General features: G+C 41.5%; 2 protein-coding genes across 3 annotated transcripts; one reads left to right on the top strand and one right to left on the bottom strand.

The window, feature by feature from the left end:
• Positions 1 to 35,932: 35,932 nt before the first annotated feature.
• On the bottom strand, positions 35,933 to 41,264 carry LOC307240368 (microfibril-associated glycoprotein 3-like). The gene is made up of 3 exons (XM_080014135.1): positions 41,200 to 41,264; positions 39,743 to 40,061; positions 35,933 to 36,973 (listed from the first exon to the last, which is right to left on the bottom strand). Exons 2-3 carry the CDS (start codon positions 39,975 to 39,977, stop codon positions 36,333 to 36,335), a joined length of 876 nt encoding a protein of 291 aa, XP_079870261.1. The 5' UTR covers positions 39,978 to 40,061; positions 41,200 to 41,264; the 3' UTR covers positions 35,933 to 36,332.
• Positions 41,265 to 41,876: 612 nt separating this feature from the next.
• On the top strand, positions 41,877 to 50,959 carry fam114a2 (family with sequence similarity 114 member A2). 2 transcript variants are annotated; one of them, XM_080013912.1, is made up of 15 exons: positions 41,877 to 41,918; positions 42,983 to 43,096; positions 43,283 to 43,409; positions 44,640 to 44,739; positions 44,882 to 44,986; positions 45,319 to 45,419; positions 45,638 to 45,772; positions 46,115 to 46,291; positions 46,775 to 46,895; positions 47,254 to 47,339; positions 47,597 to 47,695; positions 48,158 to 48,300; positions 48,773 to 48,845; positions 49,212 to 49,265; positions 50,668 to 50,959. In XM_080013912.1, the coding sequence occupies exons 2-15, from the start codon at positions 43,035 to 43,037 to the stop codon at positions 50,767 to 50,769; spliced, it is 1,485 nt and encodes a 494-aa protein (XP_079870038.1). In that variant the 5' UTR covers positions 41,877 to 41,918; positions 42,983 to 43,034; the 3' UTR covers positions 50,770 to 50,959. The 2 variants fall into 2 exon arrangements, with proteins under 2 accessions (XP_079870038.1, XP_079870039.1); XM_080013913.1 differs by lacking the exon at positions 41,877 to 41,918 and adding an exon at positions 42,101 to 42,120.
• Positions 50,960 to 63,122: the final 12,163 nt, after the last annotated feature.

Here is a 63,122-nt window from a genome sequence, read left to right as displayed (position 1 = left end):
TAAACTTCACCTTTTGTCTGATTGATTGAAGGTTCGGCAAGTCAATCAATCAATCAATCAATCTCCTCCCATCATTTGGGTGAAACATCCTTAAATACATTAAATGAAAAATGCACACATTGTCATACCTTGCAAGATGCACTTCAGACGACCAGCAAAGTGCAAGGCTGCTTGGTGATTAAGATACGACCAGGTGAGATAAGAGGAGATAACACTTTATTAATCCTTAGGGGGGGGCGGGGCACCCCGAGGGGAAATGAAAGGAGCAGGATACGATAGTAACGTCTTTAGTAGCTTGTCCTAGGAGTGAGGAAGAGGAGGGCGACAGAGATGAGGATGAAAGGTCTTTCGCTAATGGCATCTAAAAAGCAGCTCTGCGTGACCTCTCAGACAGGAAGTTGTCGTGCGTTTTCCTCGGGCAGCGGGGGTCTGGGATGGAGTGATGGTTAAATTACAGCCTGTTCTCCTGCTGCATGGTAATTACACTGATTATCTGCCTGGACGTTAACCAAACACTCAACGTGGAGCAAACAGAGCTGAACCCGAGGACACTTCCATTCCTGAAAATTACTATCAAATGTTAGTGGCAGAAAAACAACAAATTTAGTGTTTTTCAGTTATTACTGTACCGTGATTGTCGTTTATCACAATGCTTTTTGCATTTTAAATACAGAGCAATCCTTCCACTGGGTCAAATTTGAATACATTTTTAAGCTGCGATGAATCTCTATTGTTTACACAACTATCATGCAATCGTAATTAATCATTTTAATCGTTAATGACAATATACTGTACATAGGTATCTACAGTATATTTACTGTATGTGTTCTGTATGTGCCTGTTGATATACTATATACAGTGCATGTATTTATGTATATATGTACAGTATGCAGTATATGTTTTATTTAATCACGATTAACTACACAAATATCATATCAATCTTGATTAATTATTTAAATTGTTTGAGCATATAAATTAAATACAATTAAACAGTATATACATATATACTGTATATATATAATGTACTGTGAGCTGCCAAATCATTATATCAATATACTTTACACATATAATGGGAAGAATCCAATCCACTTCAATTATAGACACACACACACACACACACACACACACACACACACACACACACACACACACACATCATAATGCATGCCCACACACACACACACACACACACACGCACGCACGCACGCACACACGCAGGCACGCACACACACACACACACGCACACCTGACAGGAAGTTCTTCTTGTGCAAAGTCACGGAAAAAGTGAAACTTTTTCTTTGCAGAGGAACGTCATGTCAAACTTCAGATCTTTTTTCTTGTCCGAATTATTTTCCCTTGCAGGAGAAGATGAGAGTCAGAGAGAAAATAGAAGGAGAAATTATGAAAAGGCATAATTGCCAAAAGTGCCATCGTGCACTCTGCCTGAACAGAAAGATAGATAAATAAATGTTTGTGATACAATATATAAATACATAGAATCCAGCTATGGACAGACAGGTAGATAGATAGATAGATAGATGGATAGATAGATGGATAGATAGATAGATGGATAGATAGATGGATAGATAGATAGATGGATAGATAGATGGATAGATGGATAGATAGATAGATAGATAGATAGATAGATAGATAGATAGATGGATAGATGGATAGATAGATAGATAGATAGATAGATGGATAGATAGATGGATAGATAGATAGATAGATAGATGGATAGATAGATGGATAGATAGATAGATAGATGGATAGATAGATGGATAGATAGATGGATAGATAGATGGATAGATAGATGGATAGATAGATAGATAGATAGATAGATAGATAGATAGATAGATAGATAGATAGATAGATAGATAGATAGATAGATAGATTGGCTGCACAGGAAGACTTCTTGCTTTTTCAGTTTTTTTATTGGAATAGTTCAATATTGACACAGTGTAAGTGACATTGTGGAAGGGCTGTGTGGAGATAATTGTCCGTCTGGGGATCCCTTAGAGCGGGAAATTAAACCAAATGAAAAGCAATCAAACTCAAACCCACTCACTCCAATACCCCACAGGTTCTGCTCACAGCCAGGCTCCCAAATCGCCACATCTATGCTATTTCATTAATTAAAAAAAAGAAAAATGAAAACCCTAAATGCCATTTCCTTTGGCTCGCTCAACTGTCTGGTTTTAAAAATCCTCAAGGCGCTTAAATTGAGTCAAACTCTAACTAATGTGCAACTTCCGTAGAGGACAATGTTTTTTGAAAGAGTAAAAAGTAGGGCGAAATGGTTCATCTGGATTAATCAGAATTTGTTAATTTACTCCAAATTGACCCCAACCCCAAAAGACATTTATACTTAAAAAGTAGTGCATCGAGTTACAGCCATACTTGGATTTCATTATTAAGAACAAAAGAAACACAAGAATCAACAAAAAAATTATCTTTATCTCTTGAAAAAATGAATAAATACATATCCTTATGGCAAAAGTTCCCATCTCCGCCAGTATCATGTCCCATCTCCACCAGTATCAGGTCCCATCTCCACCAGTATCAGGTCCCATCTCCACCATTATCTTGTCCCATCTCCACTAGTATCATGTCATATCTTCACCAGTATCATGTCCCTTCTCCACCAGTTTCAGGTCCCATCTCCACCAGTATCATGTCCCATCTCCACCAGTATCATGTCCCATCTCCACTAGTATAAGGTCCCATCTCCACCCGTATCAGGTCCCATCTCCATCAGTATCAGCTCCCATCTCTACCAGTATCATGTCCAATCTCCACCAGTATCAGGTCCCATCTCCACCAGTATCAGGTCCCATCTCCACTAGTATCATGTCCCATCTCTACCAGCGTAGGGTCCCAGCTCCACCAGTATCAGGTCCAATCTCCACTAAAGTCAGGTGCTAATGCTTCACCTTTTTTCATATCACCTATTCTCTCCCCATTGAACGACAACAGAACCCTGTCCATTCAAACTTCTACTTAACTTTGACTTAATTGAACTATAATGGCACTCACTTGGGTTCAGAATGTCTTTCAACCTTTCAGTGGTAGATCTTATGGAGAAAGGTCGATTGTACATCCATCACTATGTTCTGTTTACCCCCAGACTAGGGGTATAACTGGTTCCTCCACCTTCAGGCCCTGAGAAGGTGTTTCCATCATCCACGCTGAGATGGATGCAGGGCACCGGGCCCTTCCTCCATCCATCACCTCGCTAAGTGTCCTTTAATGGATGCCGACGACACCATGATTCAAATCCCAGTGGCATTAGTGTTTGGGGTGGGGAGTGAGCAGGGAGCGGAGCATTTTCCAGGCGGGGAGCACTTCCATAAATCAGCGTCTTGGCCCAGTAGATACTACAGCCTGTTACTACGCCCAAAATTAAGTGCAGAACGAAGGTAGAACTTTAGCAGTGGGAGTGGATTCCATTCCGGAGATTTATTTTGGAGCAGGTGTTTCGACCACAGCCGTCTGAGGCGCATGTTTCTGTTTGTCCTCAGATTCCCTTTCAACTGAATCAAATCCCAATCTCAATATAAAGCGGTTTGTATGCTCCTCTCTTTTCCTCAGGGGTAGAGAGAACAGAGTACCTCGTCGAATTAAATATTGAAAGATTCAACTTTGTCCTCGGTGCATTTTGCTTTTACACAGATTTGTAGATTTCGCCGGTGCCGCGCATCAAGAATGAGCTGCAAACAGAGACAATTTCTGAGAGTGAGCACCTCATCTCCCGAGCCTCCTTGAAATCGTAAAATCGCAAATAACTTGTAATTCCACACACTAACACCAAGAACTATATATTTTAAAAAAAAAACAGTCTACAAACTGCAGAGATGAGAAACTGATTACCCTGCCTTGTTTTTTAGTTTCGAGTACTCGACTGAAAAAAAAAACCCTCTAGAAAATGCAAGACTCCTGAGAGATTTGTTCTTTGTTCATCTTTTAAATGATTCTAGAGTCGGGAGTCACCCCGTCACAAGAGTTGTTCATTTGTTTTGACTCCTTAACTTCAGGCAGACACAGAGGCAGTCACAGAGTCTGAATTCGGATTCACTGGTTCCCTATCTGATACACATCTTATACGTTATCTGATCCATGTCTGATCCATATTTGATACACCCTACATCTGACTGTCTGCACACCAACAAAGAGTCGAACCTCTTTTTACTGAGTGACTCGTTACAATCCAAGTCTCAAAAAAGAGTTGAACCTATCGTCACCTACTATATGTGTTATAAGTTATGATTCAGCGTCAGTGACTTGTGACTAGTGACGTCAATTTTCCGATCGGGCAGATCCGAGATCATTTGTAACGTCGCAGCTGAAGGATCCGGCTGCAGGGCGGAGTGTGACGAGCCGATTTTGATCTGAGTGGGGGTCTCTGATGGGCGACGCGTGGGGTCCTGTCAGTCGAACCCGGGCCCAGCAGGAGGCTGAGGATGCTGGTTTATGGTGGATCGTCTGCTGTGTTCAGCCACAGCGGGATGGAAGGAAAATTTCAAGGCAAGTAGGAGAGGAGAGCAGCAGCAGGGAGTTTAGTTCTGTTCCAATTGATCTGGTTTATTTATATGGAAAACGGAACAAATCCAATTTCTGTTTTTTAATTTATGTAATTCTTTCTGACAATCCTGCAATTCATGTCAGATACATATCTGATATGCAATAAATATCACACATATCAGACACATATCTGACATATCTGATAAACTGTATATACTGTATATATGGTGTATATATATATATATATATATATATATATATATATATATATATATATATATATATATAATACATATCTGATACATTGATGATACATATGATGCATATCTGATATATACTCTGATACAGTATATTTCAGATATATCGGTATATATGATAAACAGACATATACATCTACCTATCAATCTAATAATTATAAAAATAAGCTTTGTTATATATTGCATATTTGTAAAAACAGATCTTACAAAGTGCCTTCCAGTTTACGTAAAAAATCAATGAAGCTAAAATTTTAAACACAGCAATTCAGCCAAAATGGCAAACTGTAATTATGACAGACAACTCTCAGACACGAACGCAGGCAGCAGGGCAGGGAGGGCAGGAGGGACTGGCTGCTTACATAGGATGGCCCATAAGGGCGTGGCAGCATGTGGCGCCGTCAAGTTGTCTGACAGAGCTAGATCCGCAAGCTACGCATCATTTATCCTTGAATGCAGGGTGGGATGGGGGGGATTTCCCCCACTCTGCTTTTGATAACCTGGGGTTAGATAGATTTGGTTTTTGTAAGAGTTTTTTTTTTTATCACTCTAGAAGTTCAATAAAAATATAAATATTTTCTCAGAATATTTATTATATTTGAAAAAAGAAATCCTAGAGTGGAGTGTTATATATCATTCATGACTACAATATAATATTCAGATGACTATTCTGAATATTAAAATTAAATATTCTGACATCAGAGTGAAATGTTACATTTATTCGATGATTTGCATGTGATGTTACAGTGACAGTTTTGCATGAATCCTGTGTCTTGAACGGTGACACCAAAATGCTCAACTTGCGCAGAGACCTTCACATGGACACGAGGCCTCTACTTCTCCTGAAAGGAATTTCATGAATGCAAACACTTAGGCGAGAGCCTTCACAAAGTCCTCGCCGCAGTTTCCACTCTACACGTGTCAACGGAGGTCAACAGTCAACGCAGCTTGAAAGAGGGTTCAATGCTATGAACATTATCTGAGCCACGCTGAACACCCTAGTCGGAGGTTGCGTTCTTTCCTGCTGAGTATGCAGAGACATGGATAAAAGAAGGCCCCCACGCCACGGGGAGGAAGCCACCAACACAGCCTCGCTTCCCCCAGACCAATACCAATTTTGATTTCATCTTTGGCTTCAGATTTTCTTTTCAGCCTTGCAGCCTCGGCCGACTGCTGAGTATCTATGTATGTAAGTATGTATATGTATGTGACAAATAAAAAAAAAAATCTTGAATCTTGAGTGCTGCGCGTCAGCTGTCCAGGCTGATGTTCAAATTTGTTCCATTTCTAGACATAACATTTTTATTTAAGAAATTACACCAGAAATTACACCCACCCCCTCTCTGTTTTTTTTTTTATACAAATTGTACCCTCCTTAATGCATCATCAAAATCAGTCAAGTAAGCTCGGTGTTTTATCCAGTACAATAACACTAAGAAACGGCATCACTTCCTGTGCAGCAGTTTTCCTTCACGTTACTTTACTGGATAAAACACTACTGTGTGTTGCGTCGGGTGGTGTTGATGGTTTAATTTGGGCTCCAGCCCAAACAGACACTTGAGCTTCATATTTGACTGTAAATAAATCGTCCCGTAAGGCTTTAATACGTTCTGCAAGAGAGATAACCTTATCTGTAAATGTTCTGCCTCGAGTAAACACCCGAGGGAATCGCGTGCGTGTGTGTGTGTGTGTATGTGTGTGTGTGTGTGTGTGTGTGTGTGTGCGCGCACATGTGTGTGTGTGTGTTCAAAGCTGTCACTTCCCCTCCCCTCCATGAAGCTCCTTAATGATGTTGTCAGTGTGGTTTGCTGTTATTAGCGTTTGGATCTAAAATCAGTTAGGCCTACAGCAGCGATTAACCCCGAGGCCACTGAGATATTTATTCATCCATTTATTTAATCTTTAGAACGTTCTTGATTTTGTTAACTGAACCGAGCTGAACTGTGGTGGTGTCAGTGTGTGTGTGTGTGTGTGTGTCTGTGTGTGTGTGTGTAGGGGGGGGGGCTAAATCAGGGGTCTAAAACTCATCAACGCAAAATCAAATTCAAATTGTCCTCTATTTTATATATAGGGGTTTTTTTTGTTTATTTGTTTGTTTGTTTTTATACAGCATGTACAGAATTTGTGAATTGCCTTTAATGTGGCTATAAAAAATACGTTATAAATCATACGTTATAAATACGTCCTTTTAGGTATGGGAACCCTGAGTCAGAGTCCAGGCATTTTTTTTTTCCTCTGCTTGGGCGTGGGAGGGGCTGGACAGGCTTCGGCCAGGGATTCTCCCTGGCCTCAGTTTGAGGTTCGGGGATTTGAGCTGTGGGGATGGTGTGGTTTGAGCAGCCACACCTCTCCTGGGTCTAGCAAATTGTGGCCCAGGATCAGTGTGGCTGCATACCTGTTGTTGGTTGGTTGGTCTTACGAGCAGCAGGTAAAACCCCCATCCCCACACTCACACAGGGGAGGAGCCCTCGTCATGACAAGCTGTCCAACTGCTCCTGGGCTTGCTCCATCCAGCCCACCCTCTACAATAAACTGTTTGTTTCCTACCCCGTCTGTGTCTCTGTGCCAGAGGGCCCTGAAAACACCACTCGATTGGCGTGTGGCAGGCGAAGCTGGCTCAATCATAATACAATGTCTTCATTTACAAAAAGACCAAAGAGATAAAATATCAATTGAACATCCCCGCAGCACATCCCCATGGCACATAAACACATACACACACACACACACACGACAAGTTTGTATTCTCTAACCAGTGCAGAGCAACGGAGTCTACACCACGCACTGACAGAGCATGCGAATGAACATTCAGAATCATAACCTGCACATTTATAGTACATAGTATGATGACATCAAAATGCGTCTTACTCATCTCATTTCATTAGTTTTCAACGTGTGCACCCAAAGTAGCCGAACGCAGCGACTTTGGGTGCCCTTCATGCTTTGCTGCCTGCTTTGTTGTCCGAGAGTTGTCTGTCTTTGGGTCAAATTTCATCGGTGTTTCACTCATTTTTGCTCCACATGTGCATCGATTAGGACGAAACTTGAACCAACGTACCGGTTCTAACGACACTTGGAGCGATTGTCCTGTTCCGGACACTTTTAGGCCGAGAATTCAGAGAATAATAAAAATCAAAACAATTACAATAGGGGATTCAGCACTGCGGGGCTGGACCCATAATAAATACAGCTGCAGGCAAGAATATACAGGGTCCAGGTTAGTCGTGTTAGTTCTGAATTACAGTTTTCAGAGTTCCCATGAAACGCAGCACCACTTCCTACCGACACCAATTACAAATTTCAGAGTTGACATGGAACGCAGGGTGGGTGTTCTGCCCGCTGTTATCTTAGACTTCTGGCTTCTCTTTGGCATCTGGAACATGAAAGCACACAAAGATAAACGAAAATAAAAAATGAATCATTTAATAAATATATTTTTATTTCCTCATCGCACTTCAGGCAGTCTTTTGCAATGTGTTTTTCCCGCATGTTCATATCGCCGTGAGGATGAACATACGATCTATCGTCGGTTTTTCACTAATTCCTGCTCCAGCTGTAGGTCGATATGGATTGAAATTGAACCACCAGGTTCATTGTCGTGTTCCAGACACTGAACCTTAGCCTGAAAAATGCCAAGTAAAACAATGATAATAAAAATCAGAGGAAATAATAATAATAATAATAATAATAATAATAATAATAATAATAATAATAATAATAATAATAATAATAATAATAATCAGAGGAAATAATAATAATAATAATAATAATAATAACAACAACAACAATAATAATAATAATAATATTTTATGAACAATATATTATAGATCTTGTCACCACCGATGGGAACAACAGATAGAGGAGATACACATGCAGGACACAAATATATTAAATGGCTGTTTCTTAAAGTGCCGGATAAATCAACTGAAATATGGGAAATATATGAGATTAAGAGGAAGAGTTCTCTTAAGAGGATTTCAACTTAAGGGCTATTTTTGTGTAAAATTGCATCAAAATGATTTTCTCTCTGGTTGGTCATATTCCTGTAAATTTCTGACTGCGTGCCAGGTTGATTTTTTATTTTACTTTGAGCGACAGACCAGAACCCTATCAAATCAGACGCTTTGTCACAGCTAAAATGATAGCGTCTCCTGTTTTTAGTCGTTCAACAACTACAACTGCAATTAATGAAATTTGGAGTAAAATGTCACAGCCCTATTCATGGCGTTAGTAGGCCCCGGATTGGGAAAAGGGTGCGGCGCCGAGCATGACATGACGAGGTCCCTTCGTTATGGACGGCGGAAAGCGGCGTTGATTCATCGATAAGTCGTTCACGACAGGCGCCGTATCTTCGTTCCCACCCTGTCACATTATAATAATATTCATTAGAGACGTATTGACCCAAAATGTGGACACTGCTGCGCCCGGCTCGCTGCGCGTAGCGTCGGGGCTCGGTGAGTTGGTGAAACACTCGCGCCGTCGTGGTTCTTCGCGGGAGGATTTGAGGACGTTTGCGCACGTTCCCGGCCTCAATCCATCCGCGGCCAAATCGTAATTGCTTCCCTGACTCCTGTCTGCGCCGCGCACCCACGAAAAGAGCATCGATGATGGAGAACAAAAACAGGATGTCTGATTTGTGACGTGTGTGATGGTTTGATGGTGCTGGCTGGATTGTTCTCCCGCCGCCACGTGGGGGAGGCTGCGTGATGGGAGACGTTTACGTTTTGAAAAGGACGCATTTCAATGTCACCGGTACTTCAGAATGAATCAAGTAAGAAACCACCTAAAGTACCTTTTTATATGATGCATTAATTATAACCTGTCAAAAAATACAAAAGACCAACGGCAAAGGAGATGACGAAATGAGACACAAAAAGTACGGCGACGGCATTTTGAGTGCACCGCATGTTTGGTGCTCTGGCTCAGAGAGTGTCTGAGACGCCTATAGGAAGCACGCCGGCCCCACACACACACACACACACACACACCCACACACACACACACACACACACACACACACACACACACACACACACACACACACACACACACACACACACACACACACACACACACACACACACACACACACACACACACACACACACACACACATAGCACACACACAAGTCTGCTCTTTTCTGCTTGCCTGTAAGCAGTATATAATATATGTTGTCAGTGTTGAATGCAAGTATAGTATTATTAATATTTTAATTGTGCTGAAAACCGGGACAAGCAGTTGTTTTACAGATATCTATCTTGACTCGGGACATTCCGTGGCAAACCGGCGGTCACCGCAACCAAATTACAAAGTTTAAATACATTTAGCATAATAGTAAGAATTCAACGTATAGTAGTAAAAAAAAAAAAACCTTGAGACAATTCCTGCAAAGTGAGAGAGGGGACCAGTTCACATCTGAAATAACTTTTTCCACTCCTGTTAGCGGTTAGCGGGAAGGGATTAGCAGTTAGCGGTTAGCGGCAAGAGGTTAGCAGCAGAGTTTTACTGCAGGACCCAGCCGGTGCAGTGGAATACATTAGCGTAATTAATCCGTCGTGGGCGTGAGCCTGCGATCGACCGTTGATTCATTAATGGGACGGACAGATTTTTCGGATGAAGGAGTGGATGGAGGAGCGGAAGGATTAGTGGACAGAGGAGTGGAGGGTTTGAGTGCACACTGCTTTCCGCTGCCAGTTTAAATGACGCGTAAAATGGATTGTTTAGCTGATGGACTCAGCAGCAACAGCACAGTTTCCCCACAGCTTTCCTCGCTACTGTTTCCTTTCCCACACCGTTTTATCCATCTATATATCACATTTATTTTATAAATATCTAACCTACATAGAGAGGCTTGTGCAAACAAACAGCTAAACGTCAAATAATGGCCAAGATGGAAGACATTATTGTATTAGTATATACAGTATGTGAATGAAAGTATGAAATGAAGGCCACATATTTCCCTTGGATCTTGATTGCTTCATCAGTTCCCTATAGAGTAGAGGTAGAGTAGTGGTGGAGTAGAGGTAATGTCAAGGTAGAGTAGTGGTGGAGTAGAGGTAACGTCAAGGTAGAGTAGTGGTGGAGTAGAGGTAAGTTGGAGGTGGAGTAGTGGTACACAGAGAGAAAGTAGAGGGAATGTAGTAGTGTCTATCTAATATGTCCCGAGACACAGATAGATAGACAGATAGATAGATAGATAGATAGACAGATAGATAGATAGATAGATGGATGGATTAATAGATAGATAGATAGATAGATAGATAGATAGATAGATAGATTGATGGATGGATTAATAGATAGATAGATCGGACAGACCAGGTACTGAGGGGTCATTTAATGGCCACAGACTATTTTTGGCCCAGAGAGACGTCTGGAACAATGCATCATCTGTTCTTTCTGTTCTCTCCTTCACCTTTCATCTGAAAAGAGAGAGAGAGCGAGAGAGAAAGGGAGGGGACCCTGGAGGGCATTGGCTGTTAAACATTCCGCCGCTGAGGAGACGTTGTTTACAGTTTTATTGATATTTTTTTATTAATATTTTATGTTGTTTGTTGATTTTCTTGGAAACGTTCATTCCCAAATCCCAGCTGAATGTTACTGTAAACAGAGGAACCAAACTATTAAACTGTGACTGATCACTTCTGTCACAAAACCAGCAAAGTACAGGGGGGGGTCAGCAGCGTTTGAAAGATTAAAAAGGAAAGTATAATGATATTTTCCTTTTTGCTGACAGAGAAAAATGGCTGCGGCGGTTTGGGATTAAAAAGTCTGACTTCTTGTACCACATCGCTTTCCCATCAGCTTGTTTGGCTTCGGAAGTCATTTTTTGGGACTTCAACTGTAAAGTTAATTAAAATTAGATGTCAGTCATGACCATGGTCACTTTAATACCATCGTTCTGATTTTGATTTCCAATTTACCTCTGTTATTGTTATTTTAATATACTGTTGTGGCAGGCACGCCTACCACACGCACACCAAGGGACGTTTTCAGGGACATCCCGCACAGGGACACGGATGATGGAGGGATGGTGGAACAAGCCCAGGAGCAGTTGGACAGCATGTCATGACAAGGGCTCCTCCACTGTGTGTGTGTGTGGGGGGATGGGGATTTTGCCTATTGCTGGTTAGACCAGGCAACGGGCAACGGGTATGCAGCCCCTCTGCTCCTGGGCCCCAATTATAAAGACCCAGGACAGGTGTGGCTGCTCAAACCCCACCATCCCCACACTACATACCCCCGACACCAAATTGAGGCCAAGGAGAATCCTTGGCCGAAGACTACCATCCCCTCCACCCACCCCTACCAAGCAGAAAAAAAAAGAAGAAAAAGAAATGCCTGGACTCAGAGTGCCCATTCATAAAATAACAACCTCTGACACAGGGTTCCAATACTTAAATAAATAAGAAACCACTGGACTCTGAAACAGGGTTCTCATAGCTCAAACAAACAAAAAAATCCAACAAAACAGAACCTGGAACTGGTTCACCACCCCTGGTGGTTGCTGCGACCAGTTGGGAAAGGGTTGGTGCTGGGGCCACCTGTTGACTCGGTGGTGGCTCCAGGGCATCTTGAGAAGACCCTTCCCAAGGCCGGACAGTCCCTGTTCAGGCACCACTGTGTTAGTTCCGCCTTCCACACACCACCCGAGTGGCGTTTTCGGGGCCCTCTGGCAGAGAGACACAGACGATGGGGTTGCAGATATGTACGTTTATTGTAGCAAGCGGGCTAGGTGGAACAAGCTCGCAGCAGATGTAAAACATGTCATCACAAGGGCTCCTCTACTGTATGTGTGTGGGGATGGGGGTTTTACCTGTTGGTCATTAGACCAATCAACGAGCAACAGGTATGCAGCCACTCTGATCCTGGGCCACAATTATCTAGACCCAGGACAGGTGTGGCTGCTCAAACCCCACCATCCCCACACCACAACTGTATACTGACATCAGCTTATAATCACCGGAAGGATTTTGTGAAAAGTCGATTGAAAACATAATTTAAAGGCTTAAATGATGTGTAATTTGCTGAGCCAGTTAACTTAAGTTACAATGTTGTAGTTTGTAGCCACTAGAAGGAGCTCCAGTCTATCATAACTTGACCAAAACAAACCAAGTGCTCCATCTGGAGTCTTGCTTCTGGGCATTTCTCCATCTTAGAAAAACAAGTCCAGATAGATTCTAATTTTAGAACTTTTATTTTCTGCCATTTTGTTAATAAAGAATGAGGCTTCTTTGTTCCAGATCCTTCAACTTTTCTACCACTTCAAGAAATAACCTGAAATGACCACAGAACATTTGAGCAGTTTCACTTTACATTGCTCGAAACTGAAGCCTGTTGTGACAATATTGCAGAGATTTGTCATTTTGACATAGATATCCATTAATAAACTGCAGAATATACAGTATGTATAAAACTGTGCAATAATCTGTAATTACATTGTAATACGTTAGTTGAACCCATCAGTTATCAGCCGTGTCCATACAGTTGTATACATATTATTAGGGATCCAGCCCAGATTATTCTCGTTAATGAAAAACTGACGTTGGTACTCTATGGGTGTCATGGCACTCACAGACAACATGAATAAAATGTGTATTCGGGGTCAATTATTGTGGAATCCTTTTGTTAAAAATTGTATTTTTTATCATCACCACAACATGCGCACATGCATCATTTGAATTTGATCCAGATCGGTTCATTATTATGGAAGAAGTTTGTGATCAGCAAACGGAGAAATCTTTGCACGCATGCACAAGTTGAGTCTAGTCTCTAGTCTCTGCCGTTCCATGCTCAGATATAGCTGCGACTGGACTTTAACTAAAGGAATATAAGAAACTAACTCCTAAGCATACAAAGTTACAAAGTGACAGGTATTATTCTATTACAATTAAGCTTTATTTTTTTTTTAACTTAAAAAAATTATCGTTAAAATATTACCAGAAGACAATTAAACAATAAATATACACACTTGTGAGGACAACTGACACGCACCATTCAGTTCTACAAAATAAAAAACCTAATAATATCATTGTCAGAATTTATGGATGTTCCAAAGATATCAATGCTTACAATCTTCCTGAATTATAATTACTGGTCACAATAGCCATAATGAATTACATAATACAAAGAACATGAATTTATTGTGTATGTGTTTTGAGATATTTTAATTATTTTTGTGTCTGTTGGTATAGCCCACTACACACAAGTCATTTCATTATAATATATAATATAATATATTATAAAGATAATATAGTATATAGATATTATCCTCTACAATTGAAATCAGTCATACCCCTTACCTTAGTTTATTTATTCATAGGTTTATAAAATACATTATTATTGTAAAGGCACGGACATGGTTCAGGACCGACATGGTTCTTGTTAGAACCAGGACGTTTCATTCGCTTTCGTCGTTGGAGTTTGATCAATATCGATGTACATTTGGAGCAGAAATTTGGTAAAAATTGTTTTTCTCAGTAACCATCACATATAAACAGTTTCCTACAGCTAAACGTAGAAGATTTAAATGAAAAGACAGATAGTGTTAAATATTGACAAGTTCTTCCATAATAATTGTAACATGTACCTAAAACAAATAAACTGGACCGCATGTACTGCTGCCTGCAGCTATATTTATTATTATTTATTACCCCAAATAACCCTATTATCACAGAAATACCACAACATTATTATGTATTTCATGGAAACGTAACTTATTGAAAATGTAATGCATGGAAAAAAAGTCACCAATAATATTACGTCAATTAGAGTGCTATCGTAAATCTCCTTAAATACGTCATTATTGGCATACACGATGCACAATGTCATCTACCATCTACCACATGAGACTCCAGATGTACTTACATACAAAAAGGTAAAAAGATTCGGTTTAAATGAAAAAATAAATGATTTTTTTATAAACATCATGTGTAACATTTTCCTACAGCCAAACGCTGGAAAGGCAGAAAGTGTTCCATAAATGTTGTAAATGTTTATATTGGAACGTTTAATAGCTAGTGTCATGAAAGTTTGATTCTTGTAATAACATGGATGGTACTACATGATGTTTGTAAGTTTAGTAAATTTTGATGCATTTCACAAAAACCTAAAACAAAAAGCTGGACCCTGTGTATTGCTGCCTGCAACTATATTTATTATTATTATTATTATTATTATTATTATTATTATTATTATTATTATTATTATTATGTACAGAAATTTACAACCATATTCATATTTATATTCAATCAATGCTTGCATTCTTACCACTTGCCAAAGCCCATGTTTTTTATATATATATATATATATATATATATATATATATATATATATATATATATATATATATATATATAATTATATATTTATTATATTGTATATATATTGTATTTCTTGTTTTTTTAAGAGGGAGGTAGTGACTGGAACAAGAAAAAGAAAGCTGTGGGAGGGAGAATTAGGAGTCAGCCACTGCAGGAGCGAGGGAGGTAAGATTTAGGAGAGAGCAGGTGGAGTCTCCGGGTGAAGGATTCCGGAGGTGAGGAGCACCGAAGACGTCCAGATGCCTTAATGAACACCCAGTTCACCAGAGCAGAGGGTTTGTCACCGGAGGAGGCCATTTTTAGAACATGTTAAAAGTCCTGCTTTGAGTTTTTGTCCCATAGACCCGGGATTTGTCAGAATTTGTGATGAACTGCATGAACCTCTGGGAACTTCTACTCTGTGCGCACAAGAAGAATGGAGAACAACTTCTCTCGCCTGTTTTCTATTTTTAAGTTTTCAGAACTGCTCTTGGAGGGTTGGAAAATGTACAGTTTTGGTTGTGGAATGTTTTAAAAGCGACGTGATGACTTTTTATCATGAACTATAAACTTTTGTTTTGCATTTGTACTAGGTAGTACACCAAATGAGTGCTTACTATGTCCGAAACCATGGTATGTTAAAAGTACCAGGATGACACACTAGATATCGTAGTATGCAATATACAAACATGCCCACTTCTCCGATAGGATCTTTGTGCAGAGTGTAGCCGCTTTGTACTCTTTTCTGCTTTTCTATAATATATATGTATATATAAATATACACATGTATTATGTAGTATGTATTATGTGGTATGTAGTATGTAACGTGCAGTATGTAGTGTGTAGTATGTAGCATGTATTATGTATGATGTAGTATGTAGTATGTGGTATGTAGTGTGCATTACGTATTATGTAGTACATAGCATGAAGATGGCTATGCGAGATTGCTTTTCATCGACTACAGTTCAGCTTTCAATACCTTAGTCCCCACCAGACTGGCTGTCAAGCTGCAGGAGCTAGGACTGAACCCTGCCCGGATCCTGGACTTCCTCTCAGCCCGGCCCCAGGTGGTCAGGGTGGGGAGGCAGCCCCCTGCTGTACTCCCTGTACACACTGCGTGACTGTGTGGCCAGGTCCAGCTCCAACACCATCATCAAGTTTGCTGACGACACCGTCATGGTGGGCCTGATCACCAACAACGATGGCCTACTGCGAGGGGATGGCTGATCTGTCACTGGTGCCAGGACAACAGCCTCTTCCTGAATGTCAGCAAAACTAAGGAGCTGATTGTGGACTTTAAGAGAGGATTACAACCGAGGACGCACGCACCGCTGGTGATTAATGGGACTTCTGTCGACAGGGTGAGCAGCTTCAAGTACCTGGGCGACCACATCACGGAGGACTTAAACACACAGACACTCTGGTGAGAAAGGCGAGGCGGCGTCTTTACCACCTCAGGCAGCTGAAGAAATTCAGGGTCTCGGTGAGGATCCTCAAGTCCTTCTACTCTGGAGCAGTGGAGAGCATCCTGACAGGCAGCATCACTGCCTGGTTTGGGAACTGCACTGCTCAGGACAGGCGGGCCCTGCAGAGCGTGGTGCGTTCAGCCGAGTGTACCACTGGAACTACCCTCCCCTCCCTGTAGTAGCAGAGCCTGCAGGATCATGAAGGATCCTCACCACCCCAACAACGGACTGTTCCAGCCGCTGCGGTCAGGCAAGCGCCTCCGCCGTCACACAGCGAGAACAAAGAGACTGAGACCGAGTTTCTTCCCTCAAGCCATAAGAACTGTCAATGCAGACCTCACCAGGGGTCCTCACTGAGACACTCACACAAGCCCCACTGCCTTACTGTACTGTATGTAGCATACTGTACTGCATACTGTATTACTGTTCTGGGTTACTGCATACTGTGCTGTATTGCTGTTCTGTTTGGTGTTACTGTATTACTGCATCATACTGTTGTATACTGTACTGTGTATCTCTACACACACTACCTCAATTTATTCACATGCAACTTTACTGCACATATCTGTATATACAAAATAGCCTATTCCATATACATTATACATACAAGTCTACTCCCTTTATTTCTATTTTGTACCCCCACTCAGTATTACCTTTTTAAGTCTTATTTTATTTTATTTTATGTTATATTATGCTATTTACTAACTGCATTACGTTTTAGGAATCAGTTAGTTCAGTTAGTTAGTTAGGTGGTAATTAGTTTAGCTATTGTGTACAGTTTACATAATCTCCAGGTGCTTTGCAACATGTCACTGCATATATGTAATGGTATGTATATGTACGTGACAAATAAACCTTTGGAATCTTGAATCTTGAATCTTGAATCTTGAATCTTGAATCTTGAATGAAGTATGTAGTATGTAGTGCGTATTATGTAGTGTGTAGTATGTAGAGTGTATTATGTAGTATGCAGTATGTAGCGTTTATTATGTATTATGTAGTATGTAGTATGCAGTGTGTATTATGTAGTATGTAGTATGTAGAGTGTATAATGTAATATGTAGTAAATAGCATGAAGTATGCCGGGGAAGACATTGTTCTTTCTATCACATACTAAAAACATGATAGTACCAACATACGTAGTAATGTTAGACTTAGGGTTATCTCTAGGAGTATTTATATACTGGAAAGTACACGGTATTTGTAGTTAACTGTAAAATGAAATTATAAAACCATAGAATTTGCTCAAAAATAAAATGGAAATATGAAAAAAAAATGTACAATAAGCAATAAACAAACCAAAAGACAATAATAATAAACATAAAAATAGAAATGGAAGCGGCTGCTTTCCCTTTGAACCTCCTTCCTATTTGTTCTGGTTTATCGTCCCCTGGTTCAACCTTGATGTTAACGTCTCACTTCAAGCACAGATCTGCTTTCCAATAACACGTGTTATTTTGGCACATAAAGGAAGTCGGATAAACATCACAGCAGGAAAACAAAGCGGGATCTGAAGCATTTCATGTCTCCGGGCGCTGATGTAATCCATTTCCAGGCACACCTTCCAACACAACGGCACCTTTCCCTCCATAGTGCTTCACATTCATTAAACCAAGGTGTTCCAAAAAACAACATTATATGTTACCCCCACAACACAAGTGCAATACTACTACCACTATTACAACTACCACGAATACTACTACCACCACTATTATTACTCCCACTATTACAACTACAACTATTACTACTACCACTATTACTACTCCCACTATTACACTACCACTATTACAACTACCACTATTGCTACTACTACCACCACTATTACTACTCCCACTATTACAACTACCACTGTTACTACTACCACTATTACTACTACCACTATTACAACTACCACTATTACTACTACCACTATTACTACTCCCACTGTTACAACTACCACTATTAAAACTACCACTTTTACAACTACTACCACTATTAATACTACCACTATTACTACTACCACTATTACAACTACCACGAATACTACTACCACCACTATTATTACTCCCACTATTACAACTACAACTATTACTACTACCACTATTACTACTCCCACTATTACAAATACCACTATTACAACTACCACTATTGCTACTACTACCACCACTATTACTACTCCCACTATTACAACTACCACTGTTACTACTACCACTATTACTACTACCACTATTACAACTACCACTATTACTACTACCACTATTACTACTACCACTATTACTACTCCCACTGTTACAACTACCACTATTAAAACTACCACTTTTACTACTACTACCACTATTACTACTACCACTATTACTACTCCCACTATTACAAATACCACTATTACAACTACCACTATTACTACTCCCACTATAACAACTACCACTGTTACTACTACCACTATTACTACTATCACTATTACTACTACCACTATTACAACTACCACTATTACTACTACCACTATTACTACTCCCACTGTTACAACTACCACTATTAAAACTACCACTTTTACTACTACTACCACTATTAATACTACCACTATTACTACTACCACAATTACAAGTACCACTATCACTTCTACCACAATTACTACTACCACATTTACAACTACCACTATTACAACTACCACTATTACTACTATCACAATTATTGCTACCACTATTACAACTACCACTATTACTACTACTATTATTACTACTACCACTATTACTACTTCTAATATTACTACTACCACTATTACAACCACCACTATTACTACTACCACAATTTCTACTACCACTATTACAACTACCACTTTTACTAATACCACTATTACTACTACCACTATTACTACTTCTACTATTACTACTACCACTATTACAACTACCACTATTACTACTACTACTACTATTACTACTACCACTATTACCACTACCACTATTACTACTACCACTATTACTGCTACCACTATTACTACTACCACTATTACAACTACCACTATTACTACTACCACTATTACTGCTACCTCTATTACAACTATCACAATTACTACTACTAATATTACAACTACCACTATTACTACAACTACTATTACTACTACCACTATTACTTCTACCACTATTACTACTCCCACTATTAGTACTATCACTATTACAACCACCACTATTACAACTACCACGATTACAACTAACACTCTTACTACTACTTCTACTACTATTACTACTACTACTACTACTACTATAATAATACTGTATACATGTACACCTATATACATCCTGCAAGGTAAAACTCAGACAAGAAAACTCAGTTTCCTTTGATCGACGCTCACTCTTTTTCTTTCTTCTTGACTTGCAGTGAGTGTGAGGTGCTGTGTGCTGTCGTCGGCCCCACGCTGCCTGGGCACTGAATGGAAGCAAAGAATAAAACCCCAAAAAAAGAATAAAATAGAACCCGGAACTCTGCGGAACGGAACGGCTGCTTCTCCGTGCGGCGATGATGGATGATGGGGTGCGTCTCCCCCGGCTGCGGTGCCGTCCCGCCTAACGACCCATTGTCACTGTCAAACAGTGAGCATCCGTCACCCCCGCCCACCGGCTCTCCGGACCGGATCAGCGTGGCGTTCTGAACGCCACCAAGAAATAAAAAATAAAGAACGGAAATTAGCTCGTGTGTTGCAAGGTCAAAATTGTGAGGCTGCGCAAACTGATCGGATTAATCAACAGCGCCTCCAGTCGGAGCAAGTCAAGACTATAAGTAGGGATGAAATGTCCGACTCCCGTTTTTGGATCCGGTTCTTGACCGGTCACTCGGTAAAAAAATAAATAAAGAGTAGTTCGATTTTCCCCACTCTTCGTTTGTTTGGTTTAGTCGGGGTAACACCCGGTGAGAGAGGGAGGACGTCCTGATCGAGGAACCAGAGGAGGAAGAGTCGGTACGCGCGCTGAGTCGTGAATGGAGTTCTCCCAAGACCCATTTAGCTCTGTCAAAATTATTTATTTTGATTATGCACAAGGCGTAACCCAGTCTCACTCACTATGAACTATGATAAATGCCTCTGCATATATATATATATTTTTTTTTGCCTTGGACTTGAATTTAGCCTCAGTAAATATTTTCAGTTTGTGAGTCAAAGATTTGCTCTTTTGCCGGAGTGATTTGCGGCTCCCGAGTCGTTTAAAAGCTTTGTTCGCGATGGACGAGTCGTTCACAAGCCGTGACTCTTTACTTACTGCTTATTGCTCCACTCGGTTCAGTAATCTCCATTCATCTATTTATCGTTTACATATATACTTCTACTTCTACTTCTCGCTTATAATACTCCAACTACAACTCATAATATTATATATTGAGAGCGATAAAATAGGTAGATAAACTGCTGTTCCCTTCGCTTTCATAGCTCCAACTGAAATTGTACCAATGGTTTTCGTTTTGTGTGATTGTGCTTTGTAAATGAAACGCTGCCATTTTTCCGTGGAAAGGAACAAAGAGCGAAGCGGTTTGAGGCTCGTTAAACACCGATTCAGCTCATAGGCTCCACAGAGGAAACAAGCTTTAATTACAGCTCCATTCAGACTCCATTCAGGCTAACAGCAGCAGCCACATCCATCATCTGGATGGGGCCGCTCGCAGAGACGCTAAGCTAACTAGGCTAAGTGCTCGACTCAGTTTAATCACCGTGACGACACCGTGAAGGAGCTTCCCGCTGTGGAGTGTCTGTTAGCGTTAGCGTTATCCTGCTGCTACGCCGACTGGAAAACGCAAATTACCAACAGTCACCCTATTAATGCTCAGTGCTGGAAGAAGTGCACAGTCCTTTCGCCAAAGCCAAAGTACAACTACCCTGACACAGAATTACTCATAAGAGAGAAAGTACCACATACATACAGTAAAAACATACATATGTACATACATACATACATACATACATACATACATGCATACATACATACATACATACAGACATACATACAGACATACATGCATGCATACATGCATACATGCATACATACTGTACATACAAACATACATACATACATACATACATACATACATACATACATATATACATACATAAAATAGACACGATAAGATATAGGGTAAAACCAATTTTTTGTTTAAAACAGTAAAAACTGAATATTCCTTTTGTTTTAGCTCATGTTTTTCCCTCAAACAGACTTCACAAAAATGCATTTCACGCTGGTTGGTTTTGCACGGCTGTGGTACTTCAGGTGTGTTTGCTTCTGGATGACGAGACGAGCAGCGATTTTGTTTTATCTCCATCTCTCTCCCACGTCCTGTTCCCTCTGCAGAAACACAGTAAAACAAAAACACAACTCATTGAAATGGATAAAATGAGGAAGAATAAAACAACGCGTAGAACAATGCCGTTCGTGTTTACACAAGTAGAAATAGTAGCACAAAAAACCTCAGACAAAATGTGGGACTAACCAAGGAATTTAGTTTCTTACAATATTGCTGTTCTTGTCTCTCCTGGGAACCAGAACAATCTGCAGGTCACACTTCAGCTTCTCTGCACAATACGTCTGGCCACCCTCCCGTTCAAACAGGTTTCCAGCAGACCTCGCCAGGGTCGGGTCAATCACAAGCCTTCATCTAATATGGGGCGCGTTCGATGCGGAGGAGAGCGGCAGTGGCATTTTCATGCCGCTGACATGGAACAGTCTGTTGTATCCGTTATCGTGACAGTATTGAACCAACTGGACGGTATATTTTCTATCAAAAGATTTTGTTTATGAGTAAGATGTGTTTGTTGTACTTCACACAGGATTTGGTAAAAGTTAAATTTACCAACTCACTCGCTCAGCGCCACGTTTCGTTGATCTGATTGGTTGTAGGTCTATCCAATGCTCTGATTCCAATGCTCTGATTGGTTATAGGTCTACCCAATGCTCTGGTTGGTTGGAGGTCTGTCCAATGCTCTGTTTGGTTATAGGTCTATCCAATGCTCTAAATGGTAGTAGGTCTATCCAATGCTCTAAATGGTAGTAGGTCTATCCAATGCTCTAAATGGTAGTAGGTCTATCCAATGCTCTGATTGGTTGTAGGTCTATCCAATGCTCTGATTGGTTGTAGGTCTATCCAATGCTCTGATTGGTTGTAGGTCTATCCAACGGAGTCCAGTGATATTTTGGTCTGCGTCCGTTGGTAACGCCCCCTTGGAAATCCAAAATGAACAAAGAGATTCCAGACTAACACGCATTTGCGAATTGGTCTGGCAATTCCTCTGTGAAGTACCACAAAGTACTGTGAAGAACTAGAAAGAAATGCAAAGTAATGTGAAATATGACGATGACTATGAGTATTTCTGTGATGTACCACAAAACGCTAGAAAATAAATGATGAAAAACTGTAAAAAAAATTCCGCAAAATGCCTCCGTGGAGTGAAGAACCAGAAGAAATTGCGAAATATTGTGAGGTACCATAACACACCAGAAAAAAGAAAATGGAGGGGAAAAAGGCACCCAAAGTGTGAGATCCGGTGGAAATCAGTTTCCTTTGCAGTAGAACCCTCCCATGCCTGCCCACCAGGGGGCAGTGCGATGGAGGATCCAGTGAATATTTCCCATATTCATCGACCTTGGCATTCAAAAAAAGAAAGCAACATGTAGCATCAAACGATTCCGCCTCACCAAAATGTTCTCCCTCTTTTCTTCCCCTCCCGAGTGCTTGTGAATTAAATGCAAAAAGTAAAAGTAACAGATGAGGCGCAGATCAAAGCAGCTTTGATGAAGGGAATAATGACTTCATGGGAAAGCTCTTGAACAGGGCGGCAGCAGTGGCCAGGGGACCGATGTGTTCCCTAGATCCGTGGACAACGCTCCCTTATAACTCAGGATGTTGTCAGTGTTCTGGAGGAGCCTCGTCAGACACATTAATATGCATCCGTATTATATTAAGGGAGATTTTTTTTTTTTTATGTGGCATCGGTGGCCGTGCACACGCCACCGTCTGGTTTATATAATGGCGGCGGTAGTTGAAGCCAATGAGGAAGTGCTTTGAACCTCAGTTCACCGAATGGCCACTGGGCGCCGCTACAGAAAACCTCTGACTCAGTGGAACAAGAACAAACTTCCCACACTAATACAGAGTCAACTCTTTTAGTCATGTTTTCGGTTCCACAAGAGTTTTCTTCTTCTCATGAATGTCTGGGTTGTAATTTTGAAATGATTGTTCCATCAAGAAGATTTTATGGCTTAAATATATGTATATGGGCGTGGTTTACTAAATTGTCAGGCCTCTGGTTCACGTTCTAACGAGTTGGGTGTGTCTCTTACGTCCCCCCCCACTGCCTAAATTTGGACATCCTGGCTCTATATCGTGCAAAGATATTATATTATATTATACTATATTACACATTACACATATATCAGATAAATAAATAAATAATGCAAATCATAAAAATAATAATGAACATGCAGGCAACAATTCACAGGATCCAGTTCAGTTGTGTTGGGTGGGTTTGACATTTTCCCGGGTTCTCTGAAACACAGCAAGATTTTCTGAGTTTACTTCAACGCAGCATAGCTTCCCCCCAGCATGGGCAACCCGGTTGGCTTTGAAACAACCATCCTGTAAACGAGAACTTATCATTGTCTGTGGAAATGGAGCTGCACTCTCAGTGACCGGTGGCCGTTTGGTGCCGTGTCGGGCATGTAATCCAAGTTTTTAACTTGGATTACATTTTAAGTAAACTCCATGAAAAAAAAAAAACGTTGTGGTATTTCTGTGGCTAATTACCATTGTACGACACCTCGCTGGATCTTGAACGCATCACTGTGACGCACGTTTCAGTGTTTTCGAGGGAAGCGCTGACAACATTTTTAGGATTCTTTTTTATTCTCTTTTTCATTAATCCGGCAAAGCGATGTGCACCACGGATTTAAAATATCAATCGAACAGATCTATGACATCTACCAGGTAAGAAGCTATATAAATATACATCTAAATAAAGATAAAGATAAAGATAAAGATAAAGATACTTCCATAGTTTGGTAACGTCTAAACACTACAGAGAGTCTAGACCGCACACGGTCCAGTTGGACGCGGTCCAACTGGACATTCTCAATCACAATCTGTACATTTATAGTTGATAATATGATGACGTCATAAAGTGTCTCACTGTGAATATAATTTATAGTAAATAATATGATGACATCATAAAGCATCTTACTGTAAATATAATTTAAAGTAAATAATATAATGACATCATAAAGCGTCTTAATGTAGATTTTATCATGTTCATTTTAGAAACATGTTCCGTGTTCATTTCGTGACGTGTCAGTTAACCAAGACCAACTGAATAATGAGGAGAAGTTTTTTGTTTTTTTCATGAATTTCTGTATGTTTAAACTGCTATGTAACAAGGATCTCTTGGGTTAAGTTTCATCCAAATCGATCCACATACGGAGGTATGTGAAAATAAAGAACGGAAATTAGCTCTTGTGTTGCAAGGTCAAAGTTGTAAGGCTGCGCAAATTGATCGGATTAATCAACAGCGCCTCCAGTCGGAGCAAATCTCACTCTGGAAGTGAAGACTATAAGTAGGGATGAAATGTTCGACTCCCGTTTTTGGATCCGGTTCTTGAGCGGTCACTTGGTAAAGAAAAGAGTTGTTCGATTTTCCCCACTCTTCGTTTGTTTGGTTTAGTCAGGGTAACACGAGGTGAGCGAGGGAGGACGTCATAAAGCGTCTCACTGTAAATATAATTTATAGTAACTAATATGATGACAACTGAATAATCAGGGTCAAAGTTTTTCGTTTTTTCATGAACTTCTGTATGTTTAAACCGCTATGTAACAAGGATCGTTTGGGTTAAGTTTCATCCAAATCGATCCACATACCTCCGTCTGGATAGATACATAGCGGTTTAAATGACACCTCAACCGTTTCGTAGCCTATGCCGAAGTATGTGTTCCAGATAGTTTTAGCCGGGTTGGACATATTTCGGGGTCAGATGTACTGGCTCGTCTATGTGAAATTGTTCAAAATTTTGTTTGTGTTGGTTTTTCGCTAATATCGAATATTTTCGCAAAAGCTACGAGGTCAAACAGCGCGGTTCAAACAAGATATAACCTTGTTCGTGTGTTATGCCACTGTTGTTGTTCCAGATAGTTTTAGGTTTCAAAATTCTGAGAATTTTTTTCCAGAACAATAACAATGGGCAAGGGCAGAGCAGAGCCTTTTTTGTGTTTTGTATTTTAAATCAATTGTCAACTTTGGTTAAAATAGAATAATATAAGGCCAAATATCAGCCATATTTAAACGGGAGTCGCTATGTGGTTTTAGTGGGCAATTTAGTGTGGACAATAACTCCCTTCCCAACATAGTTTTTTATAATCATGGCAGGAGAATAACATAGCAGCACTGTTTTAATGAGTCGCACATTCAAGAATAAAAAGCTTTACTTAGTTGCTTGGAAAAAGGAGAGGAGAAACACCAGATGACGAGCAGGTAGCGGATTTATTTACTGGGCAAGATATGAATATTCATGAAGTAGGCGTTCTGAATGCATCCTCATTAGTATATTCATGATATATTATATTATATAATATATACACACCGTATATTGATACATACAGAGTGTGTGTTTGTGTGTGTTTGTGTGTGTATAGGTAGGTATGGGTATAGGTACTGTATATATATATATATATATATATATATATATATATATATATAGAGAGAGAGAGAGAGAGAGAGAGAGAGATAAATATACGTATACTGTATATACATGTTATGCTGGAGAATTTTTAAATCTTATTCCATGTGCCCTTTTTTTTACTTTAAGCACCTGCCCTCTTAAGGTGTGTGTGTGTGCGTGTGCGTGTGCGTGTGTGTGTGTGTGTGTGTGTGTCTGTGTTTTCCTTGAGCTTCCTTAAGCTCCAGTGCTCAGTGTTCACACTGATTCCCTCGTTTCCGCGGCAGCAGAAAAGTACGCCCAGCGACACCACGAAACAATGCTGTTTGGTAGCAGAACGAGCGCTTCCTGCTCTGACAGGAAGCGCTCGTTGACCTGGCGTCCGTCCATCCTGATTCACCTGCAGAATGAGACCCGTAGCTTTTCTTTTTCGCAGAGATCTGATGAATGGACGTTCGTGCTGTGTTTAAAGGAGAGTTGGGAGTCTTGACGTTTCCAGTCGGATTTTCCCAACTAAAGCTGAGTGCCCCGTTCCAATGTTCCATTGTCTCTCATCAGGAGAAAGCTGGTCACATTTGTGTTTGCTTGGCATCTGAGCGATCTACAGCATCTGAAGCTGGAACTACAGAGGGGTTTAGATCCACGTTCGATGTGCTTTCTAACAAAAACAAAGAAATAAACAATGTACCTGTAAAAGAAACTTTGTGCACCATTAATGGCACGGGCCGCCATGTTGCCATGACAACAACAACAGCTTTGATATCTTGGGAGGGGAAGTCGGGGCCTAGAATTCTTCCGTCGAAATTCCGACCGAGAAGGATATTCCTTTGCCCACAAGTAAGAGACGTGCTTTTTCCGAGTTCAAAATTCAAAGGAACGCAGCATTCAAGGCACAGTCGTCAGCATTGGACAATTAGCATTAGCATTGCATTAGCGCCCTCTAAAGTAAGCCGTGCAAACTACACCATTGTTGCCTGATGGCTTCTAAGCTTTCACAGCAGGTACTAGTGTAGTACTGGCACTAATCTCGTACTGGCACTCCAGTACTACTCTGGTATTTGAACTGTGGTATTAATCTGGTACTGGTGCTGATCTGGTACTGGTACTGATCTGGTACTGGTACTGATCTGGTACTGGTACTGATCTGGTATTCTGGTACCCTGGTCTTAGTCTGGTACTGGTGCTAATGTGGTGGCCCGGTCGTGAGAAACGAGGACCTGGGAGCTGATTGAAATGCAGCAGCAGGGTTTTGGAGGGTGCTGTGTCGGAACAAAGCGAGTCGTGTCTTCTCGCGCTGAGGACGTCGTCTGCTCGTTAATTAGTGCTAACAGAGATAGCAGCGAGTGATTAATCACCTCTCTGAGCGGCGAGGGAGAGGGAGAGCCTCCAGGGGGCGCCAGAGGGGCTTCGTAGAGGTTAAACTGGAGGCCCACGCCATAGGAGCACTTTGACCGTCCGTCTGTCCATTCGTCCGTCCATCCATCATCTGTCCGTCTATCTATCTATCTATCCTTCTGTCCGTCAGTCAGTGCATCGTCTGTCGGTCTGTCCGTCCATCCCTCCGTCCATCGTCCGTCTGTCTGTCTATATATCTATCTATCAATCTGTCGTCCATCATCTATTTGTCCATCTGTCCGTTTGCCCAGCCATTGTGCGTCTGCCTGTCTGTCTGTCCGTCCGTCCTCCATCGTGTATCTGTCTGTCCGTCCGTCCATCGCCCATCTGTCTGTCTGGCCGTCCGTCTATCCGTCCATTGTCCGTCTGTGTGTCTGTCTGTCCGTCTATCCATCCATTGTCTGTCTGTGTGTCTGTCTGTCCGTCCATCAATCCATCGTCCGTCCGTCCGTCCATCGTCCGTCCGTCTGTCTGTCCATACCTCCGTCGATATGTCCGTCCAAAGTCTTTCTATCTACGCGTATTTTTATTTTTTACTTCATTAGAAACTATTTATATTTTACTATTTCTGTGCCTTTATCCACTTTTCATGTACTTGTTTGTTTTCCTTTTATGTTTTTTAATGGGAAGAACTTTGAGCTGTTTTTTATGTGTGAAGGTGAATAATTTTGTATTATTATAAGATGTAATATGGAAAGAAAGCGATTATAAAGATATTACTAATCTACACATATTTTAAGTGCTTTGCTCATGGTCATTTCTTCCACATGACGCTCCAGGGCCTTATAATTTAATATAATATATACAGTATATATATATATGTATAATACATATGTATGCTGTATATTGTATATTATATATATGTATATTGTGTATATATATATTATATATGTATATATATAATATATATATAATGTATATAATATATATGTGTATATATATATATGTGTGTGTGTATGTGTATATATATATATATATATATATATATATATATATATATATATGTGTGTGTGTGTGTGTGTGTGTGTGTGTGTGTGTGTGTATATATATATATATATCCTTTTTAAATATATAAAGATTTTCCTCCTCAAACAGCCTGGAGCAGCTGTTTAAATCCTCCATTTGAATAGAGGGAGGAAAATGTCCAACGCCATTACAGTAATGTCATCCAATAAACCTCCAGGGAATTCCCATTTCAGCGCTCCTCTAAAAGACATTTTCTCCACCTGGCTGTGACAAGATGGAGGCAGGCGGCGCTCGATAAATATTTCATGACTTCTATTATTCTACATTTTATTCTGCATTTTACAGTGTGTCGGTGGCGCGGTGAAGGAGTCTTTACGCTGTGGAACGACTCGTCTGGTCTTAGCGGAGAAGTGGAGCGGGTGGGGTTGTCCTCAGGAGAATCAAACATCAGATCAGACTTCACCCGAGGGAAATCCAGATGTTTGAGTTTGCAATGAGATAAGAAATAACCCATATGTACACTGTCTATCTATCTATCTATCTATCTCTCCATATATCTATCTACCTCTCAATCAATCAATCTATCTATCCATCTATCTATCATCTGTCCGTCATCCATCCATCTATCAGTCCATCTGTCCATTCATCTAACTAGTAGCACTATACTAACTTTCCAGGAAACATAAACAGAAAAGGCGTTTCGTGTACACGCATCATCGCATAATCGTACAAAAAAATAGTTTTTTCCAAAACGCATGGCCGTCGGCTTAAATAATTGTTAATATTGCTGTCAAATGAATACATGTTTTTAATACATGTATTCATTTCTTTATTTTGCATTCTTCTCGCATTTAAAGGACGTACTGACCATCTTCCACCACCACCTCCCTTTTCTTTTACGCCAGCGATTGAGATTATACAAAATGATCCATTGCGCCTCGTAGCCAACGCTTCCTCCGACCAAATGAGTGATTTTGGCGCCCCTATGGATTAGACATTTATGGCTCCGGTGCGGTCTGGTGAGGTCCATTGAGGTCTGGTGAGGTCCATTGAGGTCTGGTGAGGTCCAGTGCGGTGCGGGGAAGTCCGGTGCGGTCCAGTGCGGTGAGGTCCGGTGCGGACCGGTCTGTCAGCAAACAAGTTGCGTTGGGTCACGTCGCTGCGTGGGCGTATGGCAGCATGCTTCGTATGGAACAGGCCTAAACGACAGGGAGCACAAGCTACAGCGTTAGGGTGTGGAAGCGGAGGGAAGCTATGTGGAGCGGGAGACAAGAAGGAGGTCACCGAGGAACAAACTCTGCAGGTGTGGAAAGAGAGGATCTAAAGGGGTCAGTTCCAAAATGGAAACGAGACGGAATGTAATTTGCGATCGAGGCATGGTGGGGGAACAGACTGGAGGCAGTGTCTGAATTACAGGGATAAATAACTTGGCTTTTTATCACAGTTTTTGGTCTGTTGTAGATGTCACTGCTTTTCTAAAACTAATATCTCGTCGCTATGTTTTCATTTCAACTCGTCAGGAAAACGCTGTGTGTATTGTTTGAAATAACTTTGAGCTAGGCTAGCTGATCCCACCTGTGGCCATGCATATGATCTATGTATTGTATATAGAAATGTCTGCGTGTATATGGATGGATGGATACTTATAAAGGTATGAATCAATATTTGTTATATATTTTAATTATTTTATACTTTTTCCTGTTTCTATTTTAACCATTTTTTTCCACTAACGTGCGTAAATAGGTACAACAGTCGCAATGGCCGTCTGGCGGCTGTCTGGCGGCCGAGCTCGTCCTTTTTTTTGCAGTGCTGTCTCCTTCTTGTCGTCTTCTCTGTGACGTGCTGTTCTACCTGTTCCTCTGGGCCCCCGGGGACCCGGAGGATTTGACCTCAATCCGTCCAGCGAGGGCCCCTGGGGGCCCGGCCTGCCAGCGTCACACCGACGCCGTTATTTTCCATTAACGTCTGACAGCGCAACGGCTGCTCGGCTGACGAGGCCCAGAGGCAGCTGACACATCGCTGAGACGTCACTAGAAACAAGAAAAACTATTAAATAAAACTGAAATTTGACCAAAAAAAAAAGTTAAGTAAAATTATGAAAAATAATAAATAAAATAAAAAAATAATAAAAAAAGATATCTATATCAAATCCAAATAACAAAAAAACATTAATAAAATTAATAAATAAATATACAAAATATATTAAATATTCATATAAAACGAACAGAAAAAATAATTAATAAATAAAAATATAAATAAAGATTAATAAAAATATTAAATATAAATCGTAAGTGAACAAAACTATAAAAATAATGCAATAATTAAATCAAATTAATATAGAAATATGGGTTAAATATAAATGACAAAATAAAAATGTATTAGTTAATTAATCAATTAATTAAATGAATGAAATGAAAATGAATCTGAAAATCCAATCACTTCTCTTAACTGTCATACATGTTTTCTCCTGGTATAAGAGCTTTGTATTGGGAATTGTTACCCTCCAGTACCCTCCACTTGAAAAAGAGGACAATGAGAACGAAGAAGAGACTGCGGTTAACTGCTTTCTGCTGGTTTACAACCCAGGGCTTTATTTCTGTTTCTTTTTGTTCTTCGTTCCACTTCCACACCTACAGTATTTCATCCAGATAGACATAGAGGAGACGAGGCCGAGGGTTGAAAAAAGACCCGGCCCGGACTCCTTTATTCATGGGGTCTGAAAGTTGCCTCCCCTCTCATTTCGTTTCATGCTGTGAATGAGCAGTGTTTGCGTTGAGGAGGGTGAAGAGGCTGTTTTGTGTTAATGGATTCTAAAGGAAATGGAATAAATCCACTCCACACTCCACTGGAGGGAATGAATAATAATGTTCTGGAACTAAATACTCTGACAATAATCACTCTTACATATCTCAGTCAGGTAGACTGAGATTAAGGCATATATACAGTATATATATATATATATATATATATCACACAGTATATATATACACAGTATATATATATATATATATATATATATATATATATATATATATATATATTTATATATATATATATAGAGTAAAGGTGGAGTGGAGTAGGGGTATACGATAGGTAGACTAGAGGGAGAGAGAGTAAAAGTAGAGTAGAGGTAAGTCAAGTAGTAGTGGAGTAGAGGTAGAGTAGAGGGAAGGTGGTGGTGGAAGAGTAGATGCAGGTAGGTTAGAGATAAAGCAGTGAGAGGTATAGTAGTGGTAGAATAAAGCAGAGGTAGAGTAGAGGGAGGGAGAGGTAGAATATATGTAGAGGTAGAGTAGGGTTAGAGTGAAGTAGAGGTACATTACTGGTAGAGCAGAGGTAGATTAGAGGCAGAGTAGTAGTACATTAGAGTACAGGTAGATTAGTGGTAGAGTAGATGAGAGGTAGAGTAGTGGTAGAGTAGAGGTATAATAGTGGTGGAGGTAGTGGTGTAGTAGAGGTACATTAGTGGTAGTGTGGAGTACTCATAGACTAGATTAGCAGTAGAGTAATGGTAGAATAGATTACAGGTAGAGTAGTGGTAGGGTAGAGTAGAAGTAGAATATATTACAGGTAGAGTCGTGGTGGAGTAGGGTAGAAGTACAGTAGAGTAAGCCCCAAATTGGGGCCAATACATTTTAGACCGTGCACCCTTCTTATTGGAAGTCCAGTTAAAAAAAACAAGCAGACTACTTCACTAACTTACACGAACCTGCTGCCAACTCTACTCATACAACGGTAGTAGTCAAACAGCTGCTGTCAAACTATGGGTTTGACAGAAAGGTAAAGAGACGTTTACGTCTATCTATCATCCATCAAACTATAATCTATCCATCTACTGTATCTATCTATCTATCTATCTGTCTATCTATCTACAGTATCTATCCATCATCCATCATCCATCTATCTGTCCATCTATCCATCTAACTAGTAGCACTATGCTAACTTTCCGGGAAACCTTCCTGAAATGCTGTATTTGTGTACACACATCATCGCATAATCGTACAAAAAAATACATTACATTTTATGAGTTGAAGTTCCAAAATGCATGGCCGTCAGCTTAAAAATTGTATTTTTTTTTATTTTAAGGTACAAAGACGTTGCAGAGGATCCAGGGTGCGTCGTTCACTGCAGCTGAGGAAAACAGCCCAGACGCTCTGCTCCTAGTTTGAAGGTTTTTCAAGTGAAAATCCATGCAAAGTGAATCCAGTTTAATATTCACGGAGCAGCCGCCACGTCAGGCTTGTTTATCCCACGAAACTCAAGGAGTTTGGAGTTGTTTTTTTTTTTTACTCTGGAGCTGCGTCTCAACGATCCGACAAGGGGCACAAAATATATCCCATTATCCGAAGAATCGGTCAGAAGCAACAGGAACAAATAAGAACGCTCGCAAAAGTATGCGTAAGATAAGGTACTGCAGAAATAGGAGAAACACTTCAAACTAGGGCAGTACCAATGACGATCATATTAGACTGAGAACTAGATAGATAGATAGATAGATAGACAGATAGACAGATAGATAGATAGATAGATAGATAAACAGATAGATAGATAGATAGATAGATAGATAGATAGATAGATAGATAGATAGATAGATAGATAGATAGATAGATAGATAGATAGATAGATAGATAGATCTAGTACTCTGTCTGATAGTCGTAGACAACAGAGCCTCACCAACACCTCTGGGTTAAACTCGCATGGTTGGCTCAAAATCCTGGATATCAGGCTTTCGGGGAAAAAAATATACCCCATGTCAACAAAAAAAACAACTGTCCGCCGTCCTACCTCGAAGCAACAATTGGGATGAGGATGATGACTTTCCAGGACCTTCCAGGACTTCCCAGGAACAATGGACAGTCTGTTGTTCTGACAAATGACTCCTCAACTCCACCAAAGTCAACGGGGTGAAAGTGGTCCTTAGACTTATCCCCTGGTGCTCCCCGTAGCCATTCCTGATGAATGGCAGATTAAGGGCACATCAATCAATTCTATTTAGATTAGACTTTATCCCCCACAGGTGAGTAGTAGTAGCAGGAAACAGGTTATAGTTAGTTCGGGTAAGATAAGTAGTTGGCAGCAGGTTATGGTTAGTAATGGTAAGTTTAGTTGTTAGCAGCATGTTAGGGTTAGTTAGGGTAAGGTTAGTAGTTGGCAGTAGCTTATGGTAAATTAGGTATGGTTAAAGGGCTGGTTTTTAGCAGGGTCCCCATTTGGGCAGGTGCAAAGCCTGCAGTTACATTAGTTAGGTGAGGTAACCATCACCCTGACTGGAGTTAGTTAGGGGGAACCCTAACCATAGTTAGTTAGGGGTAACCCTAACCATAACCCTAGCTGTAGTTCGTTAGGGGTAACCCTAACGTTAACCCTGGCTGTGGTTAGTTAGGGGTAACCCTAACCTTAACTCTGGCTGCAGGTAGTTGGTGTTAGTAGTTTCCAGCAGGTTAGTGTGAGTTGTGTGAAATAGTCTGCTTGTTCTTTAACTGGACTTCCAATGGGTTAGTTAGGGGTAAGGTGAGTAGTTGGCAGTAGCTGCGGGGGAGGACAGAACGATGGATGGACGATGGATAGATGGACTTTTCCAGAGTGGAACGTCGTATCAGATCAAGGTTGTTATGGTCGTCATTCTGGGCGGCGTTCCAGCTCCAGCTTCACTCCAAGATGTTAACCTGCTGTAGACCTATTGAAATGTGCCATGAGTAATAACACAATAATACTGTCTCTAATTTACTAAACCTCTTAATTTCCTAACCTTAATAATGGAACTGCTGTATTTATGAGTATAATACACTCAGATACTAATATGTTTTCGGGCTGAAAAATCAATTCTGCTGCGAATATTAAAGTGTAAATCCATCACAGTCTGTGTTGGGTGGATTAAGCGATGCAATATTTTTTTTACTTACTACTGTGCTGTATGCCACTAATGATAATAATGAAAATAAAAACGAGTCTTGAGAATCGTTCCGTATAGTGGACAGATTCATTCTGTTTTTATGTATTCATATATTGTTTAATATTCTTTTTCAACTCCTTTTTACTGTACGTGTTTGATTATATTTTTAAAAATTCATTTTTTGTAAACTGCCAATATATTTCCTATTTTTTATTACTTTATCATTATTACCTATTTGTTCAGATTTGAGCTGCTATCAATCCGTCTCTCAGTCTCAATTTGATGCTCCATATCTGTACTTTTAAACTTTGTTTGAATGTTTTCTATGTGTGTCGAGTGTAAATCACATTGTAGCTGTTTGTTTTTTACTTTTTTTTTTCGTGTATTCTTCGGTAACCCCCGCCCCGCCCACCAGGGGGTTCAGCTCCATGCTGCCTCCCATTTGCTCCTCCCACCCGTAACCCTTCACGCACCTACAGAAAATTATATAAACGAACCGACACGACACCCAGTGGTTTGGATGAACCGTTGTCATGACGACCACATCCGCCCCATAACCCAATCGGAGGCTTGCTTCGTTGGGGCGAGGTTAGAGCGGCTCCCTGTGGTAGAAGGGCGGCACCACACCATATTTCAGTACAGCACGTTGAATTGAATTGTTGTGCAGCAGCATTACCCAGTGGCGGAGTCTCGGTATTACACAGGGAAAACGTTTGAATAATGGTGAACCTGTTATTTTCAATTTGTGTAACAATTAAAAAATAGATAACATATATACTATAATATATATATAATACTTCAGCATGTGGACTAAAAATCTGAGGATAATAAGAATAATAATTTACTTCCCTGAGGATATCCATTTTGAAACACGATGTAATATATTAATGCAATTATCATAATGTAATCACTCCAAAATAAACAAAAAAACAGCATCTTCCCAGTTCAGTTCTAGTCCTGCTCCACTACAGGTCTGTTAGAGTGATTGCAAGTTTCCATGGCAACCTGGGCATCCATAACAAGACAGTCAGAGATGTCAAAGTTTCACCGTTGGACGTTACATCACCCAACGACAACAAACAATATTCATAATCAGTGTTTTTTCCGAAATGTTAGAATGTGTCTTGAAGAAATAATGGAAGCTTTTTGTGTTGTATTATCAAAATTGCCAGTCGTCATAAAGCTCCAGCAGAATTGGAGCTCTGTGTTCATCGGAAAAAGTTTCACTCTGAAAGTGAGAATTATCCGTACGTTGTGATCAAATGTTCGACTCTTTGTTGAGATTTGATTCTTGACGAGTCACTCGGTACAAAAGGGGTGTTCCATTTTCCGACTCTTGGTTCATTAGTTTCAGTTGGTGCTACGCACAAGCAAGGGAGGACTTCCTGAACGATGGACAAGAGGAGGAAGTGCCGGTTCAGCTCTGAGTAGTGAACGGAATTCTCACAAGAATCGGTCAGTTCTGACACAATTATTTATTTTGGCTGAATGCAAAGTGTAAATCAGTCACATTCAATATGAATTATGACAAATGCAAAGAGCTTTCTTCACCTTGGACATTAATTTAGCTCAGCAATTACTTTCAGTTCATGAGATTTTCCTCAGCCAGAGTGACTCAAGACTCCTGGCATTTACAACAAATAGTTTGCTTCGAACGAGTCGTCCACGAGTCTTGCATCACTAACTATAAGGAGGCCATGATAATAACATGATGAAGAAGAAGAAGAAGAAGAAGAACAGTTCTGTTTTTGGTGGTTAACAGGATAGTGATTTCGTACCGTGAGATTGTTTCATTGTACTAAGTGTGACATGGTTGGGAAACACTGCTGCAGACAACAAAAACATTCACCATCCATTCTGCATTTACAAAACAGAAGAAACTTCCATTTCAGATTTCTAAGTCCTGACCCTCGTGCACCGCCACCTTGACATCGAAGGACGCCGTCCCTCTTGTCGTGGGACCCGACGGTAGTAGGGTCTCTCCTCCCTCTGTGTCTCTGGTTTCCACGGCAACTGAACGGGGCGCGTCGGTCTCGTGGCTCCCACCGGTGGTGCCGGTGCGACACTGCGTGATGAGCGGCGGCAGGGGGACACAGCGGGCCAGCTCCTCGATGTGTCGGGCCAGCTCCAGCGTCTTGTCCTGCGTCACCTTGGCCAGCTCCAGGGTCCGGGCCGAGGTGATGATGGGGATGCGCTTGGCCACCTCCAGCGCCTTCTGCAGCTTGTCGGCGCCCTCGCTGCGGAACAGCTCATCGATGGCGCGCTGCGTGGCCCTCAGGTGGCCGCTCACCATGAGGAGCCGCGCCACGTTCAGCACCATGGTGATGCTGAACGCCACCACGCACACGCCCACATAGTACAGGCCCAGGCCGCTGTCACCGTGGGCTACGCGCAGGGTGATGGCGTAGGTGGAGGAGGACACAGACGCCGCCGCCGGGCCGGAGGCCACGCAGGTGTAACGTCCACGGTCCTGGAAGGAGACGGCCGTGATGTTCAAAGTGCCGTCCTCCCTGATCAGCCACCGCCCCCCTGGGAGAAACAGGAAGTCGTTTGATCTGAGTTTTTGGGAAACATCAGACATCAACAAACTGGAAAGTAAACCAGAGTGACTTGCTTATGGAGTTCAAAGGGTATTAATATGAACCATGTCTTAATATAATTTTAACCATGTCTTAATATAATACTAACCATATATTAATCTTAAAATAATATCACAATATTAACCATTTATCCATATTTCAATATTAACCATTTATTATATAAATGTTATGTTAATAACTGATTGATCTCATAAAAATAATACATAGATATGAATATTATATGTTAACGATTTATTTATATAATAATAATAATAATAATAATAATAATAATAATAATAATAATAAATAAAGCTGCAGGCAGCAATACACGGGTCGAGGTGAGTCGTGTTGGGTGGTTTTACAGTTTCCTGGTTTCTCTGAAAAGCAGCACGATTTTCCAAGTTTACTTGAATGCAGCAGGGGGCGGTCTGTCGTCTCCTGGTTGCTTGTCTCATGGAGCAACCATTATGCAGTCTACACAGTGCAACCCTCCTGTGTTTGAAACAGCCGTCCATGTTTGCCTTTAAACCAGAACTTCTCATTGTTATAACTCACGGTGATGTCTGTGGAAATAGAGCCGCACTCTCAGTGACCGGTGGCCATTTGGTGCCGTGTCGGGCACGTCATTTATTTGTCGATTTTTTTCTTTGGATTACATTTTCAGTAAGTTACATTTCCATGAAAAACGAAAAACATTGTGGCATTTCTGTGGGTAATTACCATTGCACGCTCCTATTTTTTCGACGCCACGTTGGATTTTTAACACATCAATGCATCGCACATTTCATTTGTTTTCAAGGGATGCACTGGTGACATTAAGGATTTTTTTTTTTCCATTCATTCTGCAAAGTGATGTGGACCACAGATTTAAAATATCAATCTAACAGATCTACTGACATCTACCAGGGAAGAAGCTATATAAATATACACGTACTGTAAATCCATAGTTTGTAACGTCTAAAGATTATAAAGTGACCGAGTCTAGACCGCGCACTGAACACAGTCCAACTGGACATTCTCAATCACAATCTGTACATTTATAGTAAATAATATGATGACGTCATAAAGCGTCTTACTGTTAATATAATTTATAGTAAATAATATGATGACGTCATAAAGCGTCCTACTGTAAATCTCATCTTGTTCATTTTAGAACGAGACGTGTGACGTGTCAGTTAACAAAGACCAACTTGAATATTTCCGGTCAAAGTTGTTCAGTTTTTCATTAATATCTGCTCCGTGTGTGGATCGATTAGGTTGAAATTTAAACCATGAGATCCTTGTGACATAGCAGTTTAAACGACACCTCAACTGTGTTTCTAGCTTATGCCAAAATATGTGTTCCAGATAGTTTTAGCCGGGTTCGACATATTTCGGCCTCAGACGTATTCAAAAGATGAACGCTGAAAATATCATCTTGTTCATTTTAGAACGAGACGTGTGACGTGTCAGTTAACAAAGACCAACTGAATATTTCCGGTCAAAGTTGTTCAGTTTTTCGTTAATATCTGCTCCGTATGTGGATGAATTTGAATGAAACTTCAACCACGAGGTCTTTGTGACGGCACGGTTCAAACAAGATGTCAACCGTTCAGATCATTTTAGGCTTCAAAATTATTATCATATTATTATAACTAACAAAAATAATAAATATAACTGTAGGCATAAATACAACCGGGTCCAGGGTCGGCCCTTCGTTAGGGTTCAATGGACGAGTGTGCTCTGGCTCTCAGTTCTGGTGTGTGTTGTGACTGCAGAAGTTCACTTGTTCCGGCCTGGTTACAGTGTACTTCTTTGATCGGGCGGTGTTTTCAGCTGGGGGTGGGTTTCCTACACCGCAACCAACGGCGGCCATCATTCTGAAGTAGGGCTGCGTGATTATGGCTAAAATGATAATGACAATTATTTTTGTAAATATTGTGATAACAATTATTTATCACGATTATTCATCCATTTTGGGGAACAGAATTATTCGATAGCACTTTGTGGGTCCAGTAATTATAATTCAGGAAGTTTGTAAACATTGAGATCTCTGGAATGTCTCTAAATGACCGTGATGTCATTGGCTGCGTGTCAGCGGTCCTTAGAAGCGTATTTATTTATGCAGTTTCATATGCTGCGCTTTGTTTAGTCCAATCGTCTTCTGGCAATATTGACATTTCTTTCAAAGGTAATAGAGGTTAACAGTAATAAAATAATACCTTTCACTTTGTAACTTTGCATGCTTAATAGTTTGTACCTGTGTACTCTATAAACGTGTAATGCGCGCTGGAAGTGCCCCACATACATATCTTATTTAGATCGTCTGTGGGTTTATCGGAAATCCATAAAGTTCTGAGGTCGGTTCCATCTGCACGTGCCACCATCTTGCTGAGGTCCTGATTGTTGATCACCAGACTGCAATGCTATCACATGACCTGTGCGCGCGCCGTCATTTGCGCATGCGTTGCGGCGATGATAAAAAAAAAAAAATACTCAATCATTCCAATAATGTACCGATCTGGATCAAACTTGGACAAAAGAATGTCGGAACTGGCCCAAATACACATCTTATTCATCTTGTCTGCGACTGTGTCAGATTGATGACATCCATAGACTACTGACGTCAGTTTTTCATAAACAAAAACAATACAAAAGGGCTTATAACCCCTACTAATAGAATGTTAACTATTTATTATTATTCATACTGTTAATATAATTGTATTTCTACTTCCTGTACCTGGGTCTTCCTGCTCCAGGGGCTCTCCCTTGGAATTGAACCACTGGAAGTGCTCGTGCTCGCCCGTCACGTTGCACCGCAGCTCTGTGTGTGCTCCCTCCTTCGCCACCACCACCCTGACAACCTGCACCTCCGGCAGCTTCACCTCCTGCGGCTCCTTCGCCAGGACGCCGAGCGCCAAGAGCAGCAGCAGCAGCGGGAGGAGGACGCTGCCTCTGAAACACAGATCCAACATGGCCACCTCCGATTCTGAGCTGCTTGTGGGACACAGGTCATACAGCGAGCCGCAGGACGCAGCGGAACAGGACCAGCCGGTCCACTGTAACAGTGAAAATAAAAAGGAATGTGTGTTAAAATACATTATAATAATGATAACAATAGAATGATATCATATCATAATAAAATATATATGTGGAAGGACATACAGTATATTTTACAATGCATGACAATATATTGCATAGCAATTATTTCTGCCTTATAAACCTATACAAATTTGTATGTATTTGGCTATTTCTGGTTTTATTTGTACTTTACCGGACTTGTATATGTAAACGTACTTTCTGAAATAAAATGCCTTTGATTACAATATATATCATATTATATAATATATATTTTATAATATATACTATATTAGTTACATACATATTTATTCATCCTGTACAGAAATATTCCACAGCCTTTTCCCTCCAGCCCTTCTATATATTTTTGTACATTTTGTTTTTTAGACTGCTACAAATAACTTGTATATGAAAAAGCACCAAATAAATATAGTTTGATATTAGATAGTTAACAATAAATAGCACTGATGTCAATAGCGTCTGTGTGTGTGTGTATATATGTATAATTACATAGAAAATATGGTGAGAACACTCTTTAATGTGACAAATTATGAAAAAGCTAGAATGTCAATGTCAATATTAAAAACATCTACATATAAAATATATATTGCCATATACATATATTTCTTATTGGAATGTATAGTGTATTGGTTTAATCTGTGGCGATGCGATTTAAAATCAGTACTTTTGCTGCGTTCTTTTGAAGGACCAGCTCGGGAAAAAAAACAACTTTATTCGCGGAAATAAGCAAAGGAGAGGCCATTCAAATCGGAATGCGTCAGAGATTTGTGGAATATTGAAACTGCCCCGTGGCTTTCGCTCCTGGCTACATGCTTGTCGAATTTATAAGTTCTCTAAACACACACACACACACACACACACACACACACACACATACACATACACATACACATACACATACACACACACACACACACACACACACACAGGTTTTCTCCAAAAAAGACGTCAGAACAAATTCTGATCGGAAGCGGGGCACAGATTTGGCGATTTCACCCATGGCCTGAACGCCGCAGTCAGTGTTCATCTGGTGTTTTGTGTTTATTCCAGTATCGCTGTAAAGTCAGAGGAAAATCAATCATCGATGACATACGTTACCGAATAGCAGCGGGTGAACCGACGCGGATGATAAATCAGTGAAGTGTCTGCAAAACAAAAAGGCCGATCAGCAGGTTCCGCCCGACCAGACAAACAAGGTGTTGGTAGGAAAAGTGGGCGTGGCTACCTGTGAAACAGGTAAGACCGTTCGGCTTGATAGATGACGTCACCACGTTTCCTTGATCAAAATTCTCCCGTGAAGCGTTTCATGGTAAATCGACGTTTATGTATTGATAAGTATATTGCAATTATTAGTATATCTGCGGACTGTATATTGTGGGTATTTTTTATTAAAGGCACAAACTTTGTATATTTATATTTTGAAATAATAAATTATACTTTTTATACACATAATTATGGATGAAATTGTAATAAATCATATACTAAGAATTCTAATATTAATCAATAATATTTAATAATATATATATTACATGTTATTGTCTTTTTCTTTTTAACAGCAGTGTTTGAAAAAATTGATTTTTAGGTCACCTTCATTCAATTGCAAATATAGTTTATATTTTCCCTTCGACTGCAACTTCGACATTTTTCTGTTTCAATTTCCTTTTTCTTACTTTACTTCTTGTTTCGCTTTGAATTGAACTGAACTCTGGTTCCAGCAGGGGGCGACCGTGTGCGGTAACGTCCGCAAGTTGCCGTCACGCAAAACAAAGGTCGTAAATCAAAACAACGTGACGTGGACAAAAGACCTAACTGAACCGGTGAGGAGAAAGATTCCTATTTATCTGATAAATACATTTATTTTTGTATTGTAATTTCTCCTATTTCAACCCCGGGGATGAATAAAGTGTCTATCGATCTATTTTGCATCTACATGGATTTATCTCAAAACTCTCTTCGCACAGCAGGAGGAATGAGCACATTAAAGTGTAAACAGCTGAGTCAACTGGTTTCAATCCACTGGTATGTGGATGTTTCATATTTGGGTATAATTTGAGTTTCTCGTATCGAAGTTAAACCACATGTCGACTGACACATCCCATGCACTGGAAATGCTGATCTGGTTCATAAGAGATTAGAAGGGACAACAGGAGAGTCGCTGTCCCAAGTGCACCCTGTTACCCAGTATCTGTACAGACCTGTTATTATGTTCACGCTAACTCGCACACTCTCCTACTTTCCAGCGGTTAGTTGTTGTCTTCAGCTTTATTCTACATTCCCACATGTTTCTATTCTGTTACTTATTTTTCAGGTTCTATTTTTAGTTAACATTGCAAATGTTGTTCTATTTTTCTTTGTTTTATTTCATTGTATGTTGCCAAGTTGTTCTTTTCGATAGTTATAATGGCAGTGTTTTTCCATTACTGTTTTTAGCTCTATGTTTAGGTTTTGTATATTCAAAACGCAGTGGATATTTGATCTAAAAATAGTTTTACATATTAACATGCATTGTACTCTGTCGGTTTTTTTCTACTTTGTCTACACATAATTACGGCTGCAACATTTTAATCATTAATAATTTTTAATTTAAAAAAATACATGTGAAATGGCTGAGTAAGAAAATTTAAATGGATTATAAACAAAAATCCCTTGCCTCCAATAGGTTGCCATTTTTCTATTTTTAATTATGACTTATTGCCTTTTGTTTTGAGTCTGTCTGTCTGTCTACTGTATAAATCTGTGTATCTGTCTATCTAGCTATCTATCTGTCTGTCTAGAAAGAGTTTTACAGAACTGAACTTCAGATTCCTTGGGGATAAAATATTATATTTGATGAATAAGTCTTTGAGAAGCCGATCCAGTAGAACTTGTCATTAATCCGCAGTTCAAGAACCCATCTCACCAGAGTTTGCTGAGGAATGTGGTAGGACGCTGGGATGTCGGATGGCGAAGACTGCAGGGAGCTGCCGGGGATGGAGGGGGACACGCCCTCTCCAAGGTGGACACGCAAACTATTTCATTATATTTTAAACGGATTTGACCCTTAGGTCACCATGTCGGTCTCGCTGAGACTCAGAGGGCTTTTCGGTCATATCTGCCATGTTTGATACGGGTGCATCTAGGTTTTTGGGATGTTTTGTTTCTGGATATTCCATATCTTCAACGCAACGTTTTTCCTCATCAGCTGCACAGACAACTCTCCAGACGTGGCTCCCACCAGGAAGGCTCGCAGGAAACCCGAGCAGCTGCCACTTCCTGTTTCCCCCCAGGATGCTCCACTGAGCCCAGAGCTAGAGCGGCAGAACCACAAGGTCTGATATATTGACATATGATTGACATTTTGCCATTTTATACACTGCGTTCCAAATTATTATGCAAATCATATTTTTCTCAGATTTTCCTAAATAGTCAATGCAAATGACAGTCAGTATTATTTTGAAGTCATCAACGGTTAGGGTATAATTCGAATGTTATTGAACAAACCTCCCAATGATAAGTTTTTTTTCCAAAAACAAAAAACTCAAAATGCACTGTTCCAAATTATGCACAACAGAGTTTCAAAACATTTTATGGGTTGTAAAGAACTGAAAACGGTCATTTGTTGAATTTGCAGCATTAGGAGGTCACATTTACTGAAATCAAAAGCCATTTCAATCAAACATCTTAACAGGCCAAGTTACATGTCAACATATGACCCCTTCTTTGATATCACCTTCACAATTCTTGCCTCCATTGAACTTGTGAGTTTTTGGAGAGTTTCTGCTTGAATTTCTTTGCAGGATGTCAGAAGAGCCTCCCAGAGCTGCTGTTTTGATGCAAACTGCCTCCACCCTCATAGATCTTTTGCTTAAGGATGCTCCAAAGGTTCTCAATCGGGTTGAGGTCAGGGGAGGATGGGGCCACACCACGAGTTTCTCTCCTTTTTTGCCCATAGCAGCCAATGACTTACCCATATTGCTTGAAACCTGTGGCCTGCTTCATAATGTGGAACGTCCATCTTAAGTGGTTTTCCTTTAATTGGGCTCACCTGGCAAACAAATTATCACAGGTGTCTAAGATTGATTTCAGTGATCCAAAGAGCCCCGAGACACAATACTATCCATGAGTTTAATTGATAAACAAAAAATTAAATTTTTATTACACTTAAATCCAATTTGCATAATAATTTGGAACGCGGTGTACATGAGCACTTAAAATTTCAAATTTGAGCTTCAATTTCGGAATCGATTAGAAAATTGTGTTATCTTTGTTTGGAATCTATGTGACAGTTTTTCACTTAGAGTTACAAATGAATTTAAATATTGTAAACCTTGTGGTGTGAAATATTGAGAAAGTATAAAATGTTAATATCGTATCGTCAGCCGTCTCATCGATATTGATATAGAATAACATTGTGAGTTGTCTCACTGTTATTAATATTGAATTGTATCACTGAGATCCTGTCACCCAACCCTAATTCTTACCCCGTCTCTCCCTCAATGTCTCTTCCTCTTGACTCTTTTCTCTCCCTCCATCTTCCCCCCCCCCCCCCCTCCCTGTAGCCTTCCGCAGAGTCCAGCATGGCCCCGGGTGGGTGGGGGTACTGGGGCAGCTGGGGCAAGTCGCTGATCTCCAGCGCCACGGCCACGGTGGCCACTGTGGGTGAGTGTCCTGCCCGTAATTTTGAATCATTGAAAAGACTCGCTACGGGCGACTCAGTCGAGTCTTGCATCACTACCACTGAAGAGTTTATTTGCCATCGGTCCATCCATCCATCCATCCGTCCGTCCGTCCGTCCATCCAGGCCAGGGGCTGAGCCAGGTGATGGAGAAGGCTGAGACGTCGCTGGGGATCCCCAGCCCCACCGAGCTGTCAGCCCGGGTCCAGCAGTGCGACCAGCAGAACAGAGGTACCAATCAACTCATACTCAACGCTTCAGCATTTAGCTAGCTAGGCTGACCCGAAAAAAAAAAAAAAGGTTATAACTACAAACACATCACTGACCATTGTTACACATCATCGGTCAAATGCATTTTGGTATTTTTTAGTATTTTTAGAGCTTATAGAGCTTATTGTGCTTAATCACCGGGTGTCATTTCACTGCATATATGTATGACCATATGTATATGTATGTGACAAATAATCTTTTGAGCTTGAGCTTGAACTTGAACTTGAACTTGAAATAGCGCTGCCCCTCTGTGTGAAAGTGCAGTTCTCCTCAGTTCTCCCCCTTCTGTCCAGGTGAGGGCACCTCTGAGCCGGATGCAGGGCGGGAGGCAGCGTCACCGGTGGGAAGTGCCATGGAAATGTTATCGTCCCTGAGCAGCGTGGTCCAAAGCACCGTAAGCAGCCCGCAAACAGCCGCTTAAGCTGCAACACCAGTTCATCTATTCTGCTCTGGAAACGGCCACACAAACCGCTTGAATGCGGTTCATCAAGTACAAACTGGTTTAAACCAGTTCATGTGATCTGTAAACAGCCATCCCAACTGGTTCATACCAGTTAATCTAGTACAAACTGGTGTAAGCAGTTGACCCGGTACGGACTGGTTTGTTTTTAGGGTAAGACGGTGATCTCGGGGGGGCTGGACGCTCTGGAGTTCATTGGGAAGAAGACCATGGACGTGATCGCAGAAGGAGATCCAGGATTTAAGAAGACCAAGGGGCTGATGATCAGGAACTCAACGCTGTCCCAGGTCAACAGAACCTGCACATACACAAGAAACTGACTTTTTTTTTTCACCCACATTCCGATTTTTTGGCAATATTTTGATATCGATGTCCTCATTTATGTCTTCAAAACTTCTGCTGGTGCCACTAGCTAGTATTAGCAATAGCATGTAGGCAGAATGATACCCATGACCTGACCACTGACCTGATTGCTGCTATCGACCAATCAGAATAGAGTATTCCACAGAGCCATGATGTGATAACCTTGATATTTCTAAATTCAGATTTCACTGGTTTTTGTAGCTTTGTGATGAATTGATGGCGAAACGTGCTTTTCTGTCGAAAATAAGCCAGTTTGTGTGTCGCAGGTTCTGAGGGAGGCCAAGGAGTGTGAGGAGATGCAGATGGTCGGGGAAGAGGAAGAGTATCCCTCCTCCTCCACCCAAAGGAAGGCCGTGGTCCACTACGGAGTGCTGTTCGACCACTTCCAGGGCCTGTCCCACCTTGAGGCCCTGGAGATCCTGTCCAGGGAGAGCAAGTCCAAGGTGCGTCCCAAACTACACTTCGCATAGTAGATGCCAGTACAATGGTCCACGGTATTTCAGTACAGAAGTAAGAAGAACAACTACACTTCATGCCACATACTACATGCCTGTACTTCATCCTGGGTAGGACATGCTTCATATGATGTTGGTACTAGGGTCCACCTTATTTTAGTATGTGAGGAAAAAAAACAATGTCTTCTCTGACACGCTACATAGAGTGTACTGCATACAGTACTACATAGTACATGCAGCATACTACATACTGCATATGCTTCATACTATGTGTTTGTACCATAGTTCAGTGTACTTTAGAATGCAAGTGATAAGATCATTGTGTGTGTGTGTGTGTGTGTGTGTGTGTGTGTGTGTGTGTGTGTGTGTGTGTGTGTGTGTGTGTGTGTGTGTGTGTGCGTGCGTGCGTGCGTGCGTGCGTGCGTGCGTGCGTGCGTGCGTGCGTGCGTGCGTGCGTGCGTGTGTGTGCAGGTGAAGAGTGTGTTGTCCACGTTGTCAGGTGATCAGCTGACGGAGCTCAGGGTGGAGCTGCAGCTTCTGGACGAGGCCTTTGCCCTGCTGGAGTTCGATGACGACGAGGAGCAGAGTAAAGGTGAAAATCTGGGATGTTATTGTTATTATCAGACAAGATAGTACTTAATTGTTTCAGGTGTTGCAGCAGCCCAGTGTCGAACATGTGCAGAGGGTTTTTAAGTAGAAAAAGTGGCAAAAAAATCTTCGCTGCGCAACAGTCTGCTGATCGCTATTTTGCAGAAAGGATTTATTAATGATTCTTTTTCAAATTCATATAATTTTTATTGATACAATAATAATTTATAATATATAATTTATCATAATATATTCATTAATAATAATATTATAAATAATACTTTTTTTTTTTTAAGCCTATTATTTCTCAGGCAGAGATTTGAAAGTTTTACAGAAAGTTATTCCGGTGTTTTGTTTTCCAGAGGAGGACGGCTCAGCGTATGAGCAAGAGCTGGTTGAGGCTCTGAACGGACTCCACGTCTCCACCTCCGCCAAGAAGCTCCACCAGGTAGAACGACTCAAAAACACAGTTTGCAAGTTTATGTTGTTCATTTTACTTATTTTTGTAAAACAATGTAAAACACCAAAATCACCCCAAATTGTCAATGTTTCAACAGTATTGTATTGTATTATTTATTATATATTATTCTGTCTTAGCGCATTCCATTAAGTCAGTCTTGTGTTTTTAATTAAATAAAATGTAATTAAATGTTTTATTCTATTTTTGTATTTATGTTTTTGATTTCATTAATTTTGCTCCACCAGGCCTGCCAGCATGCCCTGGAGCAGGTTGATGAAATGACCAAACATCCTGAGGAAGAGGAGAGGAATGAGGAGGAAGGCACCACAACCTTCTCTATAGAGGTAGGGGAAGAGAAAGCTTTCTTCCTCAGTGCAATTTTCTTCCTGTTTATTTATGTATGTATGTATGTATGTATGTATGTATGTATGTATGTATTGAAAAATAAGTACATTTCACTGGATGGAAGGACTCCACATATATATGTTTTTAATTGCTGTGCCAACAGTTGCTCAACAAATAACACTGTTGGAAAAGGTGCACAATAAAAACAAGAAATAATATAAAAACAGTAAAAAATAATAATAATAATAAAATTGTAAAAAAAAAAAAAAATGAACTTATAATGTTCTTTATTATGGTTTGTAATTTATTTTTTTGTTTTATTTATTTATTTATGTATGTATGTATGTATGTATGTATGTATTAGTATAAGTATTTATTATATATGTTTTTATTATTATCATTAATCATATTATTGTTCTACTAGTGGTAGCAGTGTATTTAAGGTGTGTCTCTCCCTGCAGGAGGTCCATGCAGCAGCCATCAGCCGTCTGGCCGAGCTCACAGCTCGCTCCATGGAGAACTTCCACAAAGTGGCGGAAATGTTGTTGTTCTCACCCCCAGCCACAGGGGGCAGCGCTGCGCAGCAGGCCACCGCCCTGTCACAGTGAGTGTGTGTGTGTGTGTGTGTGTGTGGGGGGGGGACCAGGCCCTTGAGGTGCTTGGGGTGCTTGAATTTTATCCTCAGAAAATTAAGTATGGAAAATACCTTGAAAACTGCGCCTTTTGTGCTAATGTGCGTGAAAAGTCTTTGGGAAAAAGAAAAATGCGATAATTGAAAACCTGTTCCCCCTGTTTTTGTTATTGAAATTGTAACGTCATTAAAAAAATTCCAGAATGCCTTTTACAACATCAGTTATTCCAGGAAAATGTTCTTTTAGTCTAGCATGTTTGGAAACAGACCCTTATAATAGTGAAATGAATGTAATAGACAACGAGACTTGAATTTCATTTTGTAATGCCAGGATGAACCCTGGACTGAAGTAGATATAGAAACTACTGTTAAGAATAAAATATTGTGATGAAACTATTCAAGTATTACTATTAAACTATGTAACCTTGTGGTCCTTTCTCCGCAGAGTGACGCTTCTTCTGTGTAAGCAGGTTTCTCTTCTCTCCAAGAGGTTTTCCTGCTGTTTAACAGCCATTGGGGTAAGACGACGACGACGACGACGACCACATTTACAGCCACATCACTGCAGCTACAGGATTGAAGGAGTGATAGTAGGGGATTAGGCTGCAACTGGAAACCCTAGAAAATCCATTGAATGTAAGATAAATTAAACTAAAAGGCTGTGCCGGATGCTAAGTGGTAGAATGGTCACTATTGATAGTGTAGCTTTTGTGTTTTATAGCTTTTTGTACAGGATGAATAAATATTCATATAATAAGACGGAAGTCAGGACAGCCACACGCCACAGTTGGAAACGTGTCTTTTGTAAACAAAAGCACTTCATAGCAAATTCAGTGCACCGGAGAAGTGGACGTGGTTTTGAAAAGTGTCTTTGTGTTTCCCAGTCGAAGGAGAAGGCCGACGTCCTCAATCCACTGATAACTGGCATCTTCCTGGAGGTTTGAATCATTATTATATTATGTGTGTCATTATTATTATCTATCATTATTATTTCGGAACATAATTTCATATTAATTATACATATTTACCATTAAAATGTGTGTGATTCTATAGATTTCATTAAGTGAAATTATAATTAAAGCTCTAATTTCTCATATACTATTAGTAACAATAATGTATTAATAATAATAATTAGTAAATATAGCTACAGGCAGCAATACACAGGGTCCAAATAGTTGTTTATGGTACGTATTACAGTTTTCTGGCTATGTGAAATGCAGCACAAGTTACAAAAGTTACAAATACCGTGGACTTGGGTCTGAACAATTCAATGTTCACTTAGACTGATCAGCCACAACATTAAAGGGAATAACATTGCTCATCTCATTCCAGTGGCACCTGTCAAGGGCTGGGATGTATTATTATTATATAATTAGTGTTATAAAATTATTATTATTATATTACAAGTGAAGAGTCAATTCTTGTAGTTAATGTCTTGGAAGCAACGTGAGGATCTGAGCCACTTTGACAAGGACCAAATTGTGACGCCAGACGACTGGGTCAGGGCATCTCCAAAACAGCAGGTCTTGTGGGGTGTTCCCGGTATGCAGTGGTTAGTACCTACCAAGAGTGCTCCAAGGAAGGACAACCGGTGAACCGGCAACAGGGACATGGGCGTCCAAGGCTCATTGATGCACGTGGGGGGTGAAGTCGAGCCCGTCTGGTTTGATCCCACAGAAGAGCTACTGTAGCACAAATTGATGAAAAAGTTCTTGCTGCTATGATAGAAAGGTGTCAGAACACACAGTGCATCACATCGTGCTGCGTATGGGAGCGGTCAGAGTGTCCGTGCTGACCCCTGTCCACCGCCGAAAGCCCCTACAATCAATGGGCACGTGAGCGTCAGAACTGGACTGTGGAGCAATGGAAGAAGGAGGCCTGGTCTGATGAAACACGTTTTCTTCTACATCATGCGGATGGGCGGGCTTAGGGTCCGATCCGATGGCGCATCTGTGCAATGTGCTTGAACAACAAGCCCCATCCATGGGGGCCCCACCTCACAACTTCCAGGACTTAAAGGATCTGCTGCTAACATCTTGGTGCCAGATACCACAGGACACCTTCAGAGGTCTTGTGGAGTCCATGCCTGTTTTGGTGGCACGAGGGGGAGCTGCACAATATTAGTGGTTATAAGTGGTTGTTTTAATGTTTTGGCTGATCAGTGTACGTCACTGCATGTTGCTGTCCTGGCGTTCAGTTTAAAAATATATGCAATAATATGTGGACTATTCTTAAAACTAGATCTGAGCGCTCAGATATCGAACTATACAACAGATGGATGGATAGATTTATATATTTCTCATGAGTTTATTTCTTATCATGTCTGTTATTTGTCCTCAGGCATCCAACAGTGCGTCCTACATCCAGGACGCATTCCAGCTGCTGCTCCCTGTCCTGCAGGTTTCCCACATCCAGGGCAGAGCCGATCCTGCACAGCAGTGACTCGACTCACCACCGCCGCCCCCCCCCCTCGCCAACGGAGGAGCTGTGTTATATCGTGTCAAGTCACGTGAAGTCAAGTTTTTATGTATAGGCCTTAATCATAATACAGCCTCAAAGAGCTCCACAAGCCACATTTCACATAGAAATCAACATCCCCTGGTCTGAGCCCTCATTAAAGTTTGACAAAATGTCCGTGTTAGCGCTTCCTCGGGATCGGCAAACTCGACACCTCGGAGGGACTGTGTGAGAATGTCACCACAGTGTGTGAAATATATTTTTGTTGTTTATTAAAGTGTTGTTTATTTTACTAGACTATTAAACAGGGTTGCCACTTTAAAATTGAGCAGACTTTTCCGTGACCAAATACCGGTATTCCACCTGCAACTAAATTAATAGTTGTGGGATTTTTAAATGTGACAAATAACTTCCAAGTACAGTAGCTGTTTTTGTGATTGTTATGTACAAATCTAAGACCAGATATTAAAAGAAAAAATGTTATCATTGAACTGATGTATTAAGTTTGACATTGTAGAAAGGGGGCTTGATTCTGAGGTCCAAAATTCCCTGACTTTACAGAAATTCCATGACTGTTTACAGTATAACAGTGGGAGTTAACTGGAAAAAAGGTGCCCGATTTATTAGAAAAGTGCGCGTCCTGTCGGTGGTGAGAAGATGGAGGAAAATATACATCAAATAAATATTTTTTGTAATGAAATAATGGAAAATGGGCCAAAAACGCCAAAACAGCTAGGTGAGGTAAGAGTATATGGAATGATAAATACCTGACCGTCATCCGTTTCCGTAGTGTAGTGGTTATCACGTTCGCCTAACACGCGAAAGGTCCCCGGTTCGAGACCGGGCGGAAACACCTTTTATGTTGAATGATGTTCTTTGAATGATCATTCAAAGAACATGTTTCCACACGGAAAGAAGTTTTAAGAACCATTGCAGGAACCTCCCTCTCCTTTTGTGTCTACACTCCATCATCCAGGAACGATTGTAAAAGCCTGTGTTCAACAATATTTCAACCGCCAGCACAGCAACAGGCAATGACGTCCACTGATCAGCCAAAACATTGAAACAACCACTTATAACCACAAATATAACGCATTTCCAGTTTCCGTAGTGTAGTGGTTATCACGTTCGCTGAAGGTCCCCTGTTCGAAACAGGGCGGAAACATCCCTACTGCATAGTCGTGTGTGATCAGTGTCTTTCCACATTTGACAGAGAAATTGAACACCTGTTGTAAATCCACTAGATTCAGAAGTGCGCTGCTCTGTGACATCATTATCCAAAGGGATGCAAGTCCAAGCTTTGTCTCTCGAAAAGCCACTTGCGATCAATGAGAGAGAATGTTTTCCCAACACAGGAAGTTTTAAGAACCGTTGGAGGAACCAACCATTTTTTTGTGCCAAAACACCTTGTCATTATTGTCTGCATTTTATTTTGTCTTTCATTTAGGTAAATACCTTCATATTACATAGACTACACAACATCTTTCCATTTTTGATTTGAAAATTTAGTTTAAAAATTATCTGTTTGAATACTCTTTAAATTCTGTTCTTAGATACAATTCTATTGTAATCACTACTCACCCTTAATTTACATATTATGTAAAGTTGAGTTGGCTCTGAGACCAAGAATCTCATTACTGGTAGTGATGCCTGCATTGTTAACAAGTATTTGACAATAAACTTGAAACTATAATTACATTGACCCAGTTTGAGTGCTCCATTAAAAGCCATTGAACTTTGTAATTTTAAAAAAGTAAATAAAAAAACTGCTCCCCTTTTGAAGTTAAACAGCTGTGCAACATGTTGATTACAATAAATCATAAAGACCTGTTCTCATTTTGGTGACCAAAAAAAAATTGTTTTGAGAAATGATCTCTGGTCATTGTTCAAGTACAATATCTCAGGTTATGAGTGAAAATCTGAAATCGCTCTCTGGAATGGGATTGTGTTTTTTGTGATGTTAGCGCCATCTCATGGTGCACACTGCAATTGAAAAAATGGCTGTGTTTATAGTCAAAATTAAACACGCCCTGTCATGACACATGAGGAGTTGGGGGTATTGGCAACCGGGTGGGGAGCACACGGTGGCTGGCTGGAAACTGGATGGAACTTGTTTGCAATTTGGCTGTCAACCGACTGGAAGAGGCCCTCTTCAAGTGCCTCCTACTATAGAAGACAGATAGACTAACAGACAAATAAACCAATTAGATAGGATCTCCATCAGGGCCTCGCCTGTTATGACGCCATATATTCGGGTGTGTAACCTTGGGTGTGTCCAAGGTGCTATAAGTTTCTGTGGTGTAGTGGTTATCACGTTCGCCTAACACGCGAAAGGACCCCGGCTCGAGACCGGGCAGAAACATGTCAATCTTATAGTCGTAGGTGATCAATGTCAATCCAAATTTGGCAGAGAAACTTAAAACCTGTTGAGCTCTTACTGGTTTCAGGAGCGGGCAGCTCTGTGACATCATCCGAAGATATACAAGTCCAACCTCTGCCGCTCGGAAGTCTCTTGCGATCATTCAAAGAACATGTTTCCACACGGAAAGAAGTTACAAGAACCATTGGAGGAACCACCCTCTCCATTTGTGTCTACACTCCATCATCCAAGAACAATTGTAAATGCCCGTGTTCAACGATATTTAAACCGCCAGCACAGCAACAGGCAATGACGTCCACTGATCAGCCAAAATAACCACAAATATCTTGTCGCCCCACCCAGTGTCACCAAAACAGGTGTCCTGTGGTATCCAGCACCGGACCTAGGGTGTCTGTAAGGTGTTTTCAGTTTCCGTAGTGTAGTGGTTATCACGCTCGCCTCACACGCGAAAGGTCCCTGGTTCGACACCGGGCGGAAACATCTCCGTCTTATGTATGTGATCAATATCAATCCAAATTTGGCGGGGAAATTGAAGAAGAACATGTTTTCCCACGGCAGGAAGTTCTAAGAATCATTGGAGGAACCTCCCTCTTCTTTTGTGTCTACACTCCACCATCTTGGAACGATTGTTAAAGCCCTTTTTCAGGGATATTTAAACCGCCAGGACAGAAACAGGCAGTGACGTCCACTGTTCAGCCAAAACATTAAAACGACCAATTAAAACCACAAATATCTTGTAGCTTCACCTCGTGCCAGCAAAACAGGCATGGACTCCACAAGACTTATCGAGGTGTCCTGTGGTATCCGGCACCAGACTTTGGGTGTCAAAAAAACGGTATCATTTTCCGTAGTGATGTGGTTATCACGTTCGCTTTACACCCGAAAGTTCCCTTGTTCAAAACTGTGCGGAAACATCCCTACCGCATAGTCGTATGTGATCAATGTCTTTCCATATTTGATGGAGCAATTTAACACCTGTTGTAATTCCACTAGATTCAAAAGTGCACTGCTCTGTGACATCATTATCCAAAGGGATGCAAGTCCAAGCTTCTTCTCTCGAATGCCACTTGCGATCAATGATTGAGAATGTTTTCCCAACACAGGAAGTTTTAAGAACCGTTGGAGGATCCAACGCTGGCTGGCTGGGAACTGGTTGGAACTTGTTTGCAATTCGGCTGTCAACCGACTGGAAGAGGCCTCTTCAAGTGCCTCCTACTATAGCAAACAGAAAGACAGACAGACTAACAGACAAATAAATCAATTAGATAGGATCTCCATCAGGGCCTCGCCTGTTATGACGTCATATATTTGGTGTGTAACCTCGGGTGTGTCAAAGGTGCTATAAGTTTCTGTGGTGTAGTGGTTATCACGTTCGCCTTACACGCGAAAGGACCCCGGCTCGAGACCGGGTAGAAACATGGCAATCTTATAGTCCTATGTGATCAATATCAATCCAAATTTGGCAGAGAAACTTAAAACCTGTTGAAGTCTTACCTGTTTCAGGAGCGGGCAGCTTTGTGACATCATCCGATTATACAAGTCCAACCTCTGCCTCTCGGAAGTCTCTTGCGATCATTCAAAGAACATGTTTCCACACGGAAAGAAGTTCTAAGAAACATTGGAGGAACCACCCTCTCCATTTGTGTCTACACTCCATTATCCAGGAACAATTGTAAAAGCCCGTGTTCAATGATATTTAAACCGCGAGCACAGCAACAGGCAATGACGTCCAGTGATCAGCCAAAACAACCACTTATAACCACAAATATCTTGTCGCCCCACCCAGTGTCACTAAAACAGGTGTCCTGTGGTATCCAGCACCGGACCTAGGGTGTCTGTAAGGTAGTTTCAGTTTCCGTAGTGTAGTGGTTATCACGTTCGCCTCACACGCGAAAGGTCCCTGGTTCGACACCGGGCGGAAACATCTCCATCTTATGTATGTGATCAATATCAATCCAAATTTGGCGGAGAAATTGAAAACCTGTTGCAATTTCACTGGTTTCAGGAGCAGGCAGCGTCGTCACATCATCCCAGGATATACAAGTCCACGCTCTGCCTTTCAGAAGTCACTGGTTCAAGACCAGGCGGAACCCTTTCTATCTTATAGTCCTATGTGATCAATATCAATCTAAATTTGGCGGGGAAATTGAAAAAGAACATGTTTTCCCACGGCAGGAAGTTCTAAGAATCATTGGAGGAACCTCCCTCTTCTTTTGTGTCTACACTCCACCATCTTGGAACGATTGTTAAAGCCCTTCTTCAGGGATATTTAAACCGCCAGGACAGCAACAGGCAGTGACGTCCACTGAGCAGCCATAAATTGAAACTGGCTGGAACTTGTTTGCAATTCGGCTGTCAGCCGACTGGAAGAGGCCTCGTCAAGTGCCTCCTTCTATAGAAGACAGACAGACTAACAGACAAATAAACCATTTAGATAAGATCTCCGTCAGGGCCTCGCCTGTAATGACGTCATATATTTGGGTGTGTAACCTCGGGTGTGTCAAAGGTGCTGTCAGTTTCTGTGGTGTAGTGGTTATCACGTTCGCCTAACACGCGAAAGGACCCCGGCTTGAGACCGGGCAGAAACATGGCAATCTTATAGTCGTAGGTGATCAATATCAATCCAAATTTGGCAGAGAAACTTAAAACCTGTTGAACTCTTACTGGTTTCAGGAGCGGGCAGCTTTGTGACATCATCCGAAGATATACAAGTCCAACCTCTGCCTCTCGGAAGTCTCTTGCGATCATTCAAAGAACATGTTTCCACACGGAAAGAAGTTCTAAGAACCATTGGAGGAACCACCCTCTCCATTTGTGTCTACACTCCATCATCCAGGAACAATTGTAAAAGCCTGTGTTCAACGATATTTAAACCGCCAGCACAGCAACAGGCAATGACGTCCACTGATCAGCCAAAACAACCACTTATAACCACAAATATCTTGTCGCTCCACCAAGTGTCACCAAAACAGGTGTCCTGTGGTATCCAGCACAGGACCTAGGGTGTCTGTAAGGTATTTTCAGTTTCCGTAGTGTAGTGGTTATCAGTGTGTCTACACTCCACCATCTTGGAACGATTGTTAAAGCCCTTCTTCAGGGATATTTAAACCGCCAGGACAGCAACAGGCAGTGACGTCCACTGACCAGCCAAAAATTGAAACTGGCTGGAACTTGTTTGCAATTCGGCTGTCAGCCGACTGGAAGAGGCCTCTTCAAGTGCCTCCTACTATAGGAGACAGACAGACAGACAGACTGACAGACAAATAAACCAATTAGATAAGATCTCCATCAGGGCCGCGCCTGTTATGACGTCATATATTTGGTGTGTAACCTCGGGTGTGTCAAAGGTGCTGTCAGTTTCTGTGGTGTAGTGGTTATCACGTTCGCCTAACACGCGAAAGGACCCCGGCTCGAGACCGGGCAGAAACATGGCAATCTTATAGTCGTAGGTGATCAATGTCAATCCAAATTTGGCAGAGAAACTTAAAACCTGTTGAACTCTTACTGGTTTCAGGAGCGGGCAGCTCTGTGACATCATCCGAAGATATACAAGTCCAACCTCTGCCTCTCAGAAGTCTCTTGCGATCATTCAAAGAACATGTTTCCACACAGAAGGAAGTTCTAAGAACCATTGGAGGAACCACCCTCTCCATTTGTGTCTACACTCCATCATCCAGGAACAATTGTAAAAGCCCGTGTTCAAAGATATTTAAACCGCCAGCACAGCAACAGGCAATGACGTCCACTGATCAGCCAAAACAACCACTTATAACCACAAATATCTTGTCGCCCCACCCAGTGTCACCAAAACAGGTGTCCTGTGGTATCCAGCACCGGACCTAGGGTGTCTGTAAGGTATTTTCAGTTTCCGTAGTGTAGTGGTTATCACATTCGCCTCACACGCGAAAGGTCCCTGCTTCGACACCTGGCGGAAACATCTCCGTCTAATGTATGTGATCAATATCAATCCAACTTTGGCGGGGAAATTGAAGAAGAACCTGTTTTCCCACGGCAGGAAGTTCTAAGAATCATTGGAGGAACCTCCCTCCTCTTTTGTGTCTACACTCCACCATCTTGGAACGATTGTTAAAGCCCTTCTTCAGGGATATTTAAACCGCCAGGACAGCAACAGGCAGTGACGTCCACTGAGCAGCAAAAAATTGAAACTGGCTGGAACTTGTTTGCAATTCGGCTGTCAGCCGACTGGAAGAGGCCTCTTCAAGTGCCTCCTTCTATAGAAGACAGACAGACTAACAGACAAATAAACCAATTAGATAAGATCTCCGTCAGGGCCTCGCCTGTAATGACGTCATATATTTGGGTGTGTAACCTCGGGTGTGTCAAAGGTGCTGTCTGTTTCTGTGGTGTAGTGGTTATCACGTTCGCCTAACACGCGAAAGGACCCCGGCTCAAGACCGGGCAGAAACATGGCAATCTTATAGTCGTATGTGATCAGTATCAATCCAAATTTGGCAGAGAAACTTAAAACCTGTTGAACTCTTACTGGTTTCAGGAGCGGGCAGCTTTGTGACATCATCCGAAGATATACAAGTCCAACCTCTGCCTCTCGGAAGTCTCTTGCGATCATTCAAAGAACATGTTTCCACACGGAAAGAAGTTCTAAGAACCATTGGAGGAACCACCCTCTCCATTTGTGTCTACACTCCATCATCCAGGAACAATTGTAAAAGCCTGTGTTCAACGATATTTAAACCGCCAGCACTGCAACAGGCAATGACGTCCACTGATCAGCCAAAACAACCACTTATAACCACAAATATCTTGTCGCCCCACCAAGTGTCACCAAAACAGGTGTCCTGTGGTATCCAGCACCGGACCTAGGGTGTCTGTAAGGTATTTTCAGTTTCCGTAGTGTAGTGGTTATCAGTGTGTCTACACTCCACCATCTTGGAACGATTGTTAAAGCCCTTCTTCAGGGATATTTAAACCGCCAGGACAGTACCAGGCAGTGACGTCCACTGAGCAGCCAAAAATTGAAACTGGCTGGAACTTGTTTCCAATTCGGCTGTCAGCCGACTGGAAGAGGCCTCTTCAAGTGCCTCCTACTATAAGAGACAGACAGACAGACAGACTAACAGACAAATAAACCAATTAGATAAGATCTCCATCAGGGCCTCGCCTGTTATGACGTCATATATTTGGTGTGTAACCTCGGGTGTGTCAAAGGTGCTGTCAGTTTCTGTGGTGTAGTGGTTATCACGTTCGCCTAACACGCGAAAGGACCCCGGCTCGAGACCGGGCAGAAACATGGCAATCTTATAGTCGTAGGTGATCAATGTCAATCCAAATTTGGCAGAGAAACTTAAAACCTGTTGAACTCTTACTGGTTTCAGGAGCGGGCAGCTTTGTGACATCATCCGAAAATATACAAGTCCAACCTCTGCCTCTCAGAAGTCTCTTGCGATCATTCAAAGAACATGTTTCCACACGGAAAGAAGTTCTAAGAACCATTGGAGGAACCACCCTCTCCATTTGTGTCTACACTCCATCATCCAAGAACAATTGTAAATGCCCGTGTTCAACGAAATTTAAACCGCCAGCACAGCAACAGGCAATGACGTCCACTGATCAGCCAAAACAACCACTTATAACCACAAATATCTTGTCGCCCCACCCAGTGTCACCAAAACAGGTGTCCTGTGGTATCCAGCACCGGACCTAGGGTGTCTGTAAGGTATTTTCAGTTTCCGTAGTGTAGTGGTTATCACGTTCGCCTCACACGCGAAAGGTCCCTGGTTCGAAACCGGGCGGAAACATCTCCATCTTATAGTCGTATGTGATCAATATCAATCCAAATTTGGCGGGGAAATTGAAAAAGAACATGTTTTCCCACGGCAGGAAGTTCTAAGAATCATTGGAGGAACCTCCCTCTTCTTTTGTGTCTACACTCCACCATCTTGGAACGATTGTTAAAGCCCTTCTTCAGGGATATTTAAACCGCCAGGACAGCAACAGGCAGTGTCGTCCACTGAGCAGCCAAAAATTGAAACTGGCTGGAACTTGTTTGCAATTCGGCTGTCAGCCGACTGGAAGAGGCCTCTTCAAGTGCCTCCTACTATAGAAGACAGACAGACTAACAGACAAATAAACCAATTGGATAAGATCTCCATCAGGGCCTCGCCTGTAATGACGTCATATATTTGGGTGTGTAACCTCGGGTGTGTCAAAGGTGCTGTCAGTTTCTGTGGTGTAGTGGTTATCACGTTCGCATAACACGCGAAAGGACCCCGGCTCAAGACCGGGCAGAAACATGGCAATCTTATAGTCGTATGTGATCAATATCAATCCAAATTTGGCAGAGTAACTTAAAACCTGTGGAACTCCTACTGGTTTCAGGAGCGGGCAGCTCTGTGACATCATCCGAAGATATACAAGTCCAACCTCTGCCTCTCAGAAGTCTCTTGCGATTATTCAAAGAACATGTTTCCACACGGAAAGAAGTTCCAAGAACCATTGGAGGAACCACCCTCTCCATTTGTGTCTACACTCCATCATCCAAGAACAATTGTAAATGCCCGTGTTCAACGATATTTAAACCGCCAGCACAGCAACAGGCAATGACGTCCACTGATCAGCCAAAACAACCACTTATAACCACAAATATCTTGTCGCCCCACCCAGTGTCACCAAAACAGGTGTCCTGTGGTATCCAGCACCGGACCTAGGGTGTCTGTAAGGTATTTTCAGTTTCCGTAGTGTAGTGGTTATCACGTTCGCCTCACACGCGAAAGGTCCCTGGTTCGACACCGGGCGGAAACATCTCCATCTTATAGTCGTATGTGATAAATATCAATCCAAATTTGGCAGGGAAATTGAAAAAGGACATGTTTTCCCACGGCAGGAAGTTCTAAGAATCATTGGAGGAACCTCCCTCTTCTTTTGTGTCTACACTCCACCATCTTGGAACGATTGTTAAAGCCCTTCTTCAGGGATATTTAAACCGCCAGGACAGCAACAGGCAGTGACGTCCACTGAGCAGCAAAAAATTGAAACTGGCTGGAACTTGTTTGCAATTCGGCTGTCAGCCGACTGGAAGAGGCCTCGTCAAGTGCCTCCTTCTATAGAAGACAGACAGACTAACAGACAAATAAACCATTTAGATAAGATCTCCGTCAGGGCCTCGCCTGTAATGACGTCATATATTTGGGTGTGTAAAGTCGGGTGTGTCAAAGGTGCTGTCAGTTTCTGTGGTGTAGTGGTTATCACGTTCGCCTAACACGCGAAAGGACCCCGGCTCGAGACCGGGCAGAAACATGGCAATCTTATAGTCGTATGTGATCAATATCAATCCAAATTTTGCAGAGAAACTTAAAACCTGTTGAACTCTTACTGGTTTCAGGAGCGGGCAGCTTTGTGACATCATCCGAAGATATACAAGTCCAACCTCTGCCTCTCGGAAGTCTCTTGCGATCATTCAAAGAACATGTTTCCACACGGAAAGAAGTTCTAAGAACCATTGGAGGAACCACCCTCTCCATTTGTGTCTACACTCCATCATCCAGGAACAATTGTAAAAGCCTGTGTTCAACGATATTTAAACCGCCAGCACAGCAACAGGCAATGACGTCCACTGATCAGCCAAAACAACCACTTATAACCACAAATATCTTGTCGCCCCACCAAGTGTCACCAAAACAGGTGTCCTGTGGTATCCAGCACAGGACCTAGGGTGTCTGTAAGGTATTTTCAGTTTCCGTAGTGTAGTGGTTATCAGTGTGTCTACACTCCACCATCTTGGAACGATTGTTAAAGCCCTTCTTCAGGGATATTTAAACCGCCAGGACAGCAACAGGCAGTGACGTCCACTGAGCAGCCAAAAATTGAAACTGGCTGGAACTTGTTTGCAATTCGGCTGTCAGCCGACTGGAAGAGGCCTCTTCAAGTGCCTCCTACTATAGAAGACAGACAGACTAACAGACAAATAAACCAATTAGATAAGATCTCCATCAGGGCCTCGCCTGTAATGACGTCATATATTTGGGTGTGTAACCTCGGGTGTGTCAAAGGTGCTGTCAGTTTCTGTGGTGTAGTGGTTATAGCGTTCGCCTAACACGCGAAAGGACCCCGGCTCAAGACCGGGCAGAAACATGGCAATCTTATAGTCGTATGTGATCAATATCAATCCAAATTTGGCAAAGAAACTTAAAACCCGTGGAACTCCTACTGGTTTCAGGAGCGGGCAGCTCTGTGACATCATCCGAAGATATACAAGTCCAACCTCTGCCTCTCAGAAGTCTCTTGCGATTATTCAAAGAACATGTTTCCACACGGAAAGAAGTTCCAAGAACCATTGGAGGAACCACCCTCTCCATTTGTGTCTACACTCCATCATCCAAGAACAATTGTAAATGCCCGTGTTCAACGATATTTAAACCGCCAGCACAGCAACAGGCAATGACGTCCACTGATCAGCCAAAACAACCACTTATAACCACAAATATCTTGTCGCCCCACCCAGTGTCACCAAAACAGGTGTCCTGTGGTATCCAGCACCGGACCTAGGGTGTCTGTAAGGTGTTTTCAGTTTCCGTAGTGTAGTGGTTATCACGTTCGCCTAACACGCGAAAGGTCCCTGGTTCGACACCGGGCGGAAACATCTCCATCTTATAGTCGTATGTGATAAATATCAATCCAAATTTGGCGGGGAAATTGAAAAAGGACATGTTTTCCCACGGCAGGAAGTTCTAAGAATCATTGGAGGAACCTCCCTCTTCTTTTGTGTCTACACTCCACCATCTTGGAACGATTGTTAAAGCCCTTCTTCAGGGATATTTAAACCGCCAGGACAGCAACAGGCAGTGACGTCCACTGAGCAGCAAAAAATTGAAACTGGCTGGAACTTGTTTGCAATTCGGCTGTCAGCCGACTGGAAGAGGCCTCTTCAAGTGCCTCCTTCTATAGAAGACAGACAGACTAACAGACAAATAAACCAATTAGATAAGATCTCCGTCAGGGCCTCGCCTGTAATGACGTCATGTTTTTGGGTGTGTAACCTCGGGTGTGTCAAAGGTGCTGTCAGTTTCTGTGGTGTAGTGGTTATCACGTTCGCCTAACACGCGAAAGGACCCCGGCTCGAGACCGGGCGGAAACATGGCAATCTTATAGTCGTATGTGATCAATATCAATCCAAATTTGGCAGAGAAACTTAAAACCTGTTGAACTCTTACTGGTTTCAGGAGCGGGCAGCTTTGTGACATCATCCGAAGATATACAAGTCCAACCTCTGCCTCTCAGAAGTCTCTTGCGATCATTCAAAGAACATGTTTCCACAGGGAAAGAAGTTCTAAGAACCATTGGAGGAACCACCCTCTCCATTTGTGTCTACACTCCATCATCCAAGAACAATTGTAAATGCCCGTGTTCAACGATATTTAAACCGCCAGCACAGCAACAGGCAATGACGTCCACTGATCAGCCAAAACAACCACTTATAACCACAAATATCTTGTCGCCCCACCCAGTGTCACCAAAACAGGTGTCCTGTGGTATCCAGCACCGGACCTAGGGTGTCTGTAAGGTGTTTTCAGTTTCCGTAGTGTAGTGGTTATCACGTTCGCCTAACACGCGAAAGGTCCCTGGTTCGACACCGGGCGGAAACATCTCCATCTTATAGTCGTATGTGATAAATATCAATCCAAATTTGGCGGGGAAATTGAAAAAGGACATGTTTTCCCACGGCAGGAAGTTCTAAGAATCATTGGAGGAACCTCCCTCTTCTTTTGTGTCTACACTCCACCATCTTGGAACGATTGTTAAAGCCCTTCTTCAGGGATATTTAAACCGCCAGGACAGCAACAGGCAGTGACGTCCACTGAGCAGCAAAAAATTGAAACTGGCTGGAACTTGTTTGCAATTCGGCTGTCAGCCGACTGGAAGAGGCCTCTTCAAGTGCCTCCTTCTATAGAAGACAGACAGACTAACAGACAAATAAACCAAT

Source organism: Zeus faber, assembly GCF_960531495.2.
Source record: "Zeus faber genome assembly, chromosome: 14".
Lineage (NCBI taxonomy): Eukaryota > Metazoa > Chordata > Actinopteri > Zeiformes > Zeidae > Zeus > Zeus faber.
This window is presented reverse-complemented; position numbering and strand designations above follow the sequence as displayed.

What these genes read in the sequence shown, in the direction of transcription:
- LOC307240368 (XM_080014135.1), bottom strand. Translation starts at nt 39,977, where the DNA reads ATGTTGGATCTGTGTTTCAGAGGCAGCGTCCTCCTCCCGCTGCTGCTG. An exon ending in CCTGGAGCAGGAAGACCCAG is followed by an intron (nt 36,974 to 39,742) that starts GTACAGGAAGTA and finishes TGTTTCTCCCAG; the next exon opens with GGGGGCGGTGGCTGATCAGG.
- fam114a2 (XM_080013912.1), top strand. Translation starts at nt 43,035, where the DNA reads ATGTCGGATGGCGAAGACTGCAGGGAGCTGCCGGGGATGGAGGGGGAC. An exon ending in CAGGCCACCGCCCTGTCACA is followed by an intron (nt 48,301 to 48,772) that starts GTGAGTGTGTGT and finishes CTTTCTCCGCAG; the next exon opens with AGTGACGCTTCTTCTGTGTA. An exon ending in TAACTGGCATCTTCCTGGAG is followed by an intron (nt 49,266 to 50,667) that starts GTTTGAATCATT and finishes ATTTGTCCTCAG; the next exon opens with GCATCCAACAGTGCGTCCTA.